Here is a 72,089-nt window from a genome sequence, read left to right on the forward strand (position 1 = left end):
GAGAATATACTTAAAATTATTCTTATCAAGTGTTCCTAAATTCCTCCTAGATCTTTTGTTTTTAAATTACAGAATATTTTTAATTTGTTAAAACTATAAAATGCATGTGCCCACCACTCAGGTAAAATTTAGCCCTACTTGCTTGAGATATAAGGTTATTCTGTTTGTTTCCCTGAATGTTTATTAGTTATCTCTTGTAAAACTTCATATGCCTAATGGGTTCTTGCTATTATTTACATTATTGCCTCTGCAGTTGATGCTATTATTATAACTATTTTGGTTAGTGTGAGTATATGTTTGATTTTTTTTTTTTTTTGAGACGGAGTCTCGCTCTGCCGCCCAGGCTGGAGTGCAGTGGCCGGATCTCAGCTCACTGCAAGCTCCGCCTCCCGGGTTCACGCCATTCTCCTGCCTCAGCCTCCCGAGTAGTTGGGACTACAGGCGCCCACCACCGCGCCCGGCTAGTTTTTTGTATTTTTTAGTAGAGACGGGGTTTCACCGTGTTAGCCAGGATGGTCTCGATCTCCTGACCTCGTGATCCACCTGTCTCGGCCTCCCAAAGTGCTGGGATTACAGGCTTGAGCCACCGCGCCCGGCCTATGTTTGATTAATGACCCATTCTTAAATTTTTATTGGTCTGTTCGGGTTTCCTTTTCTTTTCTCTTTTTTTTTTGAGACGACTCTCGCACTGTCGCCCAGGCTGTAGTGCAGTGGTGCGAGCTTGGCTCACTGCAACCTCCGGTCTCCCATGTTCAAGCGATTCTCCTGCCTTAACCTCCCAAGTAGCTGGGATTACAGGTGCCCACCACCACGCCCAGTTAATTTTTTGTATTTTTAGTAGAGATTGGGATTCACCACGTTGGCCAAGCTGGTCTCAAACTCCTGACCTCGTGATTCACTTGCCTTGGCCTCTCAAAGTGCTAGGATTAGAGGTGTGAGCCACCGCACCCACCCAGGTTTCCTATTCTTGAGTGTGCTTTGGCCATTTATACATTTTAAAGATATTAATATCTAAGTTTTCAAATGTTCTGGCATTAAGTTATTCTTAGCATTCTCTGATGACTTTTTAAAAGCTCATGGTACTTTTATTACTCCTTTTCAATTCCTGATATTATATGTTCCTTTTCTTGCCCTCCCTAATTTCTGTTGGAGGCCTATTTATTTTTAATAGTTTATTTTTTTAAAGACTCTTGTATCTTTATTTTCTATTTTATTACTTTCTTCTGTTACCACTATTTCTCCCTTTCTTTGAGTTTTTGGGTTTACATTAATGTTCATATTTTAACATAAAGCACTTCTAAAATAATTTTATTCTAAATATAATCTCTACTTTTAGTTATTTTTTAATCCATGAATCATTGGTTTGTGTCATTTAATTCCCATACCTGATGAGTGGCTACTGTTTTGTTACTGTTTATTAATTACAATGAATATTTGTCAAATAATACAGTTTATATGTTATTTTTTGGCATTTCCTGAAACAACCTTTTGTGGCCTAGAATGTGCTAAGGTTTTCTACATACTAATGTTATCTAAAATAAAGTGAATTATTTTTTCAGGTACAGGATGCTATGCATGTACAATAAATAAATTCCCTTAAGTGCTTAGTTGAAATAATCTATATCCTATGATTTTTATACTTTACCTATTATTTCTGGTAGAAGCATGTTACCAATCTTAATATGATTAACTTTGCAAGTTCTCTTTGCAATTCTGTCAAATCAAAAAAAAAAAATTCTTATAATGCAAGAATAAGTTGTCGCATTTCCTTGGCTGAATGCTACAGCTTCAGAAGTTAGGAAAGAGTCTTTCATCCATATCTAATCTTCTCCACCAAGTCACTGGCTTCAAATTCTCTACTTGTTCTTGACACTTAGAATTTTTTTCTCTCTCCCCTTCTCAGGTTACATATTAAAACCAAATATTTAAAAATTACACCTGATTTAGCATTTCTTTGTGTGGGAGAGAGGTTGTGTAGCTACATTAGTTAGTTCACCCAGAATTGTGTTCACCAGAAGTTTTCCCCCTAAAATTTAGAGTAGGGTTGATATGAAGAATCAGTGCCTTTCTTTCCTCCTGACTGGGCATATCAGGTTGCACAGACAATATTTTCTAAAATAGACTGTATTCTGTACTGGCAATTCATTTCTTTATTCTATTCTGGCTGTCACACTTAAGGTTATTATCAAGATGTTTTGCAAAGTTGCAGAGAATTTTTAAAGGGGTTAAAATGTTTTTAAAGAAAATTAGAAACATATTCATTTATTTATTTTCGTTTAGAAGAGGTATTACAGTATTTTGTAAAGCTTCATAAAGAGAGCTAGGAAACCTGTATGGAAGAAAGTAGGAAACACATTTAGAATTATTTTGATAAAAATATTGCAGCAATTTGTCCTGACTTTGTGAGAATCAGTCACCTATTCTTGGCTGTTCAATGTATAGCTACCACCTGTTTGGAATGTTGTAGAAGAGATTATTCTACTAAGTAAAATAAACACTGTCCCACTCAAACTTTATGTCTCTTAATAGTCTAAAATTCTATGAGTTGCCATAAATCCAACAAAGTTCCAGCAGATGTAAGACTGTGGAAATTAGACAGGAAGTTAATAAGTAGCCTAAGCCAGGCACTGCCGGGCAGTAAGAGCTTTTGGAGCTACAGATTAGTATAGGGAATGCCACTGAGCTGCCCACAGTAGGAGCTTGAGGGAAAATAAATCTCAGGTCTGGAGGCAAAAATGCCACAGCGACAACTAGGAAGATGAGAGTTATCTGGTGAGCTTGAACATATGCAGAAAGAAATCACAATTGAAGGATAAAAAATTAAGAGAAGCCAAAATATTTTGTTCCTTGGTAAATAAACCCAGAATAAAATTTCCTTATCTTGTGTTTTTAATGAAATATCATTGATAGTCACTTGAAAAATATTTTATAGTCAGTATTTTCACATTGTTTTGATCTTTATTTCTATACTTTTCCTGATCAAGTTACATAAATTGTAAAAAAAGTCAATGTTGTGGAATAAAAATATGTTGTATCTCATAACCAATTCTATACCCACAAAAGCAGTGCAAATGTATGTATGAAATTTGTATTTAGCACATATTTTTGGGAGCACATTATCCTTTTCTATGAATCATAACATATTAGAGATAGCACATATATGGAATACATATAAAATTATATATAAATACATATAGATTATATGAATACATATATACAAATAATTTATATAAAATATAAACATATTTTTATATAAAAATTTTTGCTGTAAAATTATATATGGTAAATTGGTAAGCTTTGCTTTTATTGTTGCATATTCTTATTTTAAAAGATGAGTAGACATCATACTCGGGGAATTTATTTTGAAAACCAAGAACAGCAAAATGTTACCACCAAATTATCATACATAAATGTATAAACACACACACACACAAATACACACTCCCCCCACACACTCTTACACTGTGTTTCCTTAATTTCTTATTCAGTCAATAAAGCATGAATTTCTGGCCACTAGATACATTCAATTAAATATTTCTGAAGTCTAGCTATGTGGAAAGCATTGTGTTAGATGCTGTAAATAGATGAATGCAGAAAAGACTGCCCTGCAGGGGCACAAACACTTTTGAGATACAGACATATACACAAAAATAATTGCAGTAACCCAAACAGTGGTAAGTAGATAATATAGACCACACACTGTGTATCTCTGTGTTTCTTGGTAGATGGCAAACTCCTAGGAGGTGGAGATTTGTCATGAATATATGTATTCTGAAAGTAGGCACCCCTCAACATTGTGAATAAATGCATAACAAAATAAAAAAAAATTACGAAGCTAACATATTTGCCCATCTCAACAAACCAAAACCAACAAAAACAACCAGAATAAAAACTGGTAAATAAGAACTCAGTTTATATTAATGCATTTAGCTTTTACTCTGCAGATACACTTAAAGAATGATGTTTCTCTCACACTCAAGGAACCAATCTGGGCATCATATAATTAATGTAATATTTACTGAATCCCTACTGTTCATTGATTTATTTATTCAACACATATTTGTTGAAAACTGTATTAGTTTCCTGTGGCTGCTAGAACAAATTAGCAGAAACTTGGTAGCTTAAAAAGCATACATTTATTCTCCTGCAGTTCAGGAGGTCAGAAGTCTGAAGTCAGTTTCACTGGGCTGAAATTGCGGTATTATCATGGTCATTCTCCCTTCTGAAGGTTTTTCTTGCCTTTTCTGGCTTTTAGAGCTTGAATGAAATACTTGCTTTCCTTTACTTTTGGTCCCTAGTCTGATCTTCAAAGCCAGCAGCCTAGCATTTTTCAGTAGTCCCACTGCCTTCTTCTTTGTCAAATCTCCCTTTGCCTCCCTGTTATAAAGACATATGTGATTATATTTAGGGCCCATCCAGACAACTCTCATCTCAAGATCCTTCCTCGCACCTGCAAAGTCCCTTTTGCCATTTGAATTATTATTCACTGGTTCAGAGGGTTAGGACCTCTATATCTTCGGGAACTTTTATCATCCTACTATAAGCCTATAAGCACCTACTATGTGTTGGGGGTTGGAGCCCCAGCTCTGAATTAGACAATCTCTGAACTGCTTTCATGGAACCTGACATTACAGGGTGTATAAAAGATGTATACAACACAGGCCTGCTATTTAATTGGGTTCTCTAATAGAAAAATGTTTATCAGTGAGTAAATGTATGTTTTTTTCTTTTTCTCTTTTAACAAGAGAAATTGCCAGCTACTTCTTAGAATAAGCAGGCACAGAAAATCACCTTGTAGCTGATACTGTTGACAAATTACTGTAGTCTCTCTTATATAAATAGAAGACAAGTGAGCTCATCTATTTTGAGAAATAACAAGGCATTTTTTTTTTCTTTTACTGACTTTTGCAAACTGCTTCTTTTTGCGTGGCAGAAGAGGGTGGTATCATGGCAAGAGAAAGATTAGGTTGCTTTGTTTAAATAACCCATGGCATCCTACGAAGGAAGAAACCCAAACCTAATACCTTTGGAAATTCTCCGTAAAACCTGGAGTTTGAGTGATGCAACATTTGGGGAGTGGCTGATTGTGGTATGACACCAATGCTCAATCATAAAACAAGGGACTTCCTTCCATCAACACACTGAGAGGCCCTATATCAACTGGTGGAGTCATTTCCGAACTCAGGAAGTGCTACATCTTCCTACTGGCTCTGGTTTCCACTAAGGACATGCATCTGCCTTAGCTGCCACCATGCCTGTTTGCAGAATAGGGTTTCCTTCAGGATAGGGTTTCCTTAAGGAGAAGTATTCCATATCTAGTAAATCAATGCATTGGCATCTAACAGCATCATTCAATCACAGGTGAACTTTCTGCCTTCTTTATTCGGGAAGGCAGAACCCTCTCCCATCTCCATCACTCAGGAAGGCCATGACCTGGGCAAGTACTTGGATCAGAGAATGAGAAAAACTTTCACCAAAGGGGCTTGGCCTGTTTAGTTAGAAGTTACCTACACTGAGTTTAATTCTGGGTTACGTACATCAATTCTTAGAAGAGCCTTATCTAATGCATCAAGAAGTCACCCTAAAACCTGTGACCACTACGAGGCCAGTGAATTTTAATCATGGCCTACCAAGGCAAGTTTTTTTCCTTGGTCTGATCATAGTTCGTGAATTTATGTGAGATAGAGTTAGAATGGATTCCTTGCTGTCAGGATGCTGGTAGGTATAGTGAAAGGATTAGAGCATTAGGGGGAACAATGAAAGTTTGGTTTTCTGAATTATCTGCTGCTATAAACTGGTGGAAACTTTAGTGGTTTACTCATGGCACTTCTTGGAGTTACATTCTTTGCATCCCCAATTGTGTCAAGGAATATCCAAGTTACACCTTCATAAACACAAGATATGATCAAAAGAACAGAACAATTTAGTTAATTAAGAAATGATTGCTGTTTCATATTACTCCCTATAAATGTATAGGGATTAAAAGAATAAAATAATCAGTAAGTATAAAATAAACTTTATATGGACAGTGAAGCATACTGTGATGGATAATTGGACTATTTGGGGATTTATTTTATTTTGTTACTACTTAGAATCTAAAGATCCTTCAGGTTTTTGGAAGAATAATATATTGTGTGTTTTGTGCCCAATTTCCCATTAAATAAGCCAAAAGTTCTGGGCTCTACTTCAAGGAAGTTAAGGAGGAAAAGACATACAGCCTAGAGTATGCTAATCAAATGATCTCAATCCAAAATTTGAATCTTGAAGCAACAAGGTAGATAACACAGGCAGAGTTCAGAAGTCACTCATAGTGTGTCAGCAGCATTGAGTTCAGGGCAGCCCTGAAAGCAGCAGTGCCCTAATCTATACTGTTATATGAGGCTGTGTTTCCAATTTCCTAGCCCCTCTTGTTTCCTGCCCATTGCCATTACCTAATGTACTACCCTTCATCTTCATGCTAAATTCTGTAACTTTTTGCATAGTCTATTTGTTTTTAGGTTTGCCAGATTCAATTTCTATTGCTTACAAAATGTATCTCTGATTAATGTAAGTGGAGAGGATATGGACAGAAATTGATTTCTCATCTTCAGTGAGAGGAGTAATGAGCCAAGATATAAATGGCATATGGCTAGGAAATACTAATGAAACTTCTAGGACAGAGGAAAAATAGACATGAAATAATCAGGAGACAAACAATAGGGCCCACTGAAATAGAGGCAAGAAAAAGATGGTTGAAGGTGTAACTGTTTGCTTAGGTCTGGGAAATACAAAGAAGACTCTTCAATGCTGATGTCAAAAGATATGATTAATGGCTGCTGCTTTTCTAGTAGCAAGATAGGATTAACCTCAAGGATCTTGTGGGGTGGGGACTATGATTTTAATAAATGCCTATTAGAATAAACCAAAGGCTACTATTAGTTTATTGTGTTAGAATCCTTCCATACAAGAATTTGACAAAAAAGAAAAAAATGGATTTTTTTTTTTTTTTTTTTTTCATTCTTCCTTCTTTGGATCATTTTTGTCTTTGGACTCTCAGTGACTGATTACTCCTGATGCAACACACTTAAAATGTCTATTTATGTCAGCTGTGGCAGTCTCCCTTCCTAGCCATGGAAGAGCATATTCTTGTTTATTGGCAAAGCTGTCACCATTTAATTGGTATCAGATTCTGACTTGCACAAGTAACATTATTCACTGTTAAAAACCTGGAGGGTGCCGGATTATTGGGCAAACTTTTCTAAACCGTTGTTCAAATGTTTCTAGGAAGCTGAGCTGAACACATTACAATGGAAGATGGAAGTATAAGACTATCAAGAAATCCAAAGTGGTAACGGGCGAAGTCTATTCAGCATCCGGCAATGGATTTATCTTAGTTGGGGAAACGGGTGTTCCGAATAATGTTCTGGAAGTTATCAGGATACCTATTTTCAATATAGGACTGAATTTTTTAAAGTAATATTTAAGGTGGTCCTTGATAATTAAATAAAATGCTTAATTCATGTGGCTAAAAAAAAAAATTCCTATTTACGATACAAATGAATTTATATGCAGCTCTTTTTCCTTTCAAGAAACCATCTATTAGATGAATGGCATATTCTTCTGGTGCTGTATTTTTAATTTAAAAAATACATAAATATGGGCTCATATAAAAAAAAAAGCACTACAGAGAGTAAAAAAGAAAATTCTTCATTCCCCTGCCCTTACATCACTATAGGTAACAATGCATATATCCTTCCAGATATTTTTATATATCATACATGAACATATATATTTAAAATTTATATTAATATAACATGAACTTCTCTTGTAAGTAATAACATACTAATCACTTGCTCATTTATCTTGGAGACCTTTCCCATCAGTGCTTATTAATTAACTAAATTCTATATTGTTTACATTCAGAAAATTATTGAACTAATTAAAAATAAATGTATACACGAGAGATAAAAAAATTGGATGTGGCAGCTATTATGGCCATCCCATATTTGAAAATAAAATCAAGATTCAGAATGCAAAAACATTATATATGTGATAATTGTAACAAAACATGTTTGCTTACTTTCCAGTGATGTCAAGTAAAAAAAAAAAAAATCTACATAAAAACACTGTGAAAAAAGTGATGTGAAAGAAAAAAAGAATATTAACAACATTATTACTATCATTGCCACCTCAACATTCCCTGACAATAGCAGGGGATAGGTAGAGCAGTCAGAGTTACAAGATGGGGCACTAGCAGCAATTCTAATCCAGTTTATAAACACCATTGTGCAATGAATCTGACAGATACAGAGGGTGATGCAATGAGAATCTACTTGCCCTAATTTATTTACACTGGCAGTCATAAAGTACCCGGTTTTTAAGCAAGTGAGCATGCACTAACATATTTATAAAATAAAATTCTCTCCCTCTCATTTGACATCAGAAAATGTATTAATCATTCCCATAAATATATTAGAATAGGGAACAATGATTATCTCAATGGGTGCAGGAAAAGCATTTAATCTATTAAGCTGTCACTCATGGTTAAAAACAAAAGCAAACAATAAAACATTATGAACTGTAAACTGAACACTTAATAATCCTGATAAAGTATTTACCAAAAACCCACAGCAAACATTGTTATCATTATAAAATGTTAGCAGTATCGCAGTAAAGAGATGAATGGGACAAGAATGCCATTACTACTTCCATTAAACATTGCACTGGATGCTCTGTTAAATAGAAGAAAAAACTGAATAAGTGGTTTAAAAAGAGAGAAAGAAGGAAACCATTATTCTTACTTACAAATGATATGATTAGCTATATAGGTCATCCAAAGATGTAACAAGGAAATAAAGCAAGCAATCAAAAAAATTCAGCAAAGCTTCTGAATTTTTCTGGAGATGGTACCAATATATTGAAATTGATGCTCTTTTAATACAATGTGACTGAACAATTAGCAAATAGAGTTTAAAGACAGAGATCTCTAATTTTAGTAATAAAACTAGGAGGCAATATAATGAAAGATATTCAATAAATTACAAAGCACAGTAGCACATAAAGTATCTGAATAAAATAAATATACCATGTTCATAGATAAGACATGTCACTAAAATAATCTTTAAATTCAATTCTTAAGTTGAATAAAATGCCCAATTAAAATCCAATTTTTAAAAATGGATCTTGGCTGGCTCATCCTAAAATTCAAATGAAAGAGTAAAGAGCCAAGTATAGTTAAAGCAATTTTAGAGAAGAATCATCAGGAGGAGGGGCTTGCAAAATGTTTTAATACATAGAGTTGAGTGCATGGGTGTTCATTGTTATTATTTGTCCTTTTCTGTGTCTAAAATTGTTACAATTAAACTTTTAAACTTGTAGAAGAAAGAATAGTTTCTGCTCTTATATTGGGAAGAATCTTGTAAGCAAGAAAGCAAAAAGCACAAAATTAAAATGTAAAATATTATTAAATTCAAAAAGCTGTATACTGAAGTACGTAACTTACAAGAGAGAATTAAACTAGAAAAACTAAATATTATCTACAAAATAATTTTCAAAAGCAAGCAATTAAAAAAAATGAGACAAAATTAAGAACAGGCTTTAAAAAAAGGGCAAATGCAAATTAAAAGAGCAATCAGATGCTCTTGCCAGCAAAAACTTAAAAGTCTAACAATAGCAGGACAACGATGTGTCAGTCTAGTTAATGGGAAACGGACTTGTATATAGACGAATCTCAAAACCTCTCAAAATCTAAATGGGTAGTGAAAAAAGGGGAAAAATGAAGAATGATTCACATATAAAATATAAAACCAGGAAAAAAGTATTTTTAGGGAATCGTACATATGTAACCGAATTTTCAGAAAGGCAACGGAATAAGCAATATAAAAATCATCCTAACGGTGAACGGAAGGAAGGAGATGCTTTCAGAGAGGCCTTTCTAGAAGGCTTCAAAAATACTGGCATTTTTTTCCTTAAGCTCTGTAGTGGGTACCTGGGCATTTTTCATTCTTCTTCTTTAAGATATGCACATGAGATATACTTGTATGTATATTTCCCAATTAAAATTGGCGTAAAGAGTATTTTTAAGGAGAGCCTTTATGAAACTGTTCACATCAGCAAGTTCTAGCTTGAATAAGGATTTCCTGTTACTATGCAAGCAAATAAAAGATAGCATTTTCTTGTTTTCTGAAGCGAATGTAAGATGGAAATCTTCAGTTGTAATCCTGTTTCAAAAGTTCCTGTTCTTTACATCTGACTTATCGTCAATTATTTCTAGTATTTCAGTACAGATGTGACTTTATAGAATACATTCGCAAATTAAAAACGCCATCTGCATCTGCCTACCTTGGGCTTCCAAGTAAAGTTCTGTTTTTTAAAAGATCAAAACAGTTCCTCAACTTAGAAAGTTCGAAAACCAGTATACTCGGGGTACAAGCAACTTGTGAATGTTTCACATAAAAACAAACAAAAATGTGTCCTCTGTAATACAGTTAGAGCCTCCCAGCTGAGCCTCAGAAGACCGTTTCTAAGGGCAGTGAGTTCTACTTGCAGAAATAGGACGGGAGTGCAGTCTGACTCCAATCTACACGTCTTTCCCCTCTTACAGAAAGCCCCGAAACGCAGTCCTCTCTTTCTTCCGCACCGCTCCTGCCCTAGGCCTCTTAGACCCGCGACTGGAGGCTCCGGGAGACCCCCCGAGCCCCGCCCGCTCCGTGACCCCGCCCCTGCCCGTCCCGCCCCTGAAAGCTCCCGGAACGCTCTGCGCGCGCCTTCGGGGAGGAAGGGCTGCCTGGGCCCGCGGCGCGGCGGCAGTCTGCTCTCTGTTCAGGGGTCTCAACCTCTGCTCTGGCCGAGACCCCGCAGGAAGCGGATTACCCGACGCTGGTGAGTAGCTGCACGATTCGGACCCCATAGAGGCGGCGGCGGTGGCGGCAGAGGGCACGAGGTCCACCGCGGGCGCCTGCGCGCTCGCCCGCCAACCAATCTGGTGGCGGCTTTCCTCCTGGCGTCCTTTGACCCGGCGCCCCTCTGGCAGGTAGCTGGTGGCGCCGAGCGGCGAGTCTGTACCCCCAGACCCCCCATTAACCTGAGCTGTCACTCTTACGCCTGTATTAGTCTGCATTAGTTCTACTGCCTTATACACTGCTTTATCCCCACCCCACCGGCCTCGTCGCCGCCTCCTCTTTGAAACGGAACCTCCTGTCGCCTCGGTTTTTCCTCGTCCCCCAGACAAGTTGGAGATTTCGGGACGGATGAAAGCCTTTTTCAGCACCTTCTCCTTGTTCCCCAAGACTGCCTCTGAGCCTTGAGCCGACCGGGAGAGTGGAAGGACCGAGGCCTGCTGGGCTCATGGTGCAGCGGAAAGGTTGCTGTCGCCTGTCTCAGCGCCTCTGGGCATCGGGAGGAGACCGCCGGATGGCGAGGCCGCTGGAGATGGTTTTTCAATTCACCTGTTAACGTGTTTGGCACTGTCATCTTAGACTCTTACCCTTTGCTAAGTCTGGGGATGCAACAATGCTGGATTAGTGTTTTTGGTGTTCCTTTTTCCAAAGAAGCAACTAGAAGTACAGGCAATTGTAACTGGTTTTGTTGTTGCAAGACCCTACGGATAAGTGTTAAACATGAAAATGTGGAAGTGCTATAAAACAACAAGGGGGGGATAATGTTGATTATGAACTTGAAAATAAGAAAAATGGGACTGAAATAGGCTCTTCAAGTTAAAGTATTGGGGCAGTAGTTTGAAAAAATATATAAAGTAAAACCTAGATGTTGGTGATACTGTGTCACGTTGTTTGCAAATCACTTTCATGACAATACATCTATTTCAGGTGTATCACACCTGAAAAAAGCAGGAGTGCTGTGAATTTGTGGATTTCCAGGCTCAATGCAAAAAAACACCCCCCAAAACAAAAAATCACAACAATGAAAACACCATTTCCAGAACTGTTGCTGTTATTTGTGTGATGAATAGTGAATGTATGATCAGAAAATAGAATAAGGTGTCTTTAGTTTTAAGTTTGGGCTACAGTTTATGGAGTAGGTAACAGTTAATCATTGTTTATTAAGTACATAATCCTTAATTGAAAACATAACCATATAGCAGCAGCTTTCATCTTATGTCACAAAAATAACTGTGGTGTATCCTCTAAATTTGATTTGTCTAATACCTTGAAGGAAGGCAGAATAGCATAGACAAGAATTTGAGTTCTTGAGCCGGACTTGATCTGCTCCTTGCTGGGTGATTAGCCTTAGATTGGTTGCTTGGCCATTTGCTGACCCACAGATTTTTGAAAAAGTTACCAACTGCTCAGTTTCATCATCTGTAAAATAAAGTTAAAAGAAATTCTACTTCATAGGTTGTTGTGCAGGTTAGAAAGGAAGGATGAATCTAAACCTAACTGAATTTCTGTTAACCAGAGGGTACAAGTGTTTACAATAAAACTGACCTGGGCAAGAATTGATTTTGAAACTGATTTTGAAAGTTCCAGATGTGTCTTCTACTATTGAGTTATATTTATCTCCGGTGGCTTCATACAAAATAAAATTAGAAGAAAACAATATATATTTTTTAAAAAGCACCAAAAATCTGTGTGATTTAATTTAGTTAATAATAATTAAAAGGGGCAGTCTTTTTGGATTTTCTGAGTTGCATGATAAAAGCAAATAATTTTTGAAGTAGTAATTCATACCACCCTGCTTCTGAATCTCTTGGGATCTCTTAGCTAGCTGGATATGTCCAATAATTTTTTATTAGACATCACTAAGCTTTAAGTCAGCATTTCAAAGAATTAAAAGCACAAAACTCAAAAAATAGAAGCGATAGGTTCAAAAGAACCTATTGTGTGTGAGTAATGTAAACAGCCTTTTGAGGAGAAAACAAATTTTCAGTAGCCAATAGTTTGAGTAGGTCCCTGCTTTGGAAACATATCTGCAATTAACTTGTAATTTTTTTTCTATGGTGACTTATAAAACTTTTCATTTATTGAAGCTAAATTAGTTCCTCCATCCCTTTCGTGCAAGATCAGACATTTTAGGCATCTCAAGGGTCATTGTGGTTTTGCAGTGTTGAAGATGATTTTTTTCATTAAATTGGATTTTTAAAATTATTGGATCTTTATGATTCTTTATAATATGTTCAGTATACACTGTAAACTTATCAAGTGTGTATACGGTCAGTAGTCTATATATACACAGTCTATATATACCTATATATACACACACATATATACATATATACACACACATATATATATACTGCCAAAATACCAATGAAACACTAAAGAGCCAGAAATTAACTTTATTTAAGCTGAACACTTAACACTATGTGAAAGATATGTTATACTCTACTAGAATGTGAAGATAAAGACTCTATTTCTGAAACTTAAGGAGCAATCTAGTAGGGAATATAAATATAAATGCACAGCATGATATAATACATAAGAAATGACAATTTAAAAAGTAAATACTGTTAACAATGAAATATATGAGGAGTAAGAACTTTCCACTGTGGAATCAGGAGAGGTATCAAGAAGAGGCAGCATTTTAACGTTGGCTTGAAGGTGACTGGTATTTCAATAGTTGGTCATATAGAGAATAGGCACTTAGAATAAAATGTGTTCTATTTTAATTGCTTCCCAGACACCCATCTTTAATCATCATCATAAACAATTGCTCATATTTATTTAGTCTTATACTAAGCCACATGATTCTGAGAGTTTTACAATATTAACTAATTTCATCCTTACAAAAATCCCATGAGTGAAGTAATAGCTCATTTTATAGGTGAGGAAAGGAACTCAGAAAGATCAGGTCAGTTTTGTAGGTCAGATAACTAAAACATGGCATAGCTGGCATTTGAACTCAGGCATTTGAACTACAGAGCTCATATTTTAAATCTCAGTGCCCATCTGTGTTTATTTAGGCTGAGATGACTTAATTGAGATATGGAGGTTGAGCCAGAGCCAGTAGATACCTTTTAAAATTGAGCTTGTGTGTCATCTATAATGATGTGATGCACACATTTTAATTGAATGAATGAAGTAATGTAAAATGAGAAGACAGAGGGATCAGCTTAAGAAATTACATTTATGGGGGAGAGAGGGAGAGAGAAAAAAAAAACAGCTTCCATAAATGGACATTTTGTGCTTTGTATTCATGTGTAGATCTAGAAAATGAACCTAAGACATTTTTTTAAATTTCCTTTTTTTCCTATATTTCTTCACTTTTCATTTATTTATAAATTCATTAGTGTTTACTCTTTGATAAAACATTACTGTTTCAAATTGTCTTGCATGATTCACAGAACAGTTTTATCAGTAGGCAAAACATATACCCTCTTTTTTAAGAAAAGGCTAAATGACTTGCCCAGGATCACACAGCTAAGCGTGACTGATTTGAATTTACATCTTCAGATTTATTATGTATCTTGATCTTTCATGCATCTTGCCATTTAGCTGAAGCAACATTTCAAAAATCAATGCCTTATTAATTTCTAAATCTGTTACTTATTTCTCCTGTCTCTGTAACTCTTCCAACATTCATTACCATTGTTTTTTTCCTTATAGAATACCTATCCAGACCTTTTCTTTAGGAAGTATTATGTTCTACTTTTAGAAAATAGTAAGAAAATCACTGTTTTATCACCCAGACATAACTATTTTACATGTTTATTTCCTTCTGTGTGTATCTTTAAGACAGTTGATATGATATTATGTATCATAATAGTTGATATGATATTACATCCAAAATAATATTTTTGCTTCATGTCTCATCAAAATTCTCCCTTTAAGCAAAGGGGGAAATATTTGTTGTGATGTCAATAATTTGAAAATTTCAGACAACAAATTACAATGGCATGCCAAAATGGTTGTATCATCCTTTTACACCTGTTAGTGCAACAGGACTGCCACAACTCACATGTAGAAGTTTCACTTCCTAGAGTCATGTAGTTGAGGGTTTGAAAGACCTTATGACTTAGCCCTTTCCAGAAATAAGCAGGTATGTTAACAGCTCACATGTTTCAGTTTACTGCTGGGATAAATAGCACAAACAATTTCTGTATACTTTTCCTGCATATTCACCAAATGGTAATATTTTACCACATTTGCTTACCATTATACACACACACACACACACACACACACACACACACACGCCCTTATTATATGTTGCATTGTATGTAAGCATACATTATATATAGTGTATGTATGTGGTGTGCATATATGTATGAATATATGTGTATTTATGTGTATGTGTGTATCCTTTCTTTAATATATTGTCTGATGCTTCCTCGTGATTAGATCTGGCTTAATTTTTTTTTTTTTTTTTTGAGATGGTGTCTTGCACTGTTGCCCAGGCTGGAATGCAGTGGCGCGATCTCTGCTCACTGCCAGCTCTGCCTGGCCCGGCCTGGTGACTCATGCCTGTAATCCCAGCTCTTTGGGAGGCAGAGGCGGGCGGATCACGAGGTCAGGAGATTGAGACCATCCTGGCTAACACCGTGAAACCCCGTCTCTACTAAAAAAAATACAAAAAAATTAGCCGGACGTGGTGGCTGATGCTTGTAGTTCTAGCTACTCAGGAGGCTGAGGCAGGATCTGGATTAATTTTTAACAGGAATGTCACAGCAGTGATTCTGTGTTTTTCTCAGTACAGCTTCTCTGCAGACTAATGGTCATATTTATTAAAAATTGCCTGATAAAGTCAATTTTGATCATTAGTTTTAATTGGTGTTTTGGTAGGTTTTCCACTGTCATTATGTCCTCATTTGTAATTAATTAGATACTTTCTGGAGGAACGTTTTACCAGTATGTATATAGTTATTAAAAGAAAATCTCCAGACTTGTCTACCTCTTCCTTTACTGAAAGTTCATTTACATAGCTTTTTATTAGAGAGGGAAGGAACTGATGTGATGGAATGCAGGGATGTGGAAGAGTTAGGATACCAGGTAAAGTATCAGAAAAGATGTAGTAATTAATATTGTTTCCCAAGAGTTTTATGAATTTAAATAACATTTAATTACGTATATATAATCATATATATATAATATGCGAATATATGACGTGTCCACATATAACAAAATGCATAATATGTAAATACATGTATACATACATGCATGTGTACACATACACATACGCATGTTTATGTAGCTGCATGCCTTGATATATATGCATGGTATATGTATCGTATATATAGTATACATATATACACATATATAATGTATATATGTACACACACCATATTTGCTTAAAGTTTGAAACAGACAAAATACAATTAACTTTAGTCAGATATGCTTGTGTGGTGGGAAAACTATAAAGAAAGAAGAGGTGTAATGGAAAACACAAAAGTCAAGCAGTTGCCCTTAGGCAGGGAGAAGGGCAGGACTGGTGATTCACAGGGAACACAAGAAGTAGAAAAGAGCTTTTAAGCTGGCAGATTTCTTTTTGAATGTTTATTTTATATGTCTTAAACTAGACATATGTCCTAAGCTAGACGTATGTCTTTTATACTATTCTTTTATATTGTTCTTTATATTATTCACTATTCACAGTTAAACAGGATTGACCTTAAGATTTTAGCTGTTAAAGAAATGCACTTGGTTACTTTAGTGTTTCTTAAATACACGTAGAATAGAAGCAGCAGTTTGTAGGAAGTTTCACTTGTCTGTCTTTTCTATTGGAGTTAGTCTATTCTAACTTAATTCTCAAGAATAACAGCACCATGATGTATCATAGAACTCATATTTTATAAAGCAATCAGTGTCAGCATTGTGCCAAATACCTTTCTAATAAGAAATTTGTATATAAAAAGACTTGAATACTTCATTCGTATGATGTATATGTACCTATATACATATACTCATACATAAATACACACACACAGCAATAGTGTCTTTTCTTAATTAGCCAAGAAGCACTGCATTAATATATGTCCATAAACATACTTACTAAAACAAAAACACATATAGTACCATTTCAGAAGTTATAAATTACTTTTTATAACCTCTGTTCAGTAAGATTTGCAGAGTCATAAATTAATTTTGTTTTTGGAGACGTTTTCTTGCTCTGTCACACAGGCTGGAGTGTGGTGGCACAATCATGGCTCACTGCAGCCTTGACTTCCTGGGCTCAAGCAATCCACCCCTCTCAGGCTCATGAGTAGCTGGGGAACTACAGGCACACATAGCCATGCCCAGCCAATTTTTAAAAAAACTCTGTAGGGATCAAGTCTCCCTGTGGTTGTCCAGGCTGGTCTCGAACTCCTGAATTCAAGTAATTCTCCTGCCTCAGCCTCCCAAAGTGCTGGGATTACAGGCATGAGCCATCATGCCCAGCCTGCTGAATTTTTTTTTTTTAAATTGGGAATATCTTACTTGTGATTATTCTTTTTTTCTCTACTGTCATTTAAAAATTTTTGTCCGATTCTATTTCACTTCAAAATGTTATTCCAAATTTGTAATTTTTCCCTTTTATGAAATTGTTCTTAGTTAAAAAATTTTTGGAAAATCTGTTTAATGACTGGGATTTTTATATACTCGTATTTCCTTTTTATTAACTGTGATTTGTAAATTTTACACTTAGATTTAGAAAATTTTAGTTCAGGCGAGGGGTGTGGTGACTCATACCTGTAATCCCAGTAATGTGGGAGGCTCAGACAGGAGGATTGCTTGAGCCCAAGAGTTCAAGACCAGCCTGGTCAACATAGACCTTGTCTCTACAATAAATAAATAAATGATTTTTAAAAATAAAATTTTAGTTCATACACATAGAATGTTCCCTTCCTACATTCAGTATACATATAATCTGTTCAAGTAATGAAAAACATATTTTAATTTCATAAATAAAAATTCCTAAAGGTTCGTCTGACTCAGTGTAATTGGCATGTACATGGTGATATATCCAAATGAATATTGCCATTTATTCTAGCCATAGACCCTTACTGTAGACATTTATACATGATGGTATAATTAATATCTTACTTCACTTTCTTAATTTCACCAATATATGATGAAATCAGTATTAATCAACGTAATGAAATTTATGGATTTTAGTTTTCATGTTGAATACATTGGAAAATAATGTTGATAACACTAATTATCTTTTTTTAATAAATTGCAGCAAAACACTTACTATTTTGGAGTTTAAAGTATGTCATCATGGCAAAGTTTCGGAGAAGGACTTGCATCATTTTGGCACTTTTTATTCTATTTATTTTCTCTCTGATGATGGGTTTAAAAATGCTGAGACCAAATACAGCTACTTTTGGAGCTCCTTTTGGACTTGACCTTCTTCCAGAACTTCATCAACGAACTATTCATTTGGGAAAAAGTTTTGATTTCCGAAAGAGTGACAGAATCAACAGTGAAACAAATACCAAGAATTTAAAAAGTGTTGAAATCACTATGAAACCTTCCAAAGCCCCTGAACTTAACTTGGAAGAACTACCACCTCTGAATAATTATCTACATGTATTTTATTACAGTTGGTATGGAAATCCACAATTCGATGGTAAATATATACATTGGAATCATCCAGTGTTGGAGCACTGGGACCCTAGAATAGCCAAGAATTATCCACAAGGGAGACACAACCCTCCAGATGACATTGGCTCCAGCTTTTATCCTGAATTGGGAAGTTACAGTTCTCGGGATCCTTCTGTTATAGAAACTCACATGAGACAAATGCGCTCAGCTTCAATTGGTAATTATTCTGTATATATATGTGTGTGTTTGTGTCTGCATATAGGCATATAAATAATTTTTTGTGTAACTTTAAATTACTAGTCAATTTTCACATTATTATTAATTATATTGTTAAGCTCATACCTCCAAATTAAACTGTATGTGTGATTTTAAACATCCAGGAAACCACCTTTTAACATTGCCCTTAGTGTATATTGTTTAATTTTTAAATTTTGGAGCATTTCTGGATATATTGTTGATTTCTAATTTAATTCACTTTCTCAATTTTATTAAATTATGATTTTCATAAAATACAATGAATTTCCCACTTTAAGTTTACAGCTTATTGGTATTACTCAAAAGTATATACCTGTTTGAATACCACCCCAATCAAGAGGTAAAATATTTCTATAGCCCGAAACGTTTCATCATAATTCCTTTATGCAGGCCCACCTTCTCCCCTACCGCTGAAAACTGTATACATATCAGCTGGATCTAATTTCTATCAGATCTGATTTCTATCAGACCTGATTTCTATCACTGGAAAATAGTTGTGAGTGTTCTATTACTTTGTGAAAATAGAATCATTCAGCATTTATATGTATGTCTTTTGCTCAGCACAATATTTTGAAATGTACTTAACTATATCAATAGCTTCATCATTTTTATTGACGAGAAATATTCTATTATTTGGTTTTGGCAAATTTGCTTTTATATTCACCTGTTCATAGGTGTTTGGGCTGTTTCAAATTTTAGGCATGTAGCACGTAATTCGGTCTTGCTTTTCTGTTTCTTAAAGTTATTCTGACAGTCTTTTCTTTCTTAATGTCTGTTTATTTCATTTATGTTTAATGTAATAATGACATGATTTTAAATCTGCCATTTTTCTGTTTATTTTCCATTTGTTCCACATGTCTGTGTTTCTTCCCTCTTTTTCTTCTCTTACATTACATATGCGTATTATTCTATTTTATATTTTCTTCTGGCTTATTTTATTCATTTGTTTTATTTATTTTATCACTGTACCTTTTTACAATACGCCCCTTTAACTTAACTGATTCTTATTGTTGTTCCCACCTCTTTTCACCTTTCTCTTCCATTTCCTTCTGGCACTCCAATTACATATATTTAGATAGAGTCATATTGTCTCACAGGTGAATTATAGAAAAAATATAACTTGGTGCCTGAAAATTCTTCAGTTTGTTAATATGGTCTTTGTAAAACCTTCCAGTTTCAGTTTCATTTATCTTTTTAGTGCCCCTACCAGTAGAGCTAGAAGAAGAAATTGGGTATTCTTACATTTTTCTAGCTCTACATAAACGGATGAATTCACCATGGAGCTGATATGTATTTAGAGAAACACAAGAATCTTTGATGAACAAAACACTGTAGAATTCTATGAATCTATATCAGATATGTGCAAGATGAGTTGTCTTCCTTCTATGGACTTTTTTCAAGTATTTATAAAATTTAACTTTATAGTATACTTAGAGCTTTAGTTTCTATGTTCTATATGTATTATAACATAAAATAGGCTAGGTCAGTTAAGACAGCATTGACTTGTGTGTGGTCAATATGTATATGTGTGTGTCTGTCTCTATTTACTAATTTGCTTTTGGGAGGAGAATCTTTTCAAATGATTTTTTTTCTATTTTTTACAAAAAAGTTGTATCACATTTAAGTCTTTTTTTTTTTTTTTTTTTTGAGACGGAGTCTCGCTCTGTTGCCCAGGCTGGAGTGCAGTGGCGCGATCTCGGCTCACTGCAAGCTCCGCCTCCCGGATTTACGCCATTCTCCTGCCTCAGCCTCCTGAGTAGCTGGGACTACAGGCGCCCGCCACCTCGCCCGGCTAGTTTTTCGTATTTTTTAGTAGAGACAGGGTTTCACTGTGTTAGCCAGGATAGTCTCGATCTCCTGACCCCGTGATCCGCCTATCTCGGCCTCCCAAAGTGCTGGGATTACAGGCTTGAGCCACCGCGCCTGGTCAATTATTATTTCAAGACTGTCTTGATATGGCTAAAAACTATGCTAGATTGACAGAGACAATGGTTGTTCTTTAAAGTTTTAATTTTCCTTTGCAATTTGAATAGTGTACAATGAGGGTTTTTTCCCCTCCATTATAAATACAACTATTATGTTAATACATATTTGTGATACATAAACATATATAAATAATATTTATAGTAAATATAAATTTTAGATGTAAATAATATATGTGTTACACTACGTTTGGTATAGTTTGTGATCAGTAAGAAAAGTTTCAATTAACATTTTTGTGCCTATCTCATATTTATAAAGACAGTTTTCCCTGTATAGTATTTTACTATTGTATCATATATATGAACATTAATTATTTCTAAACATTGACAGTCATACAGTCATTTCGATTTTAAATGTTGACAGCTTCACTACTGATGTAAATATTTTACTTTTTGATGGATTTTCTCCTAGACAAAATAAAAAAACCTTGATAATAAAAGTGACATAATCCATTCGCAAATAAATAAATAATTTCTTAATGAGTTAAATATTGAATTATACTCATTGTTACCAGGCAGAAAAATTTGACTGTTGGAATACTGACTCAAAACCCTACTTTAATCCATGGAGCTGGCATGCTGACTCTGGCATTCTTGGAATCGAATAAGATAGTAAATGAAGGCGATTTAAATTGTTGTATGATTGACTGTGCTTTGACTACATATTTAACATTCATATTTTTCCTTTGATATAATGGCCTTCTTTTTATCTTAAATTGAATTGATGTGTGAAGTAATTATACTGTTGTATCACAGAGTACAAGTTGGTTCATTTTCTGCTTTTACAATTAGAAGTGTGGTGTGCATAAATCCTAATGGCTCAACCCTTCATTGAAAAGAATGATAAAATTAAAATGAACTATTAATGTTATGTTTAAAATCCAATTATTCTATATAATGTTTTAGATATATTACAATAGCCTATGATAGATTTGTATCCTTTTCAAGTCTTTTAAGTAAAATATTACATATCATGGATACTATCCTCTTGTATTGCTATATTACAACTCTAAAAGTACCAGATGAATGCCTTCTTATTTTTATACAGTTTACTAAAACCTTAGTAGATGAGTCAGAAAATGGCCCCCAAGATGTTCACATCCTAATTCCCACAATCTGTGAATATATTATTTTATGTGGCAAAAGGGAATTAGGGTTGCAGATGCAAAAGGTTGCTAATCATCTGAACTTGAGATGGCATTATCCTTCATTATTTGGGTACAGCTAATCTAGTCACATAAGTCCTTATAAATAAAAGAAGAAGAGGGAAAAGAGAGTCAGAGGGATGCACTGAGAGACTTGATCCCCTGTTGCTATCTTTGAAGATGGAACAAGAAGTTCATGAGCCAAGGAATGTGGTAGCCTCTACAAGCTTGAATGGCAAGGAAAGGGATTCTTTCCTAGAGCCTCCAGAAAGGAACGTCATCCAGTCCAATACCTGGCCTTATCTTGCATATTAAGACCCATGTCAACACTCCTGACATGCAGAGCTGTAAGATAATAAATTTACATTGTTTTAAGCAACTAAATTTGTGAGAATGTGTTATGGCAAAATAGAGAACTACTACATTAGCAAAACATAATATACTCTATGACTTTAAAATTATCTTCCCCTTGTTTCAGTTTAGCACTAAATATTTATTGACTTTGCATGATGTTCCAAGCTTGTGCTAGATTCTAGGGACATAAAGATGAGCAAGTTACATTCCCCAGGTGTTCCTTTGTTTTCATCATTGTTGCTTTAAAAACGGTAGATGGATTTCAACATTAGAATATTTCCTGAAAGTATGACATACTTGTTTTAGTAAAGTTACAATTCTTGTTTCTGCATCTCCTGCCTTAAAAATTTTGTACATAAAAGTAGAAGTCACAATGAGATGAATTAGATGCATAAAGTTTAAATGTACATAATAATGTCTAATATGTCATAAATAATAACTATTTGCATTAAGTTTAAAATTTATATTTATAACTGTAGAGTGGTGATATTCCATAAAGCTTTCATATTGCTATAAATGCCCAACCTTTGGTTTCATTGATTTTCTCTGGAAAAGCATGTGTATTCTGCTGTTGTTGAATGAAGTATGTTATAAGTGTGAGTTGGTTCAAGTTCTTCCTAGTATTACTCAGGTCTCTATCCTTGAAGATTTTCTTTCTACTTGTTCTATTAATTACTGGTAAATGAATATTGAAGAGTCCAAGCAAATTTGTGAATATATCTATTTCTGTCTTCAGATCTGTCAGTTTTTTCTTCATATGTTGTGAAGATCTTTTGTTAGGTGCATTAAACATTTAGGATTGTTATGATTTTTGGATAATTGAGTACTTTCTTACTCTGTAATATTCCCATTTATTTCTGGTAATATTATTTGTTCTGAAGGCTACTTTGACATTAATATAACTGTTTAGTTTTCCTTGATCAGTATTTGCTGGGTATATCTTTTTCCATTCTTTTATTTTAACTTATCTATGTCTTTATACTTAAAGTGGTTTTCTTGTACATCGCATATGGTTGGGTCCTCATTTTTTGATACAATATGAAAATTATATTTTTAAATGGGTGTCATTAGACTATTTGTACTTAATATGATTATTAATATGATTGGATTGATTAAATCTACCATCTTGTTGACAGCTTCATGTTTCATTCTGTTTCCTTTTTTTCTTTTTCATTTTCTTTTCCATTAATTGAACAATTTTTATGATTATATTTAGTCTATAGTATTTACTTATTATGTATAACTTTTTTCTTTTTTGTCATTAACTCAGAATTTTCCAAATATATCTTTGTATAATCACAGTCTACTTGCAAATGATATGTACTTCAAGTGTAATGTAAGATCTTCACCACTGATATTCCCTATGTTTCCCTCCCATACTTTGCTATTGTCATAATTCGATCACATAAGAAATGATATTTTACTATCGTTGCTGTAGACCAGAAGTTGGCAAACATTTTCTGTAAAGGACTACCTAATATATTTTTTTGATTTTGTGAGTCCCTCACTCTCTGTCTTTGCAGCCACTCAGCTCTATCCTTATAGTGTGAAAATGGTTATAAGCAATAGATAGACAAATACATAGATGAATTGGCTTGTCAAAGGCAAGATCTGGCTCATGGGTCATAGTTTGCTGATCACTCTTTTCAATAATCAGTTGTTTTTCATAGTTATTAAAAGTAAGAATGTTTTTTACATTTATTCCATTTCCAGTGTTCCCCATCCATATTTTAATGTAGGTCCAAGTGTATGTCTAGTATCATATTGTTTCTCTCTTAAAAATTTCTTGTATCTTGTTTTACTGGTCTCCTTGCAATGAATACTTTAAAATTTTGTTTGTAGCCTTTATTTTGAAAGATGTTTCATCAGCTGTGCAATTCTCAATGGGCAGGTTTTTGAGGATTGTTTTCTTTTGGAATTTTGAAAATTTACTCCATTTTTTTTTCTTCTGTCTTTTTCTTCTGTCTTTAATGGTTTCTGATGGGTACCCTGCCGTAATTTAAAAAAACTTTTTATATCCTCATTTTCTTGGATGAATATGTTTTGTTGTTGTTGTTTTCTGGCTGCATTTAATTTTTTTCTTCTTTTTCCTTTTTATATTTTGGTTTTTAGCAGTCTAAACATGATATGGTTAGTTGTTACTCCTGTTGTTTTTTGGTATTTATCCTTCTTGGTGTTCTCTGAATTTTTTAATCTGTTGCTTTGTGTCTTTTATTAATTTTGGTAAATTCTTAGTGATTATTATTATTTTTTGAGACGCAGTCCCACCCTGTCACCCAGGCTGGAGTGCAGTGGCGCGCAGCTCGCTGTCACTGCAACCTCCGCCTCCTGAGTTCAAGCCATTCTTTTGCCTCACCCTCCCAAGAAGCTGGGGCTACAGACACGCTCCACCACGTGTAGCCAATTTTTGTACTTTTCGTAGAGACAAGGTTTCACCATGTTGGCCAGGATGGTGTCTATCTCCTGACCTCGTGATCCACGTGCCTCGGCCTCCCAAAGTGCTGGAATTATAGGCGTGAGCCACCATGTCCAGCCTGGTTATTTTTTCAAATAAACTGTCTACTTCTGGGTTTCCAATTACATGTATACTAGAACTTTGATATTTATCTCACAACTGTAAAATGCCTTGTTCTATTCTTTTCCCCAGTCTTTTTTCTCATTATGGTAATTTGGATAAGGTAATTTCTTTTGACTTGCCTTGAAGTTTCCTGATTGTCTTCTCACGTCTGTTAATGAGCCTATTAAAGGCATTAATTCATCTTTTTAAATAGTTTTTCATTCCTGGCATTTCTGTTTTATTTGTTCTTATAGTTCCCATGTTTCTGCTGAAATTTCTTGCCAGATCTTGTGTGTTAGCTACTTTTCCCATTAGATCTTTTAAGTTAGTCATTACAGTAATTTTAAATTCTCTCTCTGATGATTCCAATATCTGTCTCATATGTGAGACTGGTTCTATTGATTGCTTTGTCTGTTGGCAGTGAATTGTTTTTCTTGCTTTTTTTCTGTACCTTGTAATATTTTGTTAAAAGTGTGTCACCCTGAGTAAGATAATGAAAATTGTGTTATGTCTAGAAATGAGCTTTCCTTTTTTTCTCTTAAAGCTTTAGTTTGAAAGAATGTTTGAGATGTTCAAAAGAGGCTCTAAGTTTCCTATGAACACATAACAAGTTTTCTGGGGCTCAAGGTATCCAAATTTATCATTATACTGTCTTCTTGTTATTAAATGTTATTTATAATCACTTTTTAGGTCTTTTACTGTGCGTGATGCATTCTCTCATTTGTGCTTTTTAAAACAGACCTTATCCTCCATTTTACAGATGTGGAAACTTAAGTAAAATAACTTACCTAAAGATACACATTTATCAAATAACAGAATAAGGACTCGATTCTCTAGGCCTATCTGATTTTTATACCCTATATTCTTAACTTTTATCTGATTTGAATACATCACTTTACTAACAACAACAAAAAAATTAACTATCAATTATATTGAAGGTCCTATAATAAGTGACATGGAAGGATGACATAAGCAACATGACATGAGTTTTTGCATTTAGGTTGCTCGTATTTCAAGAATAGACTTCAAAGAGCATCCTAGAGTTTGCTAAGCAATTAGGATGACAGAGATACCGAGTAGTAGATTTTACTTATAAGTGATACTCAGTTGGCTTATTTTACAGACATTTCTCTGGTTACTATCAAGGATTCACTGCCATTGTAAATTCCCAACACTCCTCAGAAGTAAGACAATCACTGGCGTGGTTCCCAGGCTAGTATTTATTCAGTGTCAGTCCAAAAGACACTGTATAATGATTAATTGAACTGTGGATCACAGTATAGGGATAGAGTTAGATATCTGGAAGTCATAATTGATGGAATAAAGAAGCTGAAACATAACAACATTATAAGAGAGAAGAAAGAACATTCTTCCAAAGCCATAGAGAATACTTACAAAGAGGATAAAAGAGGAAGAGAAATTACTAGACCAAGAATGGGGTGGTTAATTAGAAGAATCAGAATAATATGGCAGTGCTGTCCAGTAGAATTTTCTGTGATGATGAAAATGTTCTCTATCTGTGCTGCCTAAAACAGTAGATATATACTCATATGTGGCTATTGAACACTTGAAATGTAGCTAGTTGAGTGTGCAAGAAAACTTAATTCTTTTAAATTTTAATGTATATGGTAGATATGGGTATTATTTTGGACAGCATAGGACTAGAATGTAATCAAGCTTGAGGAAGAGAGTAAAGAAGTGGTGGAATGGAGATAATAGTCTTAAAACGGATAAGATTGGCTGGGCGCAGTGGCTCACGGCTGTAATCCCAACACTTTGGGAGGCCGAGGCGGGAGGATCACAAGATCAGGAGATCGAGACCATCCTAGCCAACATGGTGAAACCCCACCTCTACTAAAAATACAAAAATTAGCCTTGTGTGGCGGTGGGCACCTGTAATCCCAGAGGAGGGATTCTATCTGTGATCGATAGAATGAGGCAGGAGAATCACTTGAACCTGGGAGGCGGAGGTTGCAGTGAGCTGAGATTGCGCCACTGCACTCCAGCCTGGCAACAGAGCAAGATTCCGTCTCAAAAAAAAAAAAAAAAAAAAAAGATGCTAAAGCTCATGTGTGTGTACATGTGTATGTGTGTGCTAGGAGAGGGGTATAGTTGAAGAGGGAGGGAAAAATGTGAGGAGGAAAACAGAGAACATTGTAGTTTAAGGAACCAATATTTATCGAATACTGTAGTCTAGTTAATGGAATTCTATGTGTGTACTTAAAATATATCCTGAAAGGTAGGAATTATCTGTGTTTTGATGGTGAGGCCACAGAAGCAAGAAGTTAACTTGCCCTTAGTTCATGTAGCTGGTAAGTGGTGAGATATTTGAATACATGTTCAAAGCCCATGCATATTCTGCTAAACTGCCCTGCCTCTCACAAAAAGAAATCAGAGTAGTAAATGAATTAGGAAAAGGACAAAAGTCACAATTTTTCAAGATAAGTGCTTTTTGTCTTTTCTCTTTTAAACTATGAAGGTAATTTTTAGAAGTGTGTGTAATGGCAATATCTGAAGTTGTTGCATGTTGTTGCTGTTGTCTTGTTTCTGCTGATTCTTGTGCATGGTGTTTTATTCTTTGTGTTCTTAATTATCTTTGATTGTATACTATTTATTGTTCTTTAAAAAAAAACTTTTTGTAAGTAATTTGAGGCCCAGGAAGAAGATGCCTTCCTCCAGAAAGGATTTTCTTTTGCTTCTGCCTGGTGACTGTTTAGAATACCATTTCTGGGTTACCTTAAATTAGGTCTAAAGCTAGAGGACTGTACAAGCACTGTGAACCTGCAGTTTAATTCGCTGTTTTTGAGAGTTGGTTTACTTCTACCAATTTTGCTTGGGGCAAACAGACCTCGTTGCTCACTTATCTTTCTGTTTTCACATTTCCCCTTCAATTTGGCCAGGAAATTTCTTACTCTCTTCAGCTCTTTGACTCTAAGACATTTTCTCCCCATGGTTTATATAATAATAATGGTTATTTTCATGGAGAGTGCTTGGTCTACTATTAGACCAACTGTTATTTTAAACTAGTCCACTCAGGAATCTTGTTTTGTTTTTACTTTTATGGAAGAATGCTTTGCTTATAATTTTCAGATTCATGGCATAATCTTTCTGTTGTTTAATGTTTATTTTTTTTCTCTTTTATTTTTTGCATAAAATAATTTTTCGGTAGGTCCCATGTTTAGAAAACTTTTGTTGTCATTCTTATTTTCATTGGTGATACTCTTCTTACAAGCTGGGCTAGTAATCTTACAAGATTATAAGTGATTGCTTATAAAATGTTGTATTAATTGTCTCCAGACACTTTTCTCACCAGCATTCCTCTCTAGGATATGCCTTCCTCTGGCTAGCCAGTTTCCCTCAAGCCTCATATGTTACAGGTTATTTTTTCTATCTTTTATTCTAGTTGCCATTCTTATTTTCAGAGTGGATAGGGGACATAAGGATTATTTTTCCATTAACTTTGATTTTGTTGTCCTAATGGGACTTACTTATTTGTACATGGCATGGCTAGCACAAAACTTAGGTCTTAAAATTTATTTCTCTGGCAGTTTCTTACCTTCAATTTCTTAATTTCCTCATGCTTCTCTTTTGGTACTATTGTTATTTACTTCCCTGCCTTAAAGAGTCTGTTGATTTATCTAGAAATTTGTGCCATCTTTCTGATGACTGTCCATTTCTTTGTATATATAATGAGGCTTTGAATTAATTGATCTTAAATATTATGTCTCCGGTTAGTGATTTCCATGTAATTTATGCTTCCAACACATAATTTATAAGTTCAAAAATAAGTAGGCAGGCACTACAGAGAGGAAGAGTAATTATTTTACTATGTTAAAATCTTCTGTTAAAAGGTATTGATCTACACAAAAACAGCATATATATGTTTATGGCAGTTTTATTCATAATTGCCAAAAATTGGAAACAACCAAGATGTCCTTCATTAGGTGAATGTATAAACATACATACAATGACTTATTATGCAGCAGTAAAAAGAAATGAGCTGTCAAGTTATGAAAAGATATGAAGGAACCTAAAAATTCAAGTTGCTAAATGAATGAAGCCAATTCTAAAAAGCTACATACTTTATGATTCCAACTATATGACCTTCTGGAAAAGGCAAAATTATAGGCAGCAAAAAGCTTAGTTATTGCCAGGGGTGAGGGGGAGAGGGAACAGGGATGAATCAGTATAGCGCAGGAGGTTTATGGAGCTGGTAAAACTAGTTTGTCAGCTACTGTAATGGAGGACATATGGTATAATAGATTTGTCAAAACCTGTTGAACTGTACAACACAAAATGTGAGCACTGATGTAAACTATGGACTTCAGTTGATGAAAATCTTTCAATATTGGGTCATCAATTGTATTGGGTCAGCAAATGTACCACACCAATGAAAGATGTTAATAATAGGAAAAACCGTGTGGAGGGTAGGGGCAGGTAGGAGGAAGAGTATATGAGAACTCCATACTTTCTTTGCTATTTTTATGTAAACCTAAAACTCTAAAATGTAAAGTCTGTTCACTTTTACGAAAGCATGTTAATGCCTGATAAAGAGGTCATAAATATTGACAACGTGATCAAATAACCATATGTATTCTGAAGGAACTTAACAAAACCACCACGTGGAAATATGTTCTTTTATTGCCAATTATTTGGTACTTACTATGGCTTTTTAAGAATATCTGCACTCATGTTCTTGTCTTTTCCCTTTCTTTTCGGTCTTTTCTATTAGGTGTACTAGCCCTCTCTTGGTACCCACCTGATGTAAATGATGAAAATGGAGAACCTACTGATAACTTGGTACCCACTATTTTGGATAAAGCTCATAAATATAACCTGAAGGTATTTTATTTTCAAGCTAATACATAAGTTAATTCTTTTGGATAAGAGGATAGTAATAACAATTTTTGAAATAGTCATTTTAATTAAAAATGATAATGACTTAGAATCTCTTAAATACTCTATTTCATAAAGAAAATTTATATAATAGGAATTTCAATCTTATCTAAATTATATTTTAGAGATTCTTTACTATGTTTCTAATCATGTTTTATATTTATTTATATTATATATATATATTTATATTTATATATTTATAATAGGCCTACATTCAATCCTGGCTCAGCCACTTTGTAGCTTTATAATATGACTTGTCTCAGTTTCTTCATCTCTAAAATGGAAATAGCAACAAAACCTTCCTTACACACAGAGTGGTTATAAAGATTATATGAGATAATTCATGTAAAACATAGATTCCTGTCTGGCACAGAGTAAGCATTAAGTAAAAAAACTTAGTGCTTATTTAAATTATTTAAAGAAGGTAAAATATGATTATCTTAACAGATACTGAAAATTTTAGGAAAGAAAAATTCATGTTAATAAAGTCCTTAGTAACCAAAGTTCTTTAGCTTGATAACGGGTGTCTCTTAGTAGCGTATTTTAAACACTGTATCTGATGGAGAAAAAGTAGTGTCATGCTCAACCAAGATCAATACAAGATTACAATATTATTTAGTGCTGTTATGGAGACTCTAAACAAGCAGTTCGACTAAAAAATGCAAAAAGAAGAAATAGTTCTAAATAAAATATGTTTTTTTTCTTTGCAAATGACAAATACTTACAAAACCCCTGAAAACTGCCAAAAAACTATGAAAAATAATGAATTCAGTAAGGTGCCTGGAATGAAAACATGTACATTTCAGTAAGATTCCTCTATTACAGAACAAAATGGGAAAGTGTGCATTGAAAATAACATCAAATGTATATGCAAAGAAATCTTTAACATTTTATCAAAAGATATGGAAGACCTGCATAAATGACTTCCCATGACTTTGATGAGAAGATTCAAATTGCAGAAATAGCCATTCTCACATTTTTCTTTCTTTTAATAACTTTTGTAAACTTAATGCAATCCCAGTTAGAAATTCTGATGAGATTTTAAACACAGAATTTAACAAACTAATTTCAAAGTTTATAAACATGTTGGAATCAAGTAAGACTTAAAGTTTTTAATGAGGGGAAAAATTTGTCTTCTCAGATAATATATACTATAAATTGATAGAAATTAAAGAATATAACATTAGCCTCAGTTTGGGGAAAGAGATGGATACAGAATCTTGACACTTAATATGGAAATCTATTATGTAATTCAAAAAATCATTAAAAATCAGTTATTAAAAATATTCATGATCTTGCCCGCAGGAAACTGCTTTATTTTATTTTATTTTTTTATTTTTGGTATTATCTTCTCTGTTCTGTGTCCTTGGACATTTTTGTTTCATATCAGGTAACTCTTATTCTCTGCTTGCTCATGTTTCTTAGAGTTTTTCCTTCTTGTTCAATGTATTGTGTTTGAAAATCTTAATGAAAATGTCAGGGTGAGCACAGTGGCTCACACCTGTAATCACAGCACTTTGGGATGCCAAGGTAGGCGGATCTCTTGATGCCAGGAGTTCAAGACCAGCCTGGCCAACATGTTGAAACCCCATCTCTACTAAAATACAAAAAGTAGCTGGGCATGGTGGTGCACACCTGTAGTCCCAGCTACTACTCAGGAGACTGAGGCACGAGAATTGCTTGAACCTGGGAGGCAGAGATTGCAGTGAGCTGAGATTGGTGCCACTGTACTCCAGCCTGTACGACAGAGTGACAGTCTATCTCAAAAAAAGGATTTAGGGTCTTTTAACTAGAGACCACTTACCATTATCCTGAGTTCTCAGATTGCAACCACTCTTAAAATTTGCTGAACAGTTTTATTTGCTCTGTAACTTCTTGCAGTTATATTCTAATGGAAGACAATCTGGTTTGTCCGTTAGTGGTAATTGGGCCCTGTAAGATATGTTATGGACCACTGTTGAAATATTTCATTTCAAATAAAAATATGAAGCATTAATTTTGTCTTAATTTTCCTTTTGCAGCCTAGAGATTGAGTAGTTATTGGAGAATAGAAGTGGAACTCTAGGGAGTGAGAAAGAGCTAAATAGGCAAGCATTTTTTTATTCCTGTCCATAAAGCTGCTGCTTCTTTCTAATTTACTATCCTGAAACTGTTAAGACAGCATCTCTCAAATTAGCTGTCTAGCAAGAGCTGTCATCTGCTGTGTCCCTTGGTGCCTTTCAGTGAGTTCTTATTGACATTTGAAATCTGCAAATAGGCAAGCCTCCAGGTTCTGGCACCCAGGCGGAAGTTGGGTAAGTGATTGATTTATCTTCCACAAAACAAGTCCAAGAGCTGCTCCTCTGGCCCGACCCTGCCAAAATCCTGGAAGATGGGAGCTCAAGAAACTGGCTATTTTAGTACTTTCAGGAAATTTTTAAAGAGAAAATGAAATTGTTATGATATATGAAGATTGGTCGGCTTTTTCTCCTGTTTAAAGCATCTGTGTAGAGAAGGAGAGTGTGGCAAAGAGCTCGACCACTGATTGCCTATTTAATGTTGCCAACATACTTGATCTCTCTGTGCTACAGATTTTATATCTAATGATCAGAAAAACTTGGAACGCAATAGACTGATGTTTTCCAGAATTTTCAGAACAGTTTCTTGGCCTCATGTCTGGTGAGGAACTATGTATAGACAAAGAATAGACCTGGAATCATGAGGCTGGAGCTTGTTCCAACTGAGTAGCTCTGGAATCTTATATTAGTTCCTTGATCTTCTTGGCTTATCCCCTTCATTTGTACAATGACAATGAAACCATAAGATGGTTTTATTTATTAGATTTGTTTGTGATTTCGGTTGTTGTGGAACGGACATTTTTCCCAATTCAATAAAATGCAGTAAATCCTGTTTTTTTAAAGAATGGAAAACTTTCCCTTTTCTTGCTAATATAAGGAAATTTTAATGTTTAATGAATGACAATACTTTACTAGAATTATTTAATGTGCTAAGGCAATCCGATAGAAAAGATTAATGATGTTGTAGATTGCGTGCTGACAAATTGTAGCCTCCAGTGCACATAACTGACCACGTCTAAAACTTTAAGTGTAAAATGCATTCATTAGTAACATCTCTTTTTTTTTGCTAATCTTCAAAGCATGGAAATACTGTGCCCTTTTTTCACCATTTTGATTAATATTAATTAGCTTACCCTCCACCCCCAAAAAACCCTTCCATGTATCAGTTTTATTTTTAAAATATTCTAATGGTTTTAATGTTTTAATTCTCCTTTTTTATTGATGTCTTTCTCTAGTTTTTTTTTTTTTTTTTTTTTTTTTTTTACTCTTTCTACTTTTTGAGGTAAAAATAATTTTTATTTTTATTCTTTTTTGTTTAGGGATGGAGAATTTTTAGGGAATGAATTCATCTCACAGTTAAGCTTTTGTTATAGTTCATTCATTTTGATTATATAATGTTTTTACTAATATTAGTCATTAAATATTTTGTAATCGTAATTTTGATTTGTTAACTTCAAGAGTTATTTTAAGTAAGCACCTTTTAAATTATAAACAAACATGCAGGAAAAGGACATGATTGGCGCTTTATTTAGTTTTCATTATCTTTAACAAATGTGACTAGTTTTTTTTTTTGAAAGTGTAAGTAAGTGAAAGTAAAATTTAAATCTTGATTTTTCAAAGCGATTTAGTTTCTGTTCTTTTAAAGTATACTTGTCTGCATGTTTTGCTAGAGCAAAGGCTGTTGCACTTATAACCGTCATTGGTAGGCTGGTTTTGCAGACAGTATAAAAATCAGGGCTGGATTCCTTCCTCTATATGCTCTCTATCCTGCACCATTAAGAACAATGGAACAGTTTTTTGAGTGAGACATGATAGAGATGTTTGGTAGATACTGTCATTGTTTAGCAAATATTCTGGTTTTCCTTCCCCTCCATGCAGAGTAAGTATACTTCCTGCCCTGTTGTTGGGTCTGGCCTTATGGCTTGCTTTGGCTGATGAGATGTGAGAAAAGATAATGTATACTATGCGCTTACATGATTATACTCCTATTCTCTTTTATGAGAAAAGCATGCCCCCTTCTGTCTAGGGCTCAGAATGACAGACACATGAGCTGATTTGAACCAGCCTGGAGCAGAGCCGTCATAAGCCAATTCATGGATTTTATGTTCAAAAAGCAAATGTTTGTCTTTTAGAGCCACTGAGATTGTGAGGTTGTCACATGACATTATTTAATCAAAACTTGACTGAATTAAATCATTCCTCTAAGTAAAGAAAAATTGGGCAGATTCAGTGATTTTTTTTTTGCTCAGGATTATAGGGGAAAAAACCAACTCAGCCCTGGTGATCTTCTTGCATTTTAATAAATTTAGTATGTTATTTTAAAGTAGCGTATTTTCTTTCTACTTTATGCAGAAATCACATTTCTTATACTAGGTTTATCAACATCCATTATTTCTTTGCGTATGGCTCTAGAGTCATTTTATCTGCTTTTCAGGCGTATGCCGATTTCCACCATGTGATACATGCATATAAGTATGTGTGTGATTCTTTTTTAAATGATTTTCACCTACATTTGAAACATGTTATATTAGTCATGGCCTCTCCTTTTTCATTTTCCTTGTTAAATGAATATTGTGAATTCGTGGCAAAAACTTTGGGAATCTTACCTAAATTCAGTATAAATGGTAGATTTAAGAGTTTAACTGTTGTTTGTTTTTGCATGCAAATCAGTCCATTTATTTATGAATACATTCATTCATTTAGTGCCTGCTACGTGTCAGATGCAGTCCCAGATGCTGACAATATTACGAAGAAGGATAAAGTATTATCTCTGTCCCTAAAATGCCTTGTAATCTACTGGAGGTCAGACACAAAGACAAGTAAATTTCAGGGAGAGGAAAGTATGAGGTATTATGGCACTACCTAGGAGTAGGAAGACCTACCTCATTTTTGTTGTGGCAGGGGATAGGGGAGTGTGCAGGGGTGAAGGCAGGGAATGGAGTTGGAGAAGGGGAAAAATACCAGATTTTCATTTAAGAAAGTTTGTTTTGTTTATTAAAATTTATTAAAGTTATTAAAATGCAGGAAAAAAAGACAGGAAAGGTCAAAATTAAAAACATGAAATGAGGGAATGTTTATGTTCTTATTCTCTAAAGATAGACATTTCATTTTATATATAGAATTCTATTATTTTAAAATTGAACTAATCGATTTTTCCAAATGGAATAGAGAGATGGAGACTAGATCACATCATTAATTAAAATTGCAAAGTAATTTTATTATAATTAAGACATTAGAAATACATGAGGGAAAATTTTAAATGTTTTATATTTACCAATAATAGCTTTTTGCATTTACTGCAAATATATTGATCTGTGCTTTTCAAAAATAACATGCTATTTGTTGTTTGCAACTGTAAAAGCAAATTCATTTTGATATAGGATATTTCAAGTTAGATATTGCTTAAATATGGTGTCCTTTATGTATAACATGGAAATTTAGAAAACACAGTGATGTATCTGAAGGAAGAATTATCCAAGGAAACGTTATATAATAGTATGAAAATACCTACACACTTGGTAATTTGCTTTCAACTGAATTTAAAAACAAATACCAAAGTTACTGAGAAATCTAACTGCCCTAGCAGTTACTACCCTGGCAATACTAACAATAAGGTGCAAAAATGAATTTGACTTAGTTTTTTATGACAAAAACTTATTTTTGTAATATTACTGTAATTTAAAGTAGAAAATTATATTTTTATTAAATATTATTTAACTTTAAAATTGATTATATGAAAACAAGTAGCATTGATTAATGTAAAATACATTTTGCTTTAATTGGGTAATTGAAAACAGAGGAGTTTCATATTGCAATAGAAGTCTCTAGTTCCATAAATACCTCATAGAGCCTGAAACCTGAAATTAAAACAGTAAATTTATTAGACTACCATAAAGATTTTTAATTGATGTTGGTAAGTCAGTAAAACTAGGAATAAAAGTGAAAATCCTCATTCTTTGTTTTATGAATCTGAAATAGATTGTCATCTAAGAGAAGTATCTTCTGTATTTTTTACTTTACTAGTCAGAAGTGGCATACAGAATGATTTTACTAGCCATAATTTGTCTGTCTTGATTTATGTATAGCCAACCTTAAGTTAAAAAATTTTAGTCTGTGCACAGTATTTTAAAAATACTTGGCTGGGCGCAGTGGCTCATGCCTGTATTCCCAGCACTTTGGGAGGCCGAGGCGGGCGGATCACAAGGTGAGGAGATCGAGACCATCCCAGCTAACACAGTGAAACCCGTCTCTACTAAAAATACAAAAAATTAGCTGGGCGTGGTGGCGGGCGCCTGTAGTCCCAGCTACTGGCCAGACTGAGGCAGAGGCAGGAGAATGGCGTGAACCCGGGAGGTGGAGCTTGCAGTGAACCGAGATCGCCCCCCTGCACTCCAGCCTGGGCAACAGAGTGAGACTCCATCTCAAAAAAAAATTGTAATTACTGCTCTCTATATGTTTACATATTTATAATGTGTGTATGTGTGTGTGTGTGTGTGTGTTTGTGTGTGTGTGTGTATGGGATATCGAAACCATAAATACCTAGGCATTATGAAAATTATTGTCCTTTATGACACTAGTGGATATTATTTTTAAGCGATTTCATTATAAATTCTTTAATAGAAGTAAATGTATATTATTTTGTAAAATGCTGTTTTAATGGTATGGAAGGATTTATATGTAAATAAATTTGCTAATGACTTCCATTTAAATTTAAGCTTAATGGTCACATGCCTGTAAAGAATCCAGATTTTTCTATTTTTTTGGTTGTTTTCCTAAAAGAAACATATATCTGAATATAGAGTATTTCCTATATATCTTACATGGGATATAAATATGTAAGAAACATATTTTTATAAGGAGTAAACATAAAAAGGAGCCTTGCATAATGGTTAAGCATTCGAACTCGGAATTCAGATCCTCAGTATTACCTCCAACAAACTGGGTGACTTGGAACAACTTACTGAACATTTCTTAAGGTTCTGTCTATCTTTGATTACCTTACTAAGAAAACAAATACCTTAGGGATTTGTGAAGATTAACCAAGATAATAAGTATAAAATGTTTAGCATGTTATTTAGCAGTAAATTTTATTGGTAAAAATTCTCTGGTAGTTTCTGTGTTCGATAAATATTAATCTTAAATTAAGGTGATTTAATCAGTTACTTTATTAAATATATGAAATATACTTCAGTTTTACATTATAGATAATTTATCCCCTAACTGATTTTTTTGTTTGTTTTAGGTTACTTTTCACATAGAACCATATAGCAATCGAGATGATCAAAACATGTACCAAAATGTCAAGTATATTATAGACAAGTGAGTTTCTTCAGTATTTATAAATATTGTTATATTATCCAGTGATAATTATTGTTTTAAGAATAGTACATTAAATTATATTTGAGATTTGAATGATTTATGATTATTCCATTTTTAATAAAATAAAATTAAATTGTTATTTAATTTTATTAAAGGAACATTGCTGAAGTTCCTTACAATTCACTTTCTTTTTGGCAGATTGCTGTTTTTACTGTGTTACAGGTTTATAGACTATTTATGATTTCTGTAATTTTGATATTTTAAATTGACATTGTTTTCTAAACCTTCGGAATATAGCTTTATCTTTTTAAAAAGAAGGTTCAGATTATTAAAAGTGAAGTATTTCTTTTAACGCAGTAGACTCAGAGCTGATATTGTCATTTATATCTAGCCTGATCAAAAAGAATTTATTAATGCAGTTTTCATTTTTTCAAACAATTTTACTGATAACAGTCTGTGACAGATGCCGTAGTCTTCCAAGGAAACTTGTCAGCAACAGTAGAATATTTATTACTGATAGATAAAAAAGCAGTTTATGTATTAATGTAGCGAACCATAGGCTTTTTATGGCATTAGTCATCATTTGTAAACCTCAATATGAGATAGTTAATCACTTGTTTGGTAATGCATCCAGTATCTCATTTTCTAATGTGTAAAATTAAAAATGCATTTTTAATTACTACACTTACACAACTGATTCCCCTAAGAAATTTAAGTTGTTACAATTATATTATTCTTATCTTTAAATCAGAGACCAAATATTTTTTAGGAAAGAAAAATGTTATTACTGTCATTAGATTATCTTTTAATATTTTAAGTTATTTTGACCAAAAGTAATGTGTTCAAACTGCACTGATTCCTTCATTTTCAGTACATAAACAGTTTTTATCTGTAGCAAATTAGTTGTGAATATTCATTCCGCTTTTATATATGCTTATTTTCTAGATATGGAAATCATCCGGCCTTTTACAGGTACAAGACGAAGACCGGCAATGCTCTTCCTATGTTTTATGTCTATGATTCCTATATTACCAAACCTGAAAAATGGGCCAATCTGTTAACCACCTCAGGGTCTCGGAGTATTCGCAATTCTCCTTATGATGGATTGTTTATTGCCCTTCTAGTTGAAGAAAAACATAAGTATGATATTCTTCAAAGTGGTTTTGATGGAATTTACACATATTTTGCCACAAATGGCTTTACTTATGGCTCATCACATCAGAATTGGGCTAGCCTAAAATTATTTTGTGATAAATACAACTTAATATTTATCCCAAGTGTGGGCCCAGGATACATAGATACCAGCATCCGTCCATGGAACACGCAAAACACTCGGAACCGGATCAATGGGAAGTATTATGAAATTGCTCTGAGTGCCGCACTTCAGACACACCCCAGCTTAATTTCTATCACCTCTTTTAATGAGTGGCATGAAGGAACTCAGATTGAAAAAGCTGTTCCCAAAAGAACCAGTAATACAGTGTACCTAGATTACCGTCCTCATAAACCAGGTCTTTACCTAGAACTGACTCGCAAGTGGTCTGAAAAATACAGTAAGGAAAGAACAACTTATACATTAGATCACCAGCTGCCTGTTTCTTAATGCATTAATTAAAGTTTAATAGTTATAAAAATCACCTAATTTTTAAAAATAGCTTTCTTTTTGCGTTATGGGAAGAAAACTATCAAAACCAGTATATACTAGTAGTTATATTTAAAAATACATTTTAAAAATTCTTACAGATAATATTATAATTGTCACCCTTCACAATACCACATGAGAAAATGTCAGACAAAATGTATACAAATATATTCCTTATGGCATAATTTACTGCATTTCTGACAAATCAAAATTCTGATTTGATGGCAATTGAATTTTCATTTTATAATAGATAAATGCTTGTGTTACCTAAAGCACTTAGCACACAGTTAAATTATACTGACATCCTAGACCCAAAGAAATAGGATTGTGTGTATATTTGGGATATCTATCAAAGAAAAAAAAAACCCTGAAAGATAATGTACATGTTTTATGTCATATTTTAAAAATAATTTAATCAACTTTATTGTTTTAGTATTTAGACTCTGGATAACTCTTCAATAATGAGGAAATTCTTAAGATTAACAAAATCACTGTACCTTCCTCTCAATTTTGCTGTGAATGTGAACCCAAAATGGCTTTAATAGTCTTTTTAAAAAAATTTAATTACATAAATTAAACCTTACCATGACCAAATTGTGTTAGGAAGGCCTGCTATCTACGGCACAGTGCGTCATTTGCAGATTTGTGGTTACCTATACCATGCTAGGTGTTTTGGCATGTTTAGTGTTTCTGCTTTACAGTGCTGAATTCCGTATTTTAGAAGCTATGGAAAGTCCTTTTATGAAAAAGTTAATGATTGCTTCTCAGTTATTAGGAAAACAGTTATTTCACAATTATTATGTAGATATGATGCCCAAATATTATTTTTAGTATATCTGGTCAATTTTTAAGTTGTTACTATTATATTATTCTTATCTTTAAATCAGAGACCAAATATTTTTTTAGGAAAGAAAAATGTTATTACTGTCATTAGATTGTCTTTTAATTTAAGTTATTTTGACCAAAAGTAATAGAGAAAATTTACTTACCATTTTAGGTTCTAGAGACATGGAAATGAAAATTATTTTATGTCTAGGGTAAGTCCAGAAGTTTAGCTTTACATTAAGTTTAACACTGCATAATAATGAAGAAACTAATATTTTACTTAAAAACTAATAGTTTCAATTTTTTATATAGTAATATCCCCATTTTATAAATGTTAGACTTTTATCATACCTATAGGTTAAAATACTTGTCATCAATAACTTGTCGTATTGTGACAAATTGATCACTTGTATACTAAAAATAAATCTGCTTAAAAACTAAATAAAATGCACTCTATTCTTATAGTTAATGTTTATAACTATAACTATAGTAAAGAAATATATATATCTTTAACATTGTTACATAAATGTTATTTCTTAGGTGTTCCATTAAGAAAAGCAATAGAATAATACTAAAAAATAATGCCTATAAATCTTCAGAGTATAAAGACATCCATTCAGAAACATAAATTAGCACTAAATTTTTTATAAAATAGCTCACCAGATGACAAAATTTATTTTATTTTTAAACAATGGTTTTGACACAAATTATGTTATTGAAAAGAGGCATTACTGTTTAATTTATAGTTTTGGAATTTGTCATTTCTCAGAGAATGATCAGGCCTTAGGAAATTAATACAGTAGTAGTAATCATTATTTTCTAGGGGAAAATAAAAGAATAAATCACTATGCTGATATTTTGATATAACCAAGCACTTATGTAGTAATACTGTATAGATACAACCTGTGGATTTTCTTCTTATATCCATTTAACTTGAATATATTATTTTAGGTATAATTTATAAATGTCATACCTAATACTCTTTTATAATATACCATATTTCATTAAAGTTTTGTTAGAGAAGTATCTACCATAGAGGAGTTTTTTGTGTATGTTGTGTATTTGAACCCACCATGACAGAAAGTAAGTTTTAGGAAATAGTTGTGAGATTAAAGGAAAGTCTATAAAAACAAGGTCAGCATATTCTCAACACAGATACCACCACTTTCTGTCTTTTTCCCATTATAGACATGGCGAATCCACACAGCATACTTCACCTCTGAGGTTTGTTGTGATTCCTCAACACGTTACCCTAACCAACCAGCAGCAACAGATTTCAGAGTAGGATAAAGCAGATTCTCTCTTCATTGCACAAAGTTATTCTCAATGGAAGAATGGCATCTGATCTCATAATTACTAGTTTATAATTATATTAATATGTTTTTTTCTCCCTTTTTAATAAAATAATTACAGTCATCCCTCACTGTCTGTGGGGGATTGGTTCCAGTTACCCCTATGGAAACCAAAATCTGCAAATGCTCAAGTCCCTGATATAAACTGGCATATTAGTTGCATATAACCTATGCACATCCTCCTGTACACATTAAATCATCTCTAGATTACTTATAACACTTAATACAATGTAAATGCTATGTAAATAGTTGTTATACTATACCAGTTAGTGAATAATGAAAATGACATGGAAAAAAAAAAGTCTGTACATCTTCAGAGTTTTCAGTCGGCAATTTCTTGGCCATGGATGTAGAACCCACAAATAAGGTGAGCCAACTGCATTAGGAAATATCTCTAATAATTCTGTTAATTCTTAGGAAAGCTTTCAAAATCTTCCTCAGGTATTCATTACAGCTGCCTTTACCATTTTATTTGTAACAGTTTCAATTGTTATGATCACAAGTAAATAAGAGCAAAGAATTTATTTCTTGATTCAAAAAAACTATGTTTGAATTCAATATAGTATAATAACTGTTAAAACAAAGTGGTATAATACAATGCATGAATGATAATGGATTCTTTCATAAGTTATTAATTTTTTTTTTTTTTTTTTTTTTTGAGACGGAGTCTCGCGCTGTGTCACCCAGGCTGGAGTGCAGTGGCACGATCTCGGCTCACTGCAAGCTCCGCCTCCCAGGTTCAGGCCATTCTCCTGCCTCAGCCTCCGAGTAGCTGGGACTACAGGCACCCGCCACCACGCCCGGCTAGTTTTTTGTATTTTTAGTAGAGACGGGGTTTCACCATGTTAGCCAGGATGGTCTCGATCTCCTGACCTCGTGATCCGCCCGCCTCGGCCTCCCAAAGTGCTGGGATTACAGGCTTGAGCCACCGCGCCCGGCCAAGTTATTAATTTTTATGGTTTAATCAGTCTAATTGTTTTGACTGTATAGAAACCAAATATTTTACTGTTTCTTTTAAGAACTAATATTGTCAACAACTGCTGTTATTAATGTTTACTTGAGTTAACTTTTTTCTGTTTTAAGACTAATTAAAAATTACTATTTTGTTATATGGAATGGTTAATTTTTACTTCATAAAATTATGAATACATTGTATTTTAGATATTAAAGTCTATCATTTCTCTTTATGAAATGTCTTATTTGATTTCCGATTAACAAATGAAAAGGAGTATCCAGTCATCATTCTTTATATGTTTTCTCTTTTGAGATACGCAGCACTTACAAAGTGGATATCTTTAACTGCATATACTTTTTAAATCTATAAGCTTGTGTTAAATATACACACATACATGCACACATAATTGTTTTTTTTTAATTTGGGAGCTGTTTCTCTATTTTTTTTTCTTCTTTGAGTATAATCATATATTAGCTCCGACATCCGTTAGGAAATTAATCTTCTAAAACAGCAAAGTAACAAACCAGTAGAGAACCTACCAAGTTCCTGCACGTTTTCAAACTGACCACAGTTAGCCAGTTTAAACATGACTGCTCCTAAACTCTACGGTGCTTACAGAAACAGTCTTTAAAAATCTATATTTAAATTTTGAATTACACTCACATCACGTAGTGAAGAAAAGCAATAATTTACAACCAGCAAAATTTCAGTTATTTTTGCAAATATTTATAATTTCTAAATGAAAACTTGATGTAGCCACAAGCAAAAAGGCTTTATGGCTCAAAGCATTACTTTTTCAATATTAAAATAATACAATTTAAAAATTATATTAACATTTCTAGTCTTTAAAAAAATGTACTCCAAATTAAGTTTTATACTATGTTGTAGTATATCCACATAAAGGCTAAATGTTACTGTGGGCTTGTTGCCAGATTATTATCCTTGAGAATTTAGGTACTATTTTGGCTTAATTACTTTATAGAGACTCATTCATCTTTAGTCAAATCAAAGAACTGAGTAGTGGCTATTATGTTCCAACTACCAATGAAGGAAGGAACGTTTTTCAAAGTGATTAGCTTTTTTAGTTGTTATATCATTACTACTTATGGCATCAAAAGACAAAGGACTAATGAACAAAAATAGTCATACATCTAAAATTTATTGAAATCAAAACATAATGGCACTTCTATATTAGATATTCTATATTGGAAGATACTGAATTTCAGGTTTCTCAGATTACATTAAATTAGCCATAAATTTTACCATAAAGTCAAAAAATCTTTGGAAGCTAAACCCCATATAAATATTTTATGATAGAAAAGAGTGATGCCCTGTAGTAAGATAAAACTGCTTACAATTATGGTGTATGATTGTATTATGCTTTTGTGTTTTCATTTTTGAAAAGAATAGGTTAAAAATCTGAGCAAAGATCACTATAAGCAACACAATGAGAATTATGAGCTACTCAATTATATTTAAAATGCATGATTACAATTATTGTATAAAAGTGCTTTTGAATTTTACCAAAAGTCATTATCAAAACACTCTAGTTGTGTTAATTTGATAATAGAGTCTAATGTGATACAAATTTTGCCCTGAAATTGCCTTGAAAATATCAAATGCAAAGAAAAAAAAAAAAAAACCAAAAACTCTTTGGAAGAAATTCGGCTGAAATGCATGTATTAAACTTTAGAAATTTTTATGTTTGAACACAGTCACCTAAACGAGTAGCATGCCACAACTTTTTAAAGAAGATATTGCATAGGATATTTAGCTTTTCCGCTCTGTTAAAATCCTATGCATCTCTTTGGGGTTAGAAAACAAATTAATAGAAACCCTTAATCTTGTAAAACTGAAACATTAAGAAAATACCAATTATAGATAGATGATAGATAGATAGATAGATAGATAGATAGATAGATAGATAGATAGATAGAAAGAAAGAATTGTGTTAACTGCTCAAGCCTACTTTTGGCAAGTAAAAACATCCTTTCATTAAATATTGTTTGTGGTTACATAAAAAAGTGTTTCCAAAGAAAAACCTCTTGAAATATTCTTTCTCTTGAAAAATTAATTGTTTTTTAAGGTCAGAAACCAAATGGGAACAAGAAGTGGCAGTATGGTACATTTATTTTTATATACATGAAAACTATAAAAGATAACAAATGCTATTTCAGTTATTTCTATCTTGAGAGATACAGAAAATAAGAAAAATTTCATTAACCAGAGAAAAGAACCATTAAATGCTGAAATAGAAACTAAACAAATAACATACATCATTAAAAAGTAGTTACTCTGATATTAAGAATGCATCTGCCATAACCAAAAAGTATAAGGGAACATTCCTCATGAGGCTGGTATAGCATAAAGCCAAAATCATAGGACCATGTCATTTATTCACATAGATAGCGAAATTCTAATATGAGCAAATCAAATACCACAGTGTATAGAAAGGCTGCCATGATCATGTTGAAGTTAGTCTAGATTGAAAGAAGTGTTTTAACAAGAGAAAAGCAATGAATTACATTGACAACATACTAAAGGTAAAGTGTTGTGGCGAAGAATTGATACAATTCAGTGTTTGTGCATGTTTACTCTTGGCAAATTAGAAACAGGAACATTTTTAATCTGAAAAAGGATATCTACCAAAAACCCTACAGCAAGTATCATAATTAGTGGTAAAACTTGCTATTTTTCTCCTTGAGATAGGGAACCAAGCAAGGCTGCCTATTTTCATGAATGCTACCCAACATTGTATTGGAGATTCTAGCCACTGCAGTAAAGTAGGAATGATTTAGTGAATGAAGTACTTTTTACATATAAAATTTGAAATAATCTACAAATAAATTAGAGTATTTAGCAAGTGTTATGTACAGTCCTATAGAAAAATCAGTTATAAAACCTCACAAAGTTCCCTTATGAAATTTAAAATCAAAAGGAAGTTTAGATCAAAGCTATTTTTTTGCATATACTAAATTTACATTTATTGAATGCTGCTTTTCTATATAGCATTTTTAATTACCCAGTCTTAAATATTAGCCATATGGCAGAATATTCAGTCATTAATATTAAAATGAAACAGCCTAATCCCTGATTTTATGTAAAAAATTAACTGCAATTATGATTGTTTGCTAAATTCTTACTTGAAAATTTGCTTTGCTGTAATATTTAGGTAAAGCACATTATTGAAAATTGCTCTTATTAGGTATATTATAAATATCTTAAAAATATTTAGTGGCAATCATTATATGAGCAGTAACTGAGCTCAAATTCTCCTATTTTTCCACCTATTAGTATTATGTGTTTGTAGCTACAGATTTAATCCCCAGATGAAATTATTCTGGTAATGCAACACTATTTTCTCATTTTTTTTCCTTGATTCATTCTTAATTAGCGTTTACATAAGGGTTCCTGTTATTAGAATACAGGCACTGTCTTTGCAAAACGGATTTGAAGTATTTTTCTACAAAAGGTAAATCTTACAAAATTAATGTATAAATAATGATGGATGGAATTGTTTAAAAGAATGTCTATATATAGTGCTGGTGGCATGTGTGGTTGAGTACACATTTGTAATTGAGCTTCCTGATAGTCAGTCCAAGAGGCTATATGGCTCTTTCTGCCAGAAAAGCAGCACCTCCTTTCCCATTGGAGGCAAACTTTACCTTGTCAATTACATTTTAACATAAATTTCTCAAGTAGAAATTACACCTAGGGTCAAAAATGCAAATGGTTACGGGAACCTGTCAGGGAATGTAAGTGAATTCGTCAGGTTTAAAACCTTAGAGAGTCCCAGGGACTGTGGACAATTCTCACCTAAAAGGAGTGCTCGGCCGGGCGCGGTGGCTCACGCCTGTAATCCCAGCATTTTGGGCCTAGGCGGGCGGATCACGAGGTCAGAAGATCAAGACCAGCCTGGTTAAGATGGTGAAACCCCATCCCTACTAAAAATACAAAAATTAGCTGAGCATGGTGGCGCATGCCTGTTACCCAGCAACTCGGGAGGCTGAGGCAAGATAATTGCTTGAGCCGGGACCTGGGAGGCGGAGGTTGCAGTGAGCCGAGATTGTGCCACTGCACTCTAGCGTCGTCTACAGAGCGAGACTCCGTCTCAAAAAAAAAAAAAAAAAAAAAAAGAAGGAGTTCTCAACAGCTCCTGTCAACATTGCCGCTTTGTTGTTATGGGTCCGTAAAATGAGGAGGTATATCTTGCTATGTGTGTCTGTTAATTTTTCTGATTATAATATGGTCAAATATTATAAAATATTTTTAAATTTTTAAAATGTTCGCTGGTTGAATCTGGCTAATGGATCACTAATGAGTCACTAATTTGTGATCTGTGATACAAAGAATATAAAACTATGTAATTTATGAAAAATAGCCTCAACATTTTGTAACATTGAGAAGGGAATTTCATATGACGAGTCATTGTATGGTGACTTGAATAAATTCTAAGCATATAACAATAAAAAAGTCAGTGAAAGTGAATCCATGGGGGCTCTGTTTTTGGGATAGTTTCCTTCAGCTGTTATCTGATGCAAAATCACAGATTAAAGCATCTAAAGAAGTGAGCTAGATGAATATCTCTTAGCTAATCTCTATTATTCCTTCTAATTTGGCTTTTGCCTGCCTGCCCACCACTCGACCTTTCTTTCTCATTTCCACCTTGCCTGTCTTTCTTTATTATTTGCTTTGTTTCAGAAAGGATGTGATTTATTAGACTGAATAGCATATGACAATACAGTTTCAGTCAAAAGTAGAGCAAGAATAGGAACATACCTATTAAGTCCACATTGAGTACAGTATTAAATGAAAACAAAATTATAACATACATTGCTATACTAGTGGTCACTAATTTAAGACTCTGAATAGCCAATATGAAAAAGGATATATAGTCATCTACACAGTATACAATGTTCATAGTATAAGAAACAAATAAATTTCTCAAGAAAAGTATAACTGCCTTAGTATTAAAGGAGAATTCTTCTGAGGATTCTCATAAAGAAGATACTGTAATATAATGTACATTATCTTGATCAGCACATTCCCTAAAATAGGACAAAGACAAACTTCATGACAGTCTATCCTATAAATATCGGTATAGTATGTGATTATGATATCACACCAAAGCACAGTTCACTAAAAGTAATATTTTGGAAAAGGAGAGTGTGTGTGTGTGTGTGTGTGTGTGTGTGTGTAAGATGTCCACGTACCTTCAAGCATTTTTTTTGAGTATTCATTAATGAAATATTTCTTGGATTTCTGCCAAAGAATGTAGTAGTTAAGGGAGTTATACGCATGAATAAGACTAGTTTCCTGCTTTCATGGTGCTGACAGTTTTTAACTGTTAAAGCACTTCATTTTTGGTCATGTAGATTTATATTTATTGATTCCTTAAGTTTAATTAGTTATGCCTTTCTCATAAATCAAATAAGCAAAGATATTTACTAATGACTGATCTGCCCTGTTTCCATATCTTTAAAATGAAGTCATTGGACCGGATGCCTGCTGAGATTGCATTTAATATTAACATTTTTATGTTAATCATATCAATGTCATGAAAACTGGAAAAAAAAAGGTTGCATTTCTCTAAAACAGCTATAAAACTGGGGAGAAAAGTAAATTCTATAAAATTATAAACCTTAAATTCACATTTGTTATCCACTCTGTATTTTGTTACTTTATTTGCCTTTCAAGTAACATTTCACTCACTTTCAAAAACTACTTGGTGGTTTCTTTTAAAATTAAGCATATCTTTACCATGACCAACAATTTTACTCCCACTAGAGTATAATTTCTTCTCTTCCCTCCTGCTTCTCTTTTCCCTATATCAATTGATGACATTCTCATTCATGTCACATAACGAGAAACCTGGGGTCATTCTTTGCCTTATCGTACTTTGTCATTCCCTAAATTCCATATAGCACTAAATATGACTTCCTTTTTCCTCAAAAATATTTCTTAAGTGTTTACCCTACTCTCCATCTGCACTATCTCTGACGAAGTCCAGGACATGATTGTCGTCCACCTGGGCTATTATATCGTAACTAATTTGTTTATATCTATGGCATTGCTTAATTTAAATTAATATCCAGAATAAGAGTCTATGTAATTCTCTTGCTTCAAATCTTTCAGTGATTTCACATTGCCTGCAGAATGAAGCACAAACTTCTTCAAGAGGTATATAAAATGTCCCATTACTATTCTATGCCCACAACTGCAGTCTTGTCTCCTGGTTTCTGTTACATTCATATTTTGCTTTGACTCAATAACCAACACAGCTTGTTATTTCATAACCTCATGAAGATCACTTTTGTGTGTGTTATGTCTTTTCCATTGTTCCTCACTAGTTTATTTCTACTGGAAACAGGACAAGAGTGTTGGAGGAGGAAACGAAATAAACATTTCTAATAAGTACCTAATGTATGTTAAAAACTGTATTAGGTGTTGTAATATTTATTTAATGTAATTAAATGTAATATTATTGTTATTTAATGTAATATTCATTCAACATTCTAAGTTTTGTTTATTTTATGGTTAAGGAAACTATATGTTGTAACTTGCCAATGTCTCACATCTGAAAAGAGATGAATCTGAACAAACTATCCTTCTACTATAAGGTCAACTCATCCAGAAATATTTCCCTACACCCAACCCTCCTCCTACTCTCACCGACATTAGGTGCTTAGAGTACAACTCTATTCCAGCATTTACTATATTCTGTTGGGATAAACTTCATACCAGAGTATCTTTGTTTCTACTCAAGCACCTTTGGCTCTACTCAAGCACACCTTGATTTCATTTAAGAACATAAAATGTTTTAGAGAGAAAAGAGAAAACAGTGCCGTGGTTTGAATATATGTCCCAATGCTCATGTGTTGGAAACTTAATCCCTAATACAAAAGTGTTGAGAAGTGAAAGCTTTAAGAGGTGAATAGGTCAGGAGGGCTCTGCTTTCTCAAATAGATTAAAGCCATTATCATGGGAATGGGTTTGTTACTGCAAGAGTGGATTTATTATAAATGTCAGTTTGGCCTTTCTCTTTCTGTCCCTTCTTTGCTCTGCTGTCTCTTGCCTTTCTGCCTTTGACTATGGATGAGGCAGCCTGAAGGCCCTCACCAGTGTGGTTCCTCAATCTTGGAAATCCCAACTTCCAGAGCCTTGAGACAAATAAACTTCTTCTCTTTATAAATTACCCTGTGTATAGTATTCCGATTTTGGATCTCTGCTCCCCATATTTAAGTGCAATTTTCATCAGCTGTCTAGCCATGGCTCAAGTGGTCCCAGGTGCAGCTCGACCTGCCACTTCAGAGGGTACAAGTCATAAACCATGGCAGATGTGCAGAATGTAAGTGGTGGGGGCATGGCTTCCTCTACCTAGATTTCAAAGGATGTCTTGGACAGCCTGAGGGCCCAGGCAGAGACTTGTCACAGGAGTGGAACTAGACCATCACAGAGAACCTCTACCACAGCACTGCTAAGCAGAAGCATGGGGTTTCTCTGTGCCACCACAGAGGGTGGCAGTGCCACTCCCACTAGATTATTCCTACTGGGAAGAGGACAAGAGAGAGAGAGAATGGCAGTGCTTAGTGGAGCCCTGGGAATAGGGTCTCACCTAAGACCCAAGAACTATAGTGATGCCAGCTTACAGAATCAGCCCAGGAGAGCTGCAGACAGGAGACTCCAACCTCTGTCTCTCTGCTGCCTTTATATTACAGTGTTTGACAAAAGTAGGTGCAAATTTAGTGCATGTTGAATTGAAAAAAAAATGATTCACACGAAACTTTGCATATACAAAAAAATGTGCTATACAGAAGTTTCTGTTCATGAATATTTCTTATTAGCTCTTACTCTATTTTCTTCAGCAAGAAGATTGTACATGTGTTCCATGATTTGATGGTTATAGCCAAATAATACTATACTGGCATATATAATTTCCCTTTACCTTCTTTAAATAAAATATTAATAATAAAATTGTAGTTATATTTCTGGAGTTTTTTTAAATAAATGAGCTGTTTATACAAAGTCGATTTCAAAAACGTATTATAAGAACAATCAAAAACAATAAACAAAATAATAATTGCTTACATAAATAAGGCTTCTGTGTTGATATAAAATATTAGTGGCAGAAATTCTGGAAGTGGCCCATTTAAACCAACTTTCAATCAGTCATTTACTTTAAGAGTATAATGTTTGAGATACTCATAGCTTCCAACCTATTTGCATAATCCCTGTGCTCTTTCCACTAAATGTTTTGCTAAAATTAGCACAGCTATTAAAACAGACCATGCACTAGAAATTATTAAAGAGTAAATATTGACATGTTTTTCAGTCAGTATAATAATTTAGAAAACCATATGTTGAATATTAACATCATTTCTTCATTAATCATGGTTCCTAATATACAAACAATTCTTTAAAAGGAGAGCAGAACCAATTATTTTTGTTTATGACAAAGTCCTACAAACACTACCCAGAATATTTAGTAACTGACCTAAGTATGAGAATTGGGTTGGATAAGCAGTTATCCTAGGAAATCACATGGAGAAGCCCTGCAAATTTTGAAGATATTCTTTAGAGTCAAAAGATAGACTCATATTTCATTCATTTTCCTGTTTCCTCAAACTGTCACTACTTTCTCCTCTTTCTCACTTAGAATTGATAACTTTGCTTTCTATTTAACTGAGAAAATACAAGCAATTGAAGATGACAACTAATGAGCCATCCTTTATACAATTCCCTTCTTTTGAGTGTGAGCCGAATCTGTAATTTACGTGTAACAGAATATAGCAGAAATTGAGGCTTTTGAGGATGCAATCGAGATCTTTAATCAGTTTAAGTCAATCAACAGGTAGATAATGCTGGGTGGAGTCACCTAAGCAGGTGAGCCCTTTAAAACAGATCTAGATGTTAGAGACAGAAGAAATTAGAGACGCTCTCCTGTTGGCCTTGAAAAAGTAAGCCACCATGAGTCCACAACTTCAAGAAAAGAAATTCTGCCAAAAAAAAAAAAAAAAAGTCAGCTTGGAAGAGTACCCTGAGCTTACATGAGTCCTCAATGCTGGTTGACACTTTAATTGTAGCTGTGTGAGACCCTGAACAGGGGACCTAGTGAAGCCATTCCTGATATACTGACTCATGGAAACTAACATAATAAAATAATAAAATACATTGTTTCAAGCTACTAAATTTGCAATAATTTGTTACACAGCCTTATAAATTTAATACGCAATGAAAAGAAAATCTCTATATGCCTCTACCACCAAGTACCCTCTTGCATATGTGTGTTATTTGCTCTGCCAGCCCTTCTTTTCACTGTGAATAAACTGTCCTTTTCTTCATCAACACCAATCCCTCTTTGGGGTTCTAAATCCTATTTCCTCATGTCTGCTCAAAGGCATCTCTATGACCGTGGTCCTTTCTCACTTCCCCGTTATTAATTTACCCCTTCTCTTCTTTTGTAAATAGTTCACAAATAGGATCTGTTTTCTTCCAAATTCAAAAACCATGCTTCCTCTGGTATTCTTTCAAATAAAATAACCCCAGTCTAGACATGTGCAAAAAACATCTGACAAACTCAAATTGAGAGTCATTCTGCAAAATATTGACCAGTAATACACAAAACACAGGATTACGAAACAAAGAAAGATAGAGAAACTGTCATAGACCAGAGGAGATTAAGGAGATATGACGAATAAATGAAATATAGTATCTGAAATTGGATCCTGGAACAGTAAAAGGACATTAGGGAAGAACTGCTGAAATCTGAAGAAAGTATGAGGTAACCAATGTTAGTTTCTTAGATTCAACAAATATGCCATGGTCAACCCCACTTTCTTCAGATCTTACTCAAATACCATCTTCCCAGCAAGGCCTTCTTTTACACTCTATTTTATTAAAGATCATACCCCTTACTTCTATTTAATAAACATACACAGTGTGCTTACTTTTCTATGATGAGGAAATAAAATGAACATAATTCTCCATTCCCAAGGAGTTCAGAGTTTTGAAGCAAAATAATAATTTTCTCAGAAGATACCTGGTTTTTGTTTTTTCATTGTTCTGCCAAGTGTGTGTGTGTGTGTGTGTGTGTGTTAACACTTTCTGATAAAAAATCTCACCTTTAAATTTGAGGAACCACCCTTCTCTACTCTGTGTAGTCTCAGTGAGGTCATTAATCCCTGGACCTTTAAGTTGGACATATGATATTAACTGGCAAAGTGATCTACTCCCTTTCCTACAGTGACAGGTCCAGAGCTAGGCATGTGAACCAAGCTCCAGTGAGCTTTAATAACATAGGCTTGTAGCACTTAACAGATAGCTTTTGTCCCACATGGAAAGCTTCTATGAACAAAGCCAACACAGAGGAAAGCAAAAGCAAGAGGTGGGCAAAAAGACAGCTTGATGACATATTTTTAACCCTCAAATTCTACCTTGGATCATGTCTGCCTTTAGCCTCTCCATTCCCTTAGCAAATAAACTTTTCTTTTTTGATGAAGCTAATTTAAGTTGATTTTATGTTACGGGACTGGAAGAGTCCTTATTAATAAAATCTTATATAGTGTTATAAATCTCAAATAGAGGTAGATATGGTGGATGCATAAGGAAGAGTCAATACTTTTTGAAATGCCAAAGAAATACTCACAGAGGAGTCACCCCTAAGTTTTAAAGTCTCAATAAGAACATATGGACAAGCACAGGAAAAACCTTATTAAATTATTGAGTTCTTACTGTGTGCCAGGCACTGTTTCAAGTACGTTGTATACATCATAGATTAGATCTTATTATTCTCACCAGTTTACTAACTGAGGGAGAAAGCAGTTAAGTAAACTTGCCCAAATTGATACCTGAGAATTAAGTTCTTATCCACTGAGTTCCATAGGATGCTATTTTCAAGAAAACTAATTTTATAATATGTAATTTTTAAAATGTTTGCTATTTTGTTCTTATAACTCATTAAACTGGTACACAAAATCCTTATTAAGAATTGGAATATCTAACAAGAGGAATAATTTGAGCTGTCTAAAACCATCTAACTTTGGTTTAATTAAGGTGAAGAATATACTGAAGACCAAAGGGGAAAACAGATATGTTGCATAGTTGACAAGAGAAAATTTACTCTTATTATATTGATCAGTTTTCTACTACATGTGTGCTTCTACTCCCTGATTAGAGCAGTTATTGAGGAGCATGAACAATTGTATACAAATGCCTATGAGAATCAAGCATTTCCTCTAGTGTGGCTGACATGTTTAACCAGGTAAAGGTGACAACACTTGCTTGGATGGGTTAGTGGGTATTTTTTCTAGGAGTGCAACTTAGTGAAGCAAAGAAGAAATATTTTGAGAAACTTTAGGGTAATGTTTTTTATTTGTTTATTTTTGAGTTTTTTGTTTGTTTGTTTGTTTTGAGACAGGTCCTCACTCTGTTGCCCAGGCTTTAGTGCAGTAGTGTGATCATGGCTCAGCACAGCCTTGAACTCTGGGGCTAACGTGTGATCTTTCAGACTCAACCTACCAAATAGCTGGGATTAGGCATGTGCCATCACACCTTGCTACTTTTTTTAAATTTCTTTTTTTGAAGATGGGTGTCTTACTATATTGCCTTAGCTATTCTCAAACTCCTAGGCTCAAGAGATCCTCCTGCCCTGGCCTCCAAAGTGCTTGGATTACAGGCATGAGCCACCATACCCTGTCTTATTTTAACAAAATAATATGCTAAATTCCTTAAGGAAAAGTGACAAATATTTTCAAAGATGCATGAATACTTCTATAAAACTTGTCAATTTTGAGAGACCCTCAGGTTTCTTTTATTTGCTCACACAATTTAATAACATCTAATAACAGTTGATAGAGTTTTTTCTATCTGCTCTAGCTTGTTTCACTTTTTGTCCTGTACATATTCCTCTTACAAAATAAGTCATTCATTTTATTCAAATAGTAACTCTTATGTCTTGGCTGTGTCCCCACCTTTCAAATCTCATCTTGAATTGTAGCTCATGTAGTCCCCATGTGTCATGGAAGGGACCTGGTAGGAGATACTTGAATCATGGGGGCGTGTTTAATGAAATACCCCAAACTTTTCCTTTAATTAAGTGTCTTTCATTAATTGACAACTGTTCTTTTATTGCTCAGCATTATGGCAGCATATATTATTAAGGAAAAGCAGAGAAAATATTGTTTTTCTTTAACGATGCCCTGCAACATTTTGGTCTTTTTTCAAAGTTTAACTTTTGTAGGCATAATCCAAGTATTCATAAGCTGAGATATTTCTCTGTTATTGTGCACATATTTCCATGAACTCTAGAGGAATGTGTTTTTATTCACCATTTAGAAGCATCATGCCATCTTGATTACTATGCTCAAGAAATAAAACCTTTTAAACTACGAATTAAAAAACCAATGTTATCTAACTAGCTTTGAGTGAGCTGACAATTTATTAGTGGTACTTCACTAAAACCTAAGCACTTTGGGAATAAGTTAAAAAACACTTCAATTTCAAATTTTAAAAATCTAGGAGTTCTTTCTCTTCTTCTTTCATTTTTCCCTTCTTTCACTTTATTCCTTCATTGCTTTCTGTCTTTTCCACCTACTTCCTACTTCTTCCCTTCCTCCCTCCCTTATTTCTTTCCTAATTTCTCTGTTTCTTTTTTAAAAATCAGTCTAGTGTTCCAAATGGCATTTCTTCAGACCAGATTTGTTATAGGCAGAAAAACTGAGATGAAATGCAGGATGCCATGCTTTGAAAAATCTTTTATTCAATTTATAAAACGAAACAACAAACTAATTTTACATTTTATAATATGCCTTAACTTTATTGATTTTGAAAGTAAACTTTAGTTTTATGGTCTATCACACTTTTTCATAAATTACAAACTCTGAATAAGATAATAGCTTGATATTACATCACTACCTACATATATTTTGGTTACAGCATGTTCATTACTGATTTATCATAGATGAAGATGAAATTCTTGACTAATATTTTTGAGTTCCTACCAACTATGCTTTAATTTTGTTATCTCTTTAGCCTTCAAAGCATCTTCTATGCCAAGGGAACTATCCTCAGCTTCATTTTTATTTTCCTCACCTATAAAATGAAAATAATAGTAGCACTTACCTGATGGAGTGATGTGCTGATAGTTGAAATAAATGATGCATGGTAACCTGCCTAAAGTGGCTGAACTAACAAGTGAAAGGATCAAGGCTGTTTAAACCTAAATCTGTCCAATTTTAGAGCATGTGTGCTTAACTATAAACTATTTTGCTATAGTAACATACAAAACTCACTGCTGCTGGAAAAATCACCATCCCTAGCTCCTGCACGGCTCTCTATTAGATTGAAGGGAGGACAACAGAGCTTGTCCTACTCTCACTATGACCATGGCGCTCATTATCCAGTTACCCCAACCTATTTCTTAGAAGGATATACAATTAGAGTTAATAATTTATCTCTCTATAAGATACCATCAGGACTAATACCATTGTGTCCTATAACCCTGTTTATCTTAGTCCTTGACAGGAAGTCCAAACCTGCATATCCTTCCTCAACTTGTCTCCAAATGGCATTGAACAATCCTTTATCATTTAAATGACCCCCAATTATCCTAACCTCCTGGTACTGAAGTTTTTGTGTATTTTTTTTTTCCTTTCAAGAGTGGGTGTGTCCTTTGAATTACTTCTAACAACAAAACACAATACTGCAAAGGTGATGGCATATCACATCTGTGATTATGATACATAAGATTGTAATGTCCATTTTGCTAGAAGACCCTCCTCCTTGTTGGTTTTGATGAAGCCTTACTGAGGAGGCCTACATGGCAAAGAATGGAGGGTGACCAGTCAACAGCCAGCAGGAAACTAAGGCCCTCAATGTATCAATCTACATGGATCTGCATCATGCCAACAACCAAATGAGCTTAGAAATGAATCCTTCCCCAGTCAAGTCTTGAGAAGATAGCTTTGGCTGAAATCTTTTTTTAATTGAAAAATAATTTAATGATGAAATATATCATATTTGTTAATATCTTGCTTGCCAAAATGTTTCATATTATCATTGGCCTATATCTCAAAATACAATATATATATTGAAGGCAAAGTTTATCATTAATAAAAGTAAATGTAAACCTATAATTCAATGGAAGGGAGGAGCTGAATTATTGTAAGTCTGAATTAGATAGATCATCAGGGTTTTTTATTTCTTTATTTCTTCTAAAAAGAAAAATAACGGGATACATATGTTCTACATATGTAGAACATGCAGGTTTGTTACATAGGTACACATGTGCCATGGTGGTTTGCTGCACTTATTGACCCGTCCCCTAAGTTCCCTCCCCTCACCCCTCTACCCCCAACAGGCCCTGGTGTGTGTTGTTCCCCTCTCTGTGTCCACGTGTTCTCAATGTTCAACTCCCACTTATGAGTGAGAACATGTGGTGTTTGGTTTTCTGTTCCTGTGTTAGTTTGCTGAGGATGATGGCTTCTAGTTTCATCCATATCCCTGAGAAGGACATGATCTCATGATCTCATTCCTTTTCTTTTCTTTTCTTTTTTTTTTTTTTTTTTTGGAGACAGAGTCTCATTCTGTTGCCCAGGCTGGCTGGAGTGCAGTGGCGGGATCTCTGCTCACTGCAAGCTCCGTCTCCCGGGTTCATGCCATTCTCCTGCCTCAGCCTCCCAAGTAGCTGGGATTACAGGCTCCTGCCACCACACCCGGCTAATTTTTTATATTTTTAGTAGAGATGGGGTTTCACCACGTTAGCCAGGATAGTCTCGATCTCCTGACCTCGTGATCCACCTGCCTCGGCCTCCCAAAGTGCTGGGATTACAGGATCTCATTCCTTTTTTATGGCTGCATAGTATTTTATGGTGTATATTACCACTTTTTCTCTATCCAGTCTACCATTGATGGGCACTTGGGTTGGTTCCATGTCTTTGCTATCGTAAATAGTGCTACAATAAACATATGTGTACATGTGCCTTTATAGTAGAATGATTTCTAGTCTTTTGGGTATACACCCAGTAATGGGATTGCTGGGTCAAAAGGTATTTCTGGTGGCTAAAATCTTGATTACTATCTTGAGGAGGATTAGATAAGCCACAACTGGGCTTCTGAACCACAGAGACTGGGAGATAAAAATGTATGTTGTTCTTAAGCTGCTGAGTTTATGATAATATTAATACTGAGCAATATGCAATTCATATACTCCTGAATCCCTGAAACTCTATCAATGCCCTCTGGAATTTACTCAGGAAATAGAGGTCATCAGAAGAGTATTTCTACAGCTTCCCATCAGCAAGTATTACAAAATCCTATGTATATTTTTCTTTACTATTCAACCATTTCTCTCTTATAGTGTTTGAACTTTCCATATTCCTAAGACTGTGATTTGAATTGTATGTTTGATCCCATTCTCTCACTGCTTCTTAAAGGCTTTGATTCCAGAACTATTTTTTCTCTCACCATCATCCTCATCATCACATTTTTTCCCTATGAGATATTTCCCATTCGTGTAGAAGAATGTGTAATAGTGCCGTCATTAAACAACAAAAATTTTTTGCCCCCATGCCCTGCCAGATACAGCCATCTGCTCTTTTTATAGCAACTTTCTCAGAATAATGGCTTTACACTCTTACCTACTTCTCCTGCCAGTCTCTTTTGGATCCAGTTAATTTTATTTTCCTACCACTCCACTAAAAAAGGCTCTTATTAACGTCCCTGATGACTTCCAAATTGACAAATTCAAAAGGTAGTCCGTAGTTTACATCTTATTGAAGCTCACAGCTGGGACACAATTGATCCCTTCCTTCTCCTTGAAGCACTTTCTTCCCTTAGTTTTGGTGACATCACCCACACTCCTGGGCTCAAGTGATCCTACTGTCTTAGCTTCCCAAAGTGCTGGGATTACAGAAGTGAGTCTCCACCATGCCTGGCCCCTCCTGCCTTTCTTTACCACTGAAGCTTGCAATGCTTCAGAACTCTGTTCTTGCACATCTTCTCTTCCCTATCCACATTCCTTTCCTAGATAGTCTTTTCTAATTCCATGGGTTTAACAATCATAGATATGCATATAACATCCAAAACTGTATCTGTAGCGCTGACTTTTCTTCTGATCTCCAGGCTCATACATCTAATCTGCAGTTGAAGTTTTAATATACAACTCAAATTTAACTTTTGAAAATTGAACTCATAATTTTTCCCATCCCATAAACATTTGCTTTCCCAAGAAGTGGCATCAGCATACTTTCTGTTCCTCATGCCAAAATCCTTGGAATCAATCTTGATTCCTCTTTTTATTTCACAGCTCATATCCATTCCTTTGTTCAGAATCTTCCAGTTTTACTTTTAGAATATGTTGTAAATGCAAACCTTTATGTTAGTAGCTGTGTAATTCTTTCTCAAATCTTAAGTTTCATCATAGTAATTCATTTCTCAAAACCATCCAATGACTTCCCTCAATGCTAGGAATAATATTCTAAGTATTTACAGTAGCTGATAAAGTCCAAATAAGTTTTTAACACATAGTCAGTTTGTCATGTATTGCCTAGAAATGGCATTATGTTTCTGTCCTGACCATTTTTCCTTCATTTTCCCCTTCCTCACTCAACCGCAGCCAAACAGACCTCTTTGCTATCCTTAGAACATTCCCATGCAGGTGTGATTTTCAGGTTCCTGCTTCCTTTCTCCTTGCTTTTTCCCCTTCCCGGAATGATTGCTCCCCAAAATAATCACAAGGCTCTCTGCTCCCTTATTCCATTTAGGTCTCTGCCCAAAAGTCTTAAAGTTTTTCCCCCAAATATAGAACTTAAAGTAGCAGTCCAGTTTTTCTCTATTTACTTCATTGCTTCACTTTTCTTTGAGGGTCTTTTCCCCCAAAGACAATGTTATATAGCTATGTTTTCAGAGCTTTCCACCTCTTGTGAAATGTTAGCTCCATGTCCTGCTGGGTCCTTTGTTTACTCACTGATGTAATGCAATGCAGACAACTTCATGCGGATGGGAGAAGCACGAGCATAGATACAAATCGTAAAAATGGAAATACCAAATTACCATCATTTGGTGAATTACAGAAAAAATAGGTTTCCTGTAAAATTTTTATAGCTTGATGAAGAATTTGATGCTTGCAATAGATCCATTACTTGAGTGTCACGATTTATTTATAGCTGTTTATATGATTTCAATGATCCTATTACTTTGTTGATAGTTATTTTTTATTCTTTCTTTCTTCTGGAAGGTAGGAGGCTTTGTCTCCATTCTTCTTGTCCCTGGCCAACATGAGTCACTTAAAATAATCCCTCTTATAACTTAGCAAACTGTCAAAGCAGTATATAGCAAGGTTGTTAAAAAATTCTCATCAGTTTTCTGTACCTAGAAAACCCCATAGTCTCTCACCAAAGGCTCCTATATTAGATAAACAACTTCAGCAAAGTTTTGGGATACAAAATCAATGCACAGAAATCAATAGCATTTTTATAAACTAATAGTATCCAAGCTGGGAACCAAATAAAATATTCAGTCCCATTCACAATGGCCACAAAAAAAAATAGAATACCTAGGGATATGGCTAACCAGGGAGGTGAAAGATCTGTACAAACAGAATTACAAAACACTGCTGAATGAAGTTGGAGATGACATAAACAAATGGAGAAACACTCCATGCTCATGGATGGGAAGGATCAATACTGTTAAAAAGCAATTTACTCTATTTCTATCAAACTACCCAAAGACATTTTCCACAGAATTAGAAAAAACTATTCTAAAATATATACAGAACCAAAAAAGAGCCCCAAGTAGCCAAAGCAAAAATTAACAAAGTAGGAAAAATCACACTACACAACTTCAAACTATACTACAAGGCTATGGAAACTAAAACATCCTGGTACTGGTACAAAAATAGACATAGACCAATTGAACATGTTAGAGAATGCAGAAATAAAGTCACACAACTACAAACACCTGATCTTCAACAAAGTTAGTCATAGCAAGTAATAGAGAAAGGGCTCCCTATTCTGTAAATGGTGCTGGGATAACTGGCTAGCTACATGAAGAAAAGTAAAACTAGACTTTTTCCTTTCACCATGTACAAAAATCAACTCAAGATGGATTAAACACTTACATGAAAACCTAAAACTATAAAAACTTTGGAAGACAAGGTAGGAAACACCATTCTGGATATAGAAACAGACTCAAACAGCAATTGCAAGAAAAACAAAAAATTGACAATTGGTACCAACTAAAGAGCTCTGCCCAGCACACATACACACACACACACACACACACACACACACAAACTATCAACAGAGTAAATATACAACCTACGGAAGGGGAGATAATATTTCCAAACTATGCATCTGACAAAGGTCTAATATCCAGAATCTATAATTAACATAAACAACTGAACATGCAAAAAAGAAAAATCAGTAAAAATAGGCAAAAGATATTAATAGACACTTTTCAAAAGAAGACATACATATATCCATCAAACATATGAAAAAATGCTCAATATCACTAATCATTAGATAATTGCAATTCCACACCACAATGGGATACCATTTCAGTATCAGAAGAGCTATTGTTAAAAAGTCAAAAAATAACAGCTGCTGGTGAGCTTGAAGAGAAAAGGGAACACTTATACACTGCTACAGGGCATATAAATTAATTCAGCCACTGTAGAAAACAGTCTGGAGATTTCTCAAAAAACTTAGAACTATCATTTGACTCAGCAATCCCATTACTGAGTATATACCCCAAGGAATATAAATCATTCTACCATAAAGACATATGCTTGTGTATGTGCATTCACAATATGAAAGACATGAAATCAACCTAGATGCCCATCAGCAGTGGACTGGATGAAGAAAATATGGTTTATATATACCATGGAATACTATGTAGCTATAACAAAAATTAGATCATGTCCTTTGCAGCAACATGGATGGACTTGGAGACCATTATCCTAAGCAAACTAATGCAGTAACAGAAAACCAAATACCACATGTTGTCACTTGTAAGTGGGAGAAAAATATTGAGTTCACATGGAGACAAAGAAGGGAACAACAGACACTGAGGTCTACTTGAGGGTACAGGGTGGAAGGAGGGAAGGATGGAAAAACTACCTAAGGGGTACTATGTTCGCTACTTGGGTGACAAAATAATCTGTAAACTGAACCCCCACAACACAAAGTCCATCCATGTAATAAATCTGCACATGTACCCTCTTAACCAAAAGGTTGGAAATTAAAAAAAAAGTATTTACTGAGAAAAATTAAAATATAAAGAATACTGAGATTGGAAGGAAAAGAAAAAAAATTATTGTCAGTTGATCCTTTTGTGTGCTACGCCTTTCCCTGAGGTAAAATAATTCATTAGGAAATTTTGTAAAATTTCTCACTTAATCAGTAATCCTCTAATTAGCTGTGATCTTTTCCTGGTGATAAAAACACATTCAAATGATTTTTTAACACTTTTTAAAGAACATCTTTTTTGGTCCTACCTCCTTCTAACTTTCTCTTTAAATGTGCCAATTTACCCAAGAATGTTTCTGAGTATATCACAAATGTTTTCTGTTTCATCAATTGTTTTTTTCATTATTTATATGTTACAAAAGAATCCTACTCCCTTTTTCTGAGCCTTCATTTGTTTAACATACTTCTCACATACCTGCTATCCTCATAAGGTTTTAACACACAGCCAGTTTGTCACTCAGTGCCTAGAAATGGTGTTATACTTCCACAAAGATGAGTCTATGCCACGCTTTCACAACTCCACAGTGAATAATATAAACACAACATTGTCCTTTGTAGTGCTCTTATGTTTAAATGGCTTTCTTGAGTTCCCTCTGAAGATGCGAGTCTCTTATTAAAAACATTTCAATTTTATTTTTTTGAGTCAAAGTCTCGCTCTGTTGCCCACGCTTGAGGGCAGTGGCACCATCTTGGGACACTGTAACCTCTGCCTCCCGGGTTCAAGTGATTCTCCTGCCTCAGCCTCCAAAGTAGCTGGAACTACAGGCACGTGCCACCTCACCCAGCTAATTTTTTGTATTTTTAGTAGAGACAGGGTTTCATCATGTTAGCCAGGCTGGTTGTGAACTCCTGACCTCAGGTGATGCACCCCATCGGCCTCCCAAAGTGCTGGGATTACAGGCGTGAGCCACTGCACCTGGCCACGTTTCACTTTCAATATGCCTAGACCTCTGATAAAATCAAACTTGCACACATTATTTGTAAACTATTTACATAAAACAAATACACATAACTTTAGAACTAGGCTTTAAACTTGCAGAAAACAATCATTCTATGGCTTCAAATTAGCATTTTTCCCATTACCCCATTTCTCTTCCCCCCTTTTGGAAAGTGTAATTCTGTGCTTTGTGCATTTGAGATTAAAATCTGGCACTAAGAGTTGTTCTTATAACTGCAGATAGTTTCCATGGAAACACAGCATGGCTTCTCAAATGTCAGCTTCTCAAACTCTCACTTGAAGTTGATGAAGGATCCTTCACTGAAGTATGACCATCTCTTCCACCTCTGTGAAGTAAGTAGGGAATGCTGGAACAGGAAGAACCATCAAGGCCAAACTATATAGTTAAATCGAATGTCCACATCTAAAAATATGAGGTAAAACCTATCAATTAAAAATTGATGTTTTAAGAAGGAATAATTGGCCTCTTGCATACTAATCAAAAAGCAGTGGCAAGGAAAAAAAACACAGGAAGCATATTGATTTCCTTTTTCAGAGAATATATTAAAATAGCCGTCCCCTGCATCTTCCACTGCTCTCAAACCTATTTACATAGCAAAGCCTCTACACTCCTCCCAGGGTTTTCTAGGCCTGGCCAAGCACTGGGGTCAAAATGTGTAAAATGGGCATTGACACAGTAGACAGGGATGTGGGCACTTCGCCCAGTGGACCTCACACACTGAGCAGGACCCCTGTATTGCAGGAAGGTTGGCCAGAGTTAAGCTGAGCCTGGGGCCTCACTCTTCCTGAATAATACCATAGGAAAGAAGCTCAAACACAGGGCTGTTTCGAGTAAAGAAAAGGGGGGTGATTGGTTTGACATTCTGTACATCTGGATTTCTTTTCATGAGCACAGCGAGATGCTTCCTGCTGGGACATCAGACCATGAAGTGAGTGTCTCCCTGATATGGTTTGGCTGTGTCCCCACCCAAATCTCATCTTGAATTGTAACTCCCACAGTGCCCATGTGTCATGGGAGGAACGCTGTGGGAAGTAATTGTTATGAAGGGTGGGTCTTTCCTGTGCCGTTCTCATGATACTGAATGAGTTCATGAGATCTGATGGTTTTAGAAATGGGAGTTTCCCTGTACAAGTTCTTTTTGCCTACTGCCATCTACGTAAGATGGGATTTGCTCCTCACTGCCTTCTGCCATGATTGTGATGCCTCCCCAGTCATGTGGAACTATAAATCCATTATGTCTTTCTTTTGTAAATTGCCCAGTCTCAGATATGTTTTTATCAGCAGTGTGAAAATGGACTAATATAATAAATTGGTACAGTAGAGTGGGACTCTGCTGTAGATACCCAAAATTGTGGAAGTAACTTTGGAACTGGGAAACAGGCAAATGTTAGAACAGTTTGGAGGGCTCAGAAGAAGACAGGAAAATGTAGGAAAGTTTGAAACTTCCGTAGAGACTTGTTGAATGGCTTTGTCAAAATTCTGATAGCGATATGGACAATAAAGTCCAGGCTGAAGTGGTTTCAGATGGAAATGTGCAACTTGTTGGGAACTGGAGCAAAGGTAACTCTTGTTATGTTTTATTAAAGAGACTGGCAGCATTTAGCCCCTGCCCTAGAGATTTGTGGATCTTTGGACTTGAGAGAGACAACTTAGGGTATCTGGTGGAAGAAATTTTTAAGTGGCAAAGGATTCAAGATGTGACATGGGTGCTGTTAAAGACATTCTGTTTTAAAGGAGAAATGGCATAAAAGTTCAGAAAATTTGTAGCCTGACAAATCAATGGAAAAGAAAATCCCATTCAAGCCAGCTGCAACAATTTGCACAAGTAATGAGGAGCCAAATGTTGATCCCCAAGATCACAGAGAAAATATCTCCAGGGCATGTCAGAGGTTTTCATGGCAGCATCTCCCAATACAGGCTTAGAGGCCTAGAAGCTAGAAGAAAAATATGGTTTCATGTGAAGGGCCCAATGTCTCTGTGCTGTGTGCAGTTGGGGGACTTGGTGTCCTGCATCCAAGCTGTTCCAGCTGTGACTAAAGGGGGCCAAGATACAGCTTAGGCTGTGAGGATTCAAGCCCCAAGCCTTGGCAGCTTCCATGTGGTGTTGAGCCTGAAGGCATACAGAAGTCAAGAACTGAATTTGGGAAACCTCCACCTAGATTTCAGAGGATGTATGGAAATGCCTGGATGTCCAGGCAGAAGTTTCCTGCATGGGTGGGGATCTCATGGATAACTTCTGCCAGGGCAGTGCAGAAGGGAAATGTGAGATCAGAACCCCCACACAGAGTCCTTACTGGGGTGCTGCCTAGTGGAACTGTGAGAAGAGGTCCACTACCAGAATGGTAGGTCTACCTACAGCTTGCACTGTGCACCTGGAAAAGCCACATATACTCAACACCAGCCCGTGAAAGCAGCTGAGAGGGAGGCAGTACCCTGCAAAGACACAAGAGCATAGCTGCCCAAGACCATGGGAACCCACCTCTTGCATCAGTGTGACCTGTATGGGAGATATGGAGTGAAAGGAGATAATTTTGGAGCTTTAAGATTAGACTGCCCCACTGGATTTCAGACTTGCATGGGCCATGTAGCCACTTTGTTTTGGCCAATTTCTCCCATTTGGAATGGCTATATTTACCCAATACCTGTACCCCCATTATATCTAGGAAGTAACTAACTTGCTCTTAATTTTAAAGGCTTATAAGCACAAGGGTCTTGCCTTATCTCAGATGAGACTTTGGACTGTGGACTTTTGAGTTAATGCTGAACTGAGTTGAGACTTTGGGGGACTATTGGGAAGGCATAATAGGTTCTGAAATGTGAAGACATGAGATTTTGGAGGGGCCAGGGCGAATGATATGGTTTGGCTGTGTCCCCACCCAAATCTCATCTTGACTTGTAACTCTCATATTTCCCATGTGTCATGGGAGGCACCTGGTGGGAGGTGATTAAATTATGGGGGAGGATCTTTCCTGCACTGTTCTTGTGATAGTGAATAAATCTCACAAGATCTGTTGGCTTTAAATACAGGAGTTTTCCTGCACAAGCTCTCTTTTTGCCTGCTGCCATCCATGTAAGATGTGACTTGCTCCTCCTTGCCTACCACCATGATTGTGAGGCCTCCCCGGCCATGTGGAACTGTAAATCCATTAAACTTCTTTCTTTTGTAAATTGCCCATTCTTGATTACGTCTTTATCAGCAATGTGAAAACTAACTGATACACTTCCCCATGTCTTCTTGCCATTGAGTTACTGTACTGTTTTCTCAGATGGATCTGCTATAGTCCTTGCTAACTTCACACCTTCAACATGTCTGCTTCCCTCATCACAATGTTCTGTGAATGACAAGGAGTAAATCAATGGCTCCACCAATAGAGATGTATGCTAGCAGGTAGGATCACCCCTGTGGATGTTTCACAGGATTTAGATAGATATAAGAGAGTCATTTGGGACTTTCCTCTCTATCAATTCCAAAACAGGCAAAGAAGAAAAATATTAGCATATTCATGTCACCACAGCCAGAATTCTGGCAGTAAAATTAAGTAGAAAATTGAGACCACGAATTCATATAACTGTAAGCAAAATAGGCTTTTTTTGTCAAGCCTTGTTTGGAGAGTTTCTGTGAATATTCCTTAAGCCTGAGGTTTACCTTCCTTATTTTGATTGTTGATTTCTTCATGTTAAAGAAAGACTTAAAATAACTACAAACACTGGTCAATAACTTAAAAAGTTTTGTTTTTTTCCCCCCAAATTCTGGGACACTGGTTGATCAAACTTTGGCCTAAGATACTACATTAGTTGCCTAGAGAATAGCCCTTGTCTTTCTCCTCCTAGCCTTTTTCTTTCTCCTTCTCTTCCTTTTCTTTCTTTGTTTCCTCCTCTTCTTCCTCATTTGCATTCCTCCACCCTAAGTTTCCCCCTCATCTTTCCAAATCTTTTTGGTAACTGTCACCTTGTTTTTTTTTAACTTAGTTTTATTTTAAGTTTGCATATGATTTAAAGAATTAAATAGTTCCACGAATTATTTTATGTAAAAACTGCATTCTCTTCCTACCCAGTTTCCTTTACACTATGAACAACCACTCTTAAATCTTTAAGTTGATTCTGTTTGAATTTACTTCTATATCTCTAAGTAGCATGTTAATATTGCCACTTGTTAATTTTATCAGTTTTAGGCATTATTAGTTTATTTTTATTATGGACCATTGTTTAGCGTTCACTCTCCATGTTTTCATCCATTCCTACATGCTTCATGTTTATTGAAATTTTGAGTGAACTTCTGTAGCATTTTGTAAAAAATTGCTTGGTTTTTCATTTCCAGTGTTACTTTTGAAAAGTTCAATATTAATTTTGCTGTTTCTATGAAATCTGGTTTTGTTTTTGTTTTCTGTCAGCTGTTGTTATCGTTGTTTTTTGTTGTTCCACTTCTAGAAGCTGATGGTTTTTCATCCCCAGTCTTCTGAAATTTCACAATCACATGTTATCAGGAGAAACCCACCCCTGATATTCAACGTGAGTTCTTTTTTATTTCTCTAAGCGTCGGCTGGTCTGAGAAATAAACGGAAAGAATACAAAGAAATTTTAAAGCTGGGTGTCCAGGGGAGACATCACATGTCGGGAGGTCCATGATGCTCCCTGAGCCGTAAAACCAGAAAGTTTTTATTAGTGATTTTCAAAAGAGGAGGGAGTGTATGAATAGGGTATGGGTCACAGAGCTCATATGCTTCACCCAGTAATAAAATATCACAAAACAAATGGAGGCAGGGCAAGATCACAGGACCACAGGATGGGGTGAAGTTAAAATTGCTAATGAAGTTTCGGGCATGCATTGTCATTGATAACATCTTATCAGGAGACAGGTTTGAGAGCAGACAACCAGTCTCGACAAAATTTATTAGGTGGGAATTTCCTCATCCTAATAAGCCTGGGAGGGCTATAGGAGACCTGGGCTTATTTCATCCCTTTGTCTATGACTGTAAAAGACAGCCACCCCTAAAGCGGCGATTTTAGAGGCCTCCCTTCAGAGACGCATTCTCTTTCTCAGGGATGTTCCTTGCTGAGAAAAAGAATTCAGCGACATTTCTCCTATTTGCTTTTGAAAGAAGAGAAATATGGTGCTATTCTGCCCGGCTCACCGGCAGTGAGAGTTTAAGGTTATCTCCCTTGTTCCCTGAACATTCCTGTTATCCTGTTCTTTTTTCAAGGTGCCCAGATTTCATATTGTTCAAATACACATGCTCTACAAACAATTTGTGCAGTTAATGCAATCATCACAGGGTCCTGAGGTGGCATACATCTTCCTCAGTTTACAAATATGATGGGATTAAGAGATTAAAGACAGGCATAGGAAATCATAAGGGTATTGATTGGGGAAGTGATAAGTGTCCATAAAGTCTTCACAATCTATGTTCAGAGACTGCAGTAAAGACAGGTGTAAGAAATTGTAAAAGTATTAATTTGGGGAACTAATAAATGTCCATGAAATCTTCACAATTTACGTTCTTCTGCCATGGCTTCAGCCAGTCCCTCCGTTCGGGGTCCCTGACTTCCTGCAACAACATGTCTTGGTGTTGATTATTTCATTCGTGGTGCTAAACTCTCTATGTTATATTTCAAAAGGAAATGATATATTCTCAGTTCTATAATTTATTTTTGATTTATTTCTTTCATGATTTTCTTCTTTGTTGTTTTTTACACTATGCTATTTATGCTGTTTTCTTTCTGTTCCCACTTTCTAGAACTCTTACTATTTTGATATTGCAACTCCTAGACTTTCTAATTTTAATACATTTTATTTTTACATCTCTTAGCCCTTTTGCTCTATATCTTAATACATGCCCTAAATTTTAACTTATGTCTTAGTTTACATTTTATTTTCTTCTATATACTTTTTAATTTTTAAGAGATGTTTTTTCCTCCAAACACTCATTTTTTATAGCATCCTATTCTGGCCTAGTGGATGTAATATAATTTTTATGTCTCTGGAGAGGTTAGAGCTAGTCATTTTGAAGGTATTTTTCTCATCATCTAGTATTTTCTCCAAGTTACCTTTTTACTCTGTTTTTAGTGTTTGTTTTGGCCTCTGTATTTCATGTCAAGTGCACTCCTTAAATATCAGGTTACCCTTGAAAGAATTGAAGATTCTTTCTTTCAATTTCTTGCCTGGCTGCTAATTTTCCAGGGGCTAAGTGAGAAAAAAACTTTGGGAACTCAATAATACATGTATTTTGCTTACTTCTTTTCTTTATGGACTCCAATCTTCTGCTTGGCCTGCTTTCCCCTAGTCTAGAAACCCTTAGTTTGACCCAATCCAGAAACTTAGAACCTTAACCCCTTTCTGGATAGAGCAGAAGCATTATATTCCTGCAAGAATAGGGTATGGGAAGGTCTACTGCACCTTACAAAGATTTCTTAATCAGCCATTTACAGTCCTACCTTTTTCCCACTTCCAAGGATAACTATTAAAGTAATTCTGGAGTCTTTTGTAGGTTCCATGGTATAAATATGACTGTTTCTCTGTTTTGCTCACTGTTGCCTTAGGGTTCAGTCTTCTTGAGTGGACCAGGTTAGTCATCCTTCCTACTTCAGCTTTCCAGCTTTTACATTTTTTTGCCATTGTTATCTCCTTCCATCTCTTTGGCCTTGTTATCGTTTATCTATAAACGTTTTTTCCAGTTGTCTTTAATAGTATTTAAGGAAGGAGTAGAATACAATATATATATCCAACATGCCATCATTTGTAGTTTTGTTTGTATTTCACTGCTACTATATATGAATCTAGTAATTTATAATATTTTAATTTTATAACTGGAAAAGCATATGAAGATCTGATACTGTTATGGGATCTTTGGGGTGTCACTTTTCTGGCTGGAAAACTCTGTGGCTAGTGGCACTTTTGCTCAAGTTTTTCTTAGGCCGACTGGCCTCATGCTGCCCTCTCAATCTGGCAGACTACACTTGGGCTCACACTACTAGCTTGTATCCCACACCTCCAAGGGAGCCTGTGAGTCATGCATGGAGTGGTGAAGGATGTGTGAGCAAGTGTGGGGTCCTGCCACTGTGCACAGTTAGACATGCTAGCTACTGTCATGGAGTGGGCAGCTCCAGGTGTTGGCATAGATGCCAGATCTCTGAGAGGTTGCAGCTGAACCAGCGGCACCACAAACAGCTTCCCCGGCTAGCACCAGGGAATGTGGTGGTGCCTGGAAGCTTGGAGACACTAGGAACCACAGGGTCCCAAAGAGGGAGTCACAGCCTTTGCTTGGGGAGCTCCTAGGTCTGGAATCCCTGAAGGGTCACAGCTCTTCTCTCCTCCTTTTTCCCTACAATGTGGAAAGCAGAGGATATATTTCAGCCCTCTTTGTGTTATAACTCTTTTAGCCTTTCCTTTCAATGGGCCCCGAGTTCTCCTGCATCTAGGAAGAATGAGGTGCACGGACAAGTGGAGGTTGAGCGAGACAAAGAGGAGCTTTATTGAGCAATAGGGCAGCTCAGAGGAGGCCTGCAGTGAGTAGCTCCTCTACATAGCCAGGGTGTCCCGACAAGGGGTCAACTATGGATTGGCAGGTCATCCTGACGAGAGTTCAGCTTTCACCAGAGAGGGTAGTTCCTTTCTGTGGCTAGTCATACCATTGTCTCCTCAGCTCTCAGCAGACAGGAGAACCTGGGGTGGGCAGCTCCTCTCTGCAGCTGGTTGACCCATCATCTCCCTGACGTCTCTCTGCCCTTTCTTCAAGTCACACTGAATCCAGGGTTTTTATGGGTCTCAGAGGGAAGGAAATGTGTGCTGATTGGTCCATGGGAGGCCATGCGTGGGCCCAGGGAAAAGCACCACATATTCCCACTCCACCCTGGCCCCCAGGCTTCAGGCTGGAAGGTAGGGCTTCACTGGGGACCCACCTCCTTCTGCCCAGGAGCCTGTCTGCCTCCTGCCACCATTTAGGCACACAGGCTGTTCATGTCAAGGGCACCTGCAGTCCAGCTCTGGGCTGTCCTCAGTCCTTCCCACCTCATCCTCCCTCCCATATTCGTTGGTGCCCAAAGTCTGGAGTGGGCTAAGGAGGCAGGGGGCTGGCATGCCAGTGGTGCCCCAAAAGTGCACATACCCAACCTGGCTGTGACAGCACCCAGCCCTATGCTTACTCTGAGATTAGAACAGACACCAGGAGCAGGGAGAGGCCAGGCAGTGGAAGCAGACACTTCTGAGCCTGTGTGGGGCAGAGAGCCTCCCTAGGTCCCTGAGAGTGAAGAAATGCCTGGGTCCACAGTGGTGGCACGGAGGCTGCCACTGCACGTGGGGAGCTTTCACCCTGCCAATTCGAAAGGGCTCTCACTTGTTCCTGGCTCCTGCCAGCTCTGTGGAGCGTGCAGCCCCAGTCATGCCTCCTTGTAGCCTAAGGTGGGGGCTCTAGGTCCTCCATGCCTGACCCCATTGCTTTCCTGCCAAGAGCAATGGGCTGACTCCCAGGGCAGTGGGCTCTGGGGGGCTGCTCCCAGGGTCAGGCTCTGGGGACTGCTCTCCTCCTCTCCATGTTTACCCTGCAGCACACAGCAGGCGAGAGTGGTGATGTGGTTCCAGGTTTCAGAGTGGCAGAGGCTCTGGGCCCGGGAGTGGGTCCTGCCCAACCATGAGAGAGTGGGGATGGTGTAGTCGCCTGCTTCAGGGATGCAGGGCACGGGGCACTGTTACCACTGCTGCTCCTGCAGCCACTGCTGCCACCACCAACCATGCCTCCCCGCTGCAGCTGGTGTGATGGCAGCGACCGCTCCAGACAGCCTGCTGCTGCCATCAATATCTTGTTTCACAGATGAGAAATCTAACCTCAGGAAGGTTAATTGGCCAACTAACAGAGTTAATCAGAATAGATTTGGGATTTAGACACAGGTTTTTTGACATTTAAATTTTAACTCTTAGAATCTCAAAGTTTTAAAACAAAATGAGACAATAAATTATCTCATCAAAAACTTCATACCGTGAACTGAATTTTACAGAAGTCAAAAGATTTTTTTTCTTGGACAGACTGCAAGCTAGGACTTAGGCCTCTTGACAATGAATCCATGTTATCACAAATTCTTTTTAGAATATTCCCTTCAAAGTTAGGAAAGGTGGATTTAGAAGAGAGAGTGGACATAGTTTGTTTTGGAAAGTGAAAGTAAGTGATATTTGTGCGTTGGAGTTGTCCTTGTGTCTGTAAATTATTAAGACTGGCTGAGTGTTGGCCGGTAGCAAAGTTCTGAAAAGTTCTATTTCTATTACAACAACACTGCTCAGAACTAGTTGGATTACTCAGAGCCCACACAAGTGGTGCGATAAAGATGGTTTTCATCTTTACCACAGATGGTAAAGGTGGTTTTAGTATAGCAATTGCTACTTCAAATATATATGACCCAAACTAATTTTAGTAAAGATAAAGCAACTGTTAATGAAAATGTTCAATAATGATAAAACCAGAGTAAACTTTAACTTAAAACTAAGAAATTAAAATAAACCAAATCTGAAACTTTCTAAACTTCTTACTATCCCCGTACTTTGAGAAATTACCCAGAAACAAATTTATATTTCAATACATAAAAAATAAATGCAATAATTGGATAGGTTATTATTAGCTTCAGGGAATATTTACTATCATGCTATAAAACTTAGGTAATAGGATTTTATAATAAAATGCTAACTTTAATTATAGCAAAGAGAATAACAGCATAATAATTAACATGTAAATCATATGCCATAGACTATTATTATGTAAAAATCTGCATGTTTATTGAAAACAAATTAAAAAATATAATCGGCCGGGCGCGGTGGCTCACGCCTGTAATCCCAGCACTTTGGGAGGCCGAGGCGGGCGGATCACAAGGTCAGGAGATCGAGACCACGGTGAAACCCCGTTTCTACTAAAAATACAAAAAAAATTAGCCGGGCGCGGTGGCGGGCGCCTGTAGTCCCAGCTACTCAGGAGGCTGAGGCAGGAGAATGGCGTGAACCCGGGAAGCGGAGCTTGCAGTGAGCCGAGATTGCGCCACTGCACTCCAGCCTGGGCGACAGAGCGAGACTCTGTCTCAAAAAAAAAAAAAAATATAATCAAGTCACTTTAG

General features: G+C 35.4%; 1 protein-coding gene and 1 non-coding gene across 3 annotated transcripts; both read left to right on the top strand.

Moving 5' to 3' along the window:
- The first annotated feature begins 7,070 nt into the window (after positions 1 to 7,070).
- LOC116275571 lies at positions 7,071 to 7,190 on the top strand. Its single transcript, XR_004184688.1, has one exon. It is a non-coding gene; the product is annotated as a small nucleolar RNA SNORA24 (small nucleolar RNA).
- Positions 7,191 to 10,713: 3,523 nt separating this feature from the next.
- On the top strand, positions 10,714 to 40,894 carry MANEA (mannosidase endo-alpha). Of its 2 annotated transcripts, none has more exons than XM_003897925.5 (5): positions 10,714 to 10,860; positions 18,094 to 18,675; positions 29,484 to 29,593; positions 36,947 to 37,023; positions 37,969 to 40,894. In XM_003897925.5, exons 2-5 carry the CDS (start codon positions 18,132 to 18,134, stop codon positions 38,624 to 38,626), a joined length of 1,389 nt encoding a protein of 462 aa, XP_003897974.1. In that variant the 5' UTR covers positions 10,714 to 10,860; positions 18,094 to 18,131; the 3' UTR covers positions 38,627 to 40,894. The 2 variants fall into 2 exon arrangements, with proteins under 2 accessions (XP_003897974.1, XP_021793314.1); XM_021937622.2 differs by having other exon boundaries at positions 10,759 to 10,860; positions 18,458 to 18,675.
- Positions 40,895 to 72,089: the final 31,195 nt, after the last annotated feature.

Source organism: Papio anubis, chromosome 6, assembly GCF_008728515.1.
Source record: "Papio anubis isolate 15944 chromosome 6, Panubis1.0, whole genome shotgun sequence".
NCBI lineage: Eukaryota > Metazoa > Chordata > Mammalia > Primates > Cercopithecidae > Papio > Papio anubis.

Excerpts from the sequence above, each read along its gene's own strand:
- MANEA (XM_003897925.5), top strand. The coding sequence starts at position 18,132 with ATGGCAAAGTTTCGGAGAAGGACTTGCATCATTTTGGCACTTTTTATT. Across the intron at positions 18,676-29,483 it reads AATGCGCTCAGCTTCAATTG|GTGTACTAGCCCTCTCTTGG; the intron begins GTAATTATTCTG and ends CTTTTCTATTAG. Across the intron at positions 37,024-37,968 it reads GTCAAGTATATTATAGACAA|ATATGGAAATCATCCGGCCT; the intron begins GTGAGTTTCTTC and ends CTTATTTTCTAG.